Source organism: Gadus chalcogrammus, chromosome 6, assembly GCF_026213295.1.
Source record: "Gadus chalcogrammus isolate NIFS_2021 chromosome 6, NIFS_Gcha_1.0, whole genome shotgun sequence".
NCBI lineage: Eukaryota > Metazoa > Chordata > Actinopteri > Gadiformes > Gadidae > Gadus > Gadus chalcogrammus.
The window spans coordinates 5,604,395-5,675,300 of record NC_079417.1 but is presented as its reverse complement, the minus strand read 5'-3'; the positions used below and the strand labels follow the sequence as shown (position 1 = coordinate 5,675,300).

The 70,906-nt window shown below is 44.4% G+C and overlaps 5 protein-coding genes across 11 annotated transcripts in view; 2 read left to right on the top strand and 3 right to left on the bottom strand.

The window, feature by feature from the left end:
* The window catches only part of whrnb (whirlin b), a 30,212-nt gene extending 10,573 nt beyond the window's left edge, over positions 1-19,639 (top strand). The window contains exons 3-10 of the mRNA XM_056592376.1: positions 4,537-4,826; positions 12,387-12,558; positions 13,151-13,330; positions 14,549-14,623; positions 14,943-15,846; positions 17,032-17,234; positions 18,251-18,376; positions 19,463-19,639. Of these exons, the coding sequence (XP_056448351.1) occupies positions 4,537-4,826; positions 12,387-12,558; positions 13,151-13,330; positions 14,549-14,623; positions 14,943-15,846; positions 17,032-17,234; positions 18,251-18,376; positions 19,463-19,639 (2,127 nt within the window). The remainder of the gene's footprint in view (positions 1-4,536; positions 4,827-12,386; positions 12,559-13,150; positions 13,331-14,548; positions 14,624-14,942; positions 15,847-17,031; positions 17,235-18,250; positions 18,377-19,462) is intronic.
* A 5,189-nt stretch (positions 19,640-24,828) lies between these two features.
* stxbp1b (syntaxin binding protein 1b) lies at positions 24,829-41,577 on the bottom strand. 3 transcript variants are annotated; one of them, XM_056592571.1, is made up of 19 exons: positions 41,523-41,577; positions 39,019-39,068; positions 38,811-38,892; positions 38,398-38,474; positions 37,623-37,701; positions 37,034-37,137; positions 35,701-35,849; positions 35,077-35,161; positions 34,667-34,797; positions 34,064-34,171; positions 33,800-33,860; positions 33,530-33,595; positions 32,890-32,970; positions 31,018-31,156; positions 30,536-30,645; positions 29,856-29,957; positions 28,665-28,750; positions 27,589-27,743; positions 24,829-24,911 (listed from the first exon to the last, which is right to left on the bottom strand). In XM_056592571.1, exons 1-19 carry the CDS (start codon positions 41,557-41,559, stop codon positions 24,829-24,831), a joined length of 1,785 nt encoding a protein of 594 aa, XP_056448546.1. In that variant the 5' UTR covers positions 41,560-41,577. The 3 variants fall into 3 exon arrangements, with proteins under 3 accessions (XP_056448546.1, XP_056448547.1, XP_056448545.1); XM_056592572.1 differs by having other exon boundaries at positions 37,034-37,128; XM_056592570.1 differs by lacking the exon at positions 24,829-24,911 and adding an exon at positions 25,633-25,751.
* Positions 41,578-44,470: 2,893 nt separating this feature from the next.
* On the bottom strand, positions 44,471-54,449 carry LOC130384428 (uncharacterized). Of its 4 annotated transcripts, none has more exons than XM_056592608.1 (8): positions 54,127-54,449; positions 53,482-53,614; positions 52,610-52,878; positions 52,396-52,447; positions 51,260-51,543; positions 47,766-49,743; positions 47,225-47,383; positions 44,471-46,507 (listed from the first exon to the last, which is right to left on the bottom strand). In XM_056592608.1, exons 1-8 carry the CDS (start codon positions 54,394-54,396, stop codon positions 46,245-46,247), a joined length of 3,408 nt encoding a protein of 1,135 aa, XP_056448583.1. In that variant the 5' UTR covers positions 54,397-54,449; the 3' UTR covers positions 44,471-46,244. The 4 variants fall into 4 exon arrangements, with proteins under 4 accessions (XP_056448583.1, XP_056448584.1, XP_056448585.1 ...); XM_056592609.1 differs by having other exon boundaries at positions 52,396-52,444; XM_056592610.1 differs by lacking the exon at positions 44,471-46,507 and having other exon boundaries at positions 47,299-49,743.
* Positions 54,450-57,389: 2,940 nt separating this feature from the next.
* LOC130384453 (zinc finger protein 226-like) lies at positions 57,390-60,594 on the bottom strand. Of its 2 annotated transcripts, none has more exons than XM_056592644.1 (4): positions 60,515-60,594; positions 59,355-59,638; positions 59,125-59,176; positions 57,390-58,594 (listed from the first exon to the last, which is right to left on the bottom strand). In XM_056592644.1, the coding sequence occupies exons 1-4, from the start codon at positions 60,537-60,539 to the stop codon at positions 57,516-57,518; spliced, it is 1,440 nt and encodes a 479-aa protein (XP_056448619.1). In that variant the 5' UTR covers positions 60,540-60,594; the 3' UTR covers positions 57,390-57,515. The 2 variants fall into 2 exon arrangements, with proteins under 2 accessions (XP_056448619.1, XP_056448620.1); XM_056592645.1 differs by having other exon boundaries at positions 59,125-59,173.
* A 5,592-nt stretch (positions 60,595-66,186) lies between these two features.
* LOC130384650 (protein Niban 2-like) overlaps positions 66,187-70,906 on the top strand; it is a 24,409-nt gene continuing 19,689 nt past the window's right edge. Inside the window, 1 exon segment of the mRNA XM_056592943.1 lies at positions 66,187-66,551. Coding sequence (XP_056448918.1) covers positions 66,497-66,551 — 55 coding nt within the window. The 5' untranslated portion in view covers positions 66,187-66,496.

Sequence of the window (70,906 nt, the reverse complement as noted above, 5' to 3'; positions counted from 1 at the left end):
TCATTTGATCTCTCTTTACGCATTGAACGCTAAAGTCAAAGCCCTGTCTGTTGGAAAGTAAAATATCTGTTATTCTAGTGCCACGAGGTTAACATACATGGAAGCAGCCTGGCTTAGCAGCTCTTTTTCATGTTGGATTAGAGAGTTGACCGGTTATATCCGGGTAGATCCGGATTTTGTCCGCCAGCGATATTCTTTTATTACCTTCAAGTAGTTTTCAGTGGTGTGTTTGATTCTAAAATGGCCTCTTATCTCCTCTCCTCTCCTCTCCTCTCCTCTCCTCTCCTCTCCTCTCCTCTCCTCTCCTCTCCTCTCCTCTCCTCTCCTCTCTCTACCGAGGCAAAGTAAGAGTAATAGTAGAGGTAAAGCCTTTAGCTTCAGCTTGCTAGGTTATCATACTGCACACATCATATCTTCTAACCTCCTCTTCTTCTGAAAATGGAGGAGATTTCGGGAATGATTCACTGCTACCCACTTCACTAGTAAACTTCACTGGTCTTCCAGATTCAGAGAAATAACAGTGAGGCATGAAACTTTGAAATCCAGCAGGATTGTCTGAACTACATAGGAAGTGTGGGAACAAAGATGGATAAAAAAGAATATTAACCAAGAGGAATAACTCCTGCAGCGCACAGTCACACACACTCAGGAACGGTCAGACCCACTGTGACTGATTCAGTTCACATTAATTCAGGCGCTTTGGTCACTGTCTTTAGCAGCACCGTCACAACAGAGATGAGCCTTTCTCAGGGAAGAGAGGGGAGAGAGCCGTGAGTGGGGGGGGGGGGTGGCTGTGGGAGTGTGGTGGAGAGGGGGGGGGAGAGAGGAAAGATTGGGAGTGAGAGGAGGACAGAAGGGGGAGAGTGAGGGTGGAGCACCGTAAGAGTACGACGAGAGAGAGAGAGAGAGAGGGAGAGGGAGAGAGGGAGGGAGGGAGAGAGAGAGAGAGAGAGAGAGAGAGAGAGAGAGAGAGAGAGAGAGAGACTGTAGAGCGTGATGAGTGAGTTAGGTGTTGATGAGGTGTTGATGAGGGTGTTCCTGCTCTCCTCGGCCGGGTGAATCTGCACATTAAATCTCCTTCATCCCCCCCCACTGAAGCACTCCCCCGTCCCTGGGTGTGTGGGTGGAGGACTTTATTACGCTGGCCACCGCCCACGGGATCAACGAGACGCAAAACAGCGTAGAGGCGCTTAGACAGAGGTCAGCCGGGGTCGTTGGCAGTGGCCTTAGAAGGTGGTGATGGTGATGAAGTGCTGGAGGAACAGGAATTAGAGGTCAGTACAGCCTGGAGGCTCCAGAGATTTTATGAGGTCCATCCCTAACGTCCTCAATCATGCTTGAACACAGCCCATTTACCCCTGACTTCTCCTTAGAGCCCTGTCTCTGTATTCACTGCCCAACTTCCCTCTGCTCCTGAATGCCCTGCTGTCTCTGTATTCATGGTCTTACCCCAACCTACTCCTGAAGGACCTGCTGTCTCTGTATTCACTGTCTTACCCCTACCTGCTCCTTCGTAACCTGTCTCTGTATCACTGTCTAACCCCTACCTGCTCCTTAATGACCTGTCTCTGTATTCACTGTCTTACCCCTACCTGCTCCTTCGTAACCTGTCTCTGGATTCACAATCCAACCCCTACCTGTACCTTAACGACCTGTCCCTGTATTCACTGTCTAACCCCTCCCTGCTCCTAAATGTCATATATCTGAACTCAGCAAGAGAGAATTCGGAAGGACTTGACAAGACAACCACGTTGTTCAGAGATTCTAACTGCACTTCTGCAGTATGCTCTGTAATTATTTGACACTGGATGTTTTCATGTTTTTCTTCGTGAGTGGCTGAATGGTGCGTCACTATAAATGTTGCTGCTGCAAGGAACAGCGCGATAGCATTGTTCCCTTTCCTTTTCAGAAAGGATGGAACAGTGTACCCTATGCTAAAGGTGATAAGAAGGAAAGCCTCAAAGCAGCTTTTCGTTCCTAAGAATAGCCCTTATCATGGCCGCCACTTAGAAACTTCTGGGTCAATTCAATGTCATCTAATAACCCTCCAGAGCAAAAAGACTATTCGACCGGAGCCCTGGGCTTGGGCTGCGTTCCATTAGTCGTTGGACTTGCCCTGGTTGACTTCTCCTTGTCACTCGCCCTTGGGGGAACCTGCCGCCATCATAAGTGACATTCCATTTGTATGAATAACTGAGGGCCACCTTGGGAGGGCCAAGGGAGCGTGTCGACAACGATGGGCACTCCAGTGGTGTATTTCATCCACATTGCATTGGAGTCATGCATTTGGTGCAAGAAAATACATCCATGGTTAGTTTGCAGGGATGAAAGTAAAACTCAGGTGATAAGAACTGAAGGAAGATAAGAATACATAAAAGGTAAAAAAAATATGATGATTGGCCTATAATAGTTCACCGACTTATTTTCTGGGCTACGACTAGTCACAGCTCAGCACATATAAACTGGAAATGGGAAATCAGCAAGGCATGGTTTTACTCTGTACGCCCAAACGGGGCAATGGGAGAAGGACACATAGTGTGGGGGAATAGCGGGCGTGGTGAGGGGTCACCTGTGAGGGGGCTGACAGGTGTGTGTGCCACGCAGGGATCAGACTCAGCTGCATGATCACGGGAAGTTACTTCATGCTGTCTAATCATGTGTGCTCTCTCTTGCGGTAAGACGGCTGGGTCAGAACACGAGGCTCCCAGCTCGCTTCCTGAAAAGGAGTTGTATACTCAGCATAGCGTTATTTCTGTGTTCATTTTAATTCCGGAGACAGCTGTTTTTTTGTTTTTTTTGTTTGGTGTTAAACAGCAAAATACAAATTTATTTTAAAACCTGTGATTGGATTATTCCTCGAAGCCCAGCAGAAGCGTTAACCCTGCTACACAAAGGGTATTAAATGTATCCGCATATTTAAACTAGACTACGACTTGATGAGTGAAGTTTCAAAATATGTTAATAATTTACCAAACCAGAGAATACGGAGAAACAGACGCTGTGTACTGAGCATTACGACGGCCGTTTCATAATATTAGTATCAAACAAAGACAGACACCTGGTACAACCCGGTACTAATGCAGTGTATAACCCCACCCGTTCCCTAACCCTACCTCTGCTGTCTAACAGCGTAATTAACCTGTCAGCACCCTCTGATGCACGTGTTTGTGCATACTTGTGTGCATTTGTGTTAGGTGTGTACCTGTGTGACGATAAAGGTTTCTCCTGAGAGTTGGGCTTTGTCCTTGGTTGTTATGCGCCATTGGATTTTGAAGTTGAAAAGTTAAGCACTTGTGTGTGTGTGTGTGTGTGTGTGTGTGTGTGTGTCTGCGTGTGTTTGTGTGTCTGCCTGCATGTGTGCGTGTGTTTGTTTGTGTGTGTGAAGGGGGGGGGGGGTAGCCTAGGTCTTGAAGAGAAATAAAAGAAAACCTTTTATTGGGATTCAATAAATAGGCCTCTAGCTCAATCAGAGGAGGAAGACTTTACAGCAGGATATTTCACTGCCGACTTACTAGCAGAAATAAGTATTGCCTCATGTCCTTGTTCTATTATCCAAAATAATGATTGCCAGTTGCAACATGTTTAAGAGCGTTCTCCTCTGTGGTTCGGAAGTGTTGTCGTGAGATTGTATCAAGGAAGGTATAGAGCTATTGATTGGAGCAGAAACGAAACGATGTGAGAACACTAACAAAACAAAAAAACACAACACAATAGTAATCAGGAGGACTGTGTGTGTTTCTGATGATGATAGCAGAGCGTAAACTTTGACGATGAAAATGATAGTGATCCCAATAACAGAACGCAGGGCCGTTTGTGATTTTTAGAAGGATCTCCTGTATTTTCACTTTCCCATGGTGGCTGAAGCTATGCCTTGTAGTGAAGGCAGGTTCGATTTCCACCTGCAGTCCTATACTAGGCCTACATGTTATTCTTCTCTCCTCAGCGTTGTGTCTGTAAAGGCATAACGGACGTTTATATATTCATCAAATGATGCAGCACAACAACCTTTTTTGTAGCTGCTCCAATTCTTGTGAGTTTCCATTGTCCTCATGCTTACTTCTAAGTAACCATATTGAGTCCCTATCTCTCTATACTGCCTCTTTTCTCTCTCTTTTTCTCAAGAGGCAAGATTAGACAAGCTGTATTGATATGGAAATCGTACATTTATAATGAAAAACTAGAAACAATGAAATTCAAAGCATACAAAACAATGGAAACTTAAATGGTAGGTTGACAGATATACAGTGAAAAAGTATTGGGCTCAGACTATAATACATCAGAAAAGTGATAGCATTGTAGTTACGGTTGTCAAATATCTCTTCTCTCTGTCTCTCTCTCTCTTGATATATCTTTGTCTATCTCTCTCTCTCTCTCTGTCTGTCTGTCTGTCTGTCTGTCTGTCTGTCTGTCTGTCTGTCTGTCTGTCTGTCTGTCTGTCTGTCTGTCTCTCTGTCTGTCTGTCTGTCTGTCTGTCTGTCTGTCTGTCTGTCTCTCTGTCTCTCTGTCTCTCTGTCTCTCTCTCTCTCTCCGGTGCAGGTGGGCGATCAGATCCTTGAGGTGAACGGGCGGGGCTTCGTGGCCATCTCCCACGACGAGGCGGTCCACATCCTGAAGACGTGCGTCCGTCTGCGCGTCCGGGTGCGCGCCGTCGGACGCCTGCCGCACGCGCGCACCGCCGTCGACCACACCCGCTGGATCAGCAACCCCGCCGCCGCCGAGGGCCCCGACGCCGTCGCCATGACAACTGCTGCCGCTATGACAGTAGCCAACAGCGGCGGACGGAGCCCCGACGTCATCGCCGGCGCGGGCGGTCCCGGCGCCGCCCCGTTGGTCCGGTGAGAACGCACCGACTTTATTAGTATAGCCCGGCATCACACCTCAGTGACACAATCTGTAATAACCCCCCTGAAGCTGGGAATACAGGGTCTCAATGTCACCGAGTTCCTTCACGTTAATCTGGCTGTCGGTCTGGCAAAACAAAGCCCCACTCGCCCTTCCCTGCTGCTCAACCAATCAGCGGTCGGCACACTCCAACCTCTGCAGAGAGAGTTTGCATGTCTTCGCACATGTAGTAGGTCCACGGCTGGCAAAAAGGGGGTGTGTACAGGTCGGTTTTCGAAGCACAAGGACACCTCCTTGGAGGGAAGCAACCTTAAGAAGGAACGATGAAGAGGGTTCCCTGCTTCCAGGGATGTTGAGGAGTCTATAATGTTCATTAGGGTTACGATAAAGTGACCATAATACTCCAACAGAGGGTCGTTTTGTATTTTTATGGTTTGATGCTTCCTCTGCCAAATTGCCAGTCCCAGAGAGGTATTTCAACCCACAACCTTGCGTGATTCATTTGAGCATTATCTTGCACATGGACACCATCTGAGTGGACCCGCTGCATTAATCTTTAGCCAGTGTTGATACGCTAGGAAGATCTGGATTAAAGGCTGGAGTTATTCTTAACTGGATCATAAAGGTCCAGCGTTGCAGTTACAGATGGATCATAACACCCCGCTTTATTATGCTGATGAGGAGACAGAGACCTCTCTCTCTCTCTCTCTCTCTCTCTCTCTCTCTCTCTCTCTCTCTCTCTCTCTCTCTCTGTCTGTCTGTCTGTCTGTCTGTCTGTCTGTCTGTCTGTCTGTCTGTCTGTCTGTCTGTCTGTCTGTCTGTCTGTCTGTCTGTCTGTCTGTCTCTGTCTCTGTCTCTGTCTCTGTCTCTGTCTCTGTCTCTGTCTCTCTGTCTTTGTCTTTGTCTCTCTCTCTCTCTGTCTTTGTCTTTTCCTCTAACTCTCTCTTTCTCTCTCTCTTGCTTTCTCAATCCCTCTATATATCTATACCTCTCTCTCTTGATTTCTCTAGCCCTTTCTCACTCTCTTTCTTTCTTTCTTTCTTTCTTTCTTTCTTTCTTTCTTTCTTTCTTTCTTTCTTTCTTTCTTTCTTTCTTTCTTTCTTTCTTTCTTTCTTTCTTTCTTTCTTTCTTTCTTTCTTTCTTTCTTTCTGTCTCTCTCTCTTTCTTTCTTTCTCTACTGCTCCCTTTCTATCTAAACCTCTGTCTCTCTCTCTTTCTTTCTTTCTCTACTGCTCCCTTTCTATCTAAACCTCTGTCTCTCTCTCTCTCTTTCTTTCTCTACTGCTCTCTTTCTATCTCTAACGCTCTCCACCTTTCTGTACCCCTGTCACTAGCCTCTCTCTTTCTCTCCCTTTTTCTCTCCCTTTTCCCCCCTCTATCTTTCTCTCAGTCTATCACCCATTCCCCTTACCTCTCTCATTCTCTCTCCCCCTTTCTCTCGCTCACCACATGCCTCTATCTCTCTTTCTTGCCCCTCTCTCTCCTTCCATAAACCCTTCCCTGCCCAACCTCTCTGTTTGCCAGCTCTCGCTCTAAAGACATAATGAAGGAGGACCTCATTGAGGACAGTGCCAGGTATGCATTTCCTCTGCAGTGTCTTGGAAAGGCTACAATATGGCCGCTCAGCATAAACAGAGCCGTCACCTCCATTCTGCCCGAGGTGTTCTAGAACGGCTTTGAACTTGCAACTCGGCATTCATGATTTAAGAATGGTGGGAACGTATGTATTATATGTAAAGTTACATTTTATCATTATCATTGTATCCCATTGTGATTCTAATTTGCCCTTCACTGTGTTTTGGTTGTTGCATTATAAATACAATTCCAGCCGTAAGGCCTCATTTTGCTTTATGATTCTAAAACCGATGTCTTTACACATGAATAAGTCACAGTACCCTGTGGATTATAGTGGGGGAAACTATAGGAAAGGGAACCAAAACTCAGAAAAGCTAGAAAAAGCGAATGGAACCCAACCCTGCGATCAATTCCAACCATTCAGAACTATTGCTATAGGTAGAATAGGTTAACTACAGGTTGCAGACGCAACAAAAATTTCAGTCAATCATAATTAGACAAATATATTAGTAACATAATACTGATTGTAGCATGTTTCTTTTTTTCCCCACAGACCCACCTCGGCCCAGAGCACCGCAGCACTAGCGAAGGTGAGACAAAACCCAGCCCTCTTCCACACTATGAAGACTGTGTTCCACTCCATCTTCTTGATGTTAATTTCCTCCTCTCGTCAGCCATTCATCTTCACGCATTGAGGAGAAGATATACGGCCTGCCAGGCACTGCTCTTTAGAATGCATCGCACTGAACGATGAGCCGTGCCTTTCAGTCCAAGACAAACACACAAGACGTTTAACTTGAGTGAGGCCTCGCTCGCCGTAATGCGTTGGACATTTCTCACAACCGGCGCCGGTGATCGGAATAATAATATCAGAATAAACAACCACGAGATACAAAGAAAGAACCAACGTTTGAAAAGGAGGCAAGCAGTAAGCAGACAGGTTACGAGCGTAACATCACTAACAGACAAAAGAAGGAACGGAAAATTATTTTCACAGAATCCAAAGCGACATCCAGTGAATTCAGCAAGAAGCTATTAAGGAGCAGGTAGGGGTTAGGGTTTTTTACCTAGTGATACAGTCAGACTATCAGGGTTTGAACCCAAAACCTTTTGGCTGGAAGTAGAACACCCTATGCCAGGTCCAAGCATGTTGCTAAAAGTCAGGAGCAAACAGCCGATGCTGTGACCGCCCGCTCGAATCACCGCAGAATGTGTGTCGTGTCCAGGTGGCCTTGGTGATGTTCATGCGCTACTTCAAATCAACAAGAGATTGTCCAATAGGTAGGTGAAATGTGCCTTCGGTACTTCAATACAAACTTTCTATTCAGGGACCTGAATGCCAAGCATGCAGGTTTCCCCTCTGTAAACACACCATATTATCAGTTTACCTCAGGGCTAGCCTTGAAGCGGCCTCTTCCGCCTCGGCAGGTGGTCTTTTTGCTAGCGTCTACTCTCAGCTCCACTCCCAGCTGGCTGGCTGAGACTTCAGTAGGAGGAGATGGCAGCTGTTTTAAACCCCTGCCTCCCTCTCTTCATCATATGCTGTGCACACCCTCCTCCCAGCCTTCTACTCGCTCTGTTATAAGCACAGCGGCTCGAATGGGATGAATATTTTAATATCTAATATTGTTTACGTTTGCGACCTATAACGCCACTCTCTCACTCATCCAGAGACTCCATTAACAACAGAGGAGGACTCAACGCGCCAATGCTAAGTAGCGTCGACCCACCTCGAAGTTTGTACTGCCAAGGGAGAGTTTGAGTGTGTGTGGGGTTAACGTCATTCCTGGTCGGGAGAAAATCGAGGGTTGTCGATGGAGAAAGCGAAGATTGTTGTTCTCTTTAACTCCCCCTTGGTGTATCAGCAGAGGCGTTGAAACACAGGGGCTGAAAACACAGTAGTGTAAACACAGGGTTTGTGCTCCGGGTGACTGATGACCACTGAAATGCAAGAGGCCCAGAAGAAGTGTGTGTTCTCGGAAGGCAGCCTTAGAGGATTTATGTGTTAGTGTGTTGTTGGTGTTGGTGTGTGTGTGTGTGTGTGTGTGTGTGTGTGTGTGTGTGTGTGTGTGTGTGTGTGTGTGTGTGTGCGTGTGCGTGTGTGTTTGTGTTTGAAGTGTCGGTCTATGTATGTGTAAGTGTGTGTGTACGTACACATGCGTTTGTGTCCGTGTATGTGAGTGAGCTGAGAACTGTCTGAGTGGGTCTCGGAGCTGACAGATTTCTGATAGGTTGGGATCAACCCCAACCGACCCCTTCCAGTGTGTGCCACATACTACAGACACACACACAGACACTAACGCAGAGACACATGTTTGCTAAGACTTTAGAAATAAGTGCTTGTTGAATTCCTATGTAATGGCGATCAAGGAGATTTATGGAAAATGCTTATATTTCTATAGCAAAATAATACCATGGTACGGCAGCGATAAGTCACTTCAGACAAGCGACTCCAATTAACATTAACCAGCAGATCTATAAAAACACGGCAGAGAATTACCTTTTTGTTCATCGATTTAGATTCATCAACGTAGCAACTATTCACATTTCAAAAGGAAAGCACTAAAGCAAGAAAGGAAGGAATGGATGAAGGGGTTGTGGATGGAGGGAGCCTCAAGTATTCTTGGCTTATTTTTCCTCTAGCAGTTGTTGAAATAATCAACAACACCCCCTATCTCCGCACAATCTTCCTTTAACGCTGGGAGCCAGCGTGGAAAGACTCGGATAACCTTTGAAGGAGCCTGAGTGGATCTCAAGATGTGTGTGAAGAGCACTCACTGCGTCACCCTCTGCTGATGTAAAGTGGTCGGGACACAAACTTATTTTGCTGCCAGAACTTACAACAACGTGTGATTAATGAGCGCAAATATGACATGTTACCAGTCAAATGTTTTTTAAGTTACTGTGACTAATCATTTGTGTACACCTATACACAATATAATACAGTGTATACTGTATTAGCTGCCGTGGCACCCTAATTAAGTATTATGTCATCTTATAAAATACAAAACAAATCTGTGCTCTGAAATAAAATATGAACAGACTCAGAATCACATGATATATGCAAATAGGAACAATGCATTAAAGAATTCCTGGTCAAAATGAAAGGTCAAATAAGGTTAAATACAGGTTGCGTCATGAGGAGGTTCACTGTGCGGTGGATGTCTGGTTTAAGCAATGCACTTAATGCAAAACAGGTGTGCATACTCACACAGAGTCTAATCAGTCTGACTTGTGCCAGGTGAGGCTTTTGTGCGTTGAGTAATACGTGCACACGTGTTAGACCAGCCATCCCCACATAAACTCGGGAGATCTCTTACATGCAGCATGGAACACCTGCTGTATGCTCAAGCTCTGCAATGAAGCAGTTTCATCATCTATACCCTGCGTTCGGGATTTGGAGGAGCCCAGTAAGAAGCCACCACCTAGGTGGCCTGTACAGATGACATTGCTACACTGGCACCCAACCTGGGGCCTCTCTCGGCCAGGACAAAGGGTCAGCACAGGGCGCAGAATTCCAATAAAACTGCAATGCATTATTGCAATTCTTGTGGGACGCAGTGGATCTTATTAACCTCGCGGTCATCTTGGTTCCAACTTGGTTTGAAATTCAAGCTGGGTGGGAGGGGAACTGAATGCTGAATTCCCCCCAGCTGGCATTTGAGAAACAAGATGGCGAATAACAATAAAAAGGAACGGACTGCATTTTAAAGTGAGCTTATGTGTGACTTTTACCCCCGGGCGATGGCAACCAGAACTCCACCATCTCGTTAGGAAAACAGTTTGGGAGAGGGGGGAGGCGGGGTCCGGTTCAAGCAGGAACCCCCCCCCCCCCCCCCCCCCCCCCGAGGGTGTCCTCTCAGCGTTACCGCATTGAGTCCAATGTCGCAGTCTTCTGCCAGACGCTCCGGAGCCGAGGGAGAAGGTCACTGCAGAAAGGGGGGTGGAAGGGGGGGGGGGGGGGGGGGGGGGGTTGTGCGGGGGGGATGGGCGCCAAACTCGCCGGACCGGGGAAGCTGCCTCTGCCTCCCGTTTGGCACGTACCTCGAAGCAGAGATTGCTATTGCCGCCACCCCGCCCCCCCCCCCCTCTCCCTCCCTTTCTCCTCCTCCACTTATGTCCTTAGTAGAATGTGCCTGGGTGGCTCCAAAAGCGCCCTGTCAGATTCTATCACAGAGGAAATGGTTCTACTTTGGGAGGCAGAGTGCGTCTAAGCTCTGCTCTGCGCAGAGAACCCCCGGTAGGTTGTAACGAGGGGTGACACGGCAGTTGGTCCAAGAGGGGATGTGTGCCCTGGATGTTCTTCTTAAAGGAATTGCATTTTAACATCGTCCAATCCCATTCATTCTATTGACTTTGAGGTTAATCAACCCTTACACGGGATAAAGTTGTTTCTGGGTTAGAATTTAATTTTCGGAAAAAAGTGGCTTACGAAGGATCAAAACACTGTGATTCAATCATGACAACAGCACTAATATATATACATATACATTGTGTATAATGCTGTTCTCGTGATTTTTCATGAATGGACAAGTGTATCTGATTGTATATACCGACTGGTCCATAGTCTGGTCCTTGTCTATGTCCATAGATCCTCCCCAGGGGGACTATACCAACTGGTAGGTCCATGTATCCATCATACATCTGGGTGGACACTCCCACATCTCCTCTTGTGAATGGGTACATTTAAACATGGCTTGTAACGATGAAGCAACATCACATCTGGTGGTTTCAAACCCTGCATCTTCTGCATGCGTTCACATCCCACAGAGAGAACCTGCTTCCAAGGAAGAGATGTCCGATTCAGTTACATGGATTTGGCTGCGAGTGCGTCAGTTCTGTGAGAAAGGGAAAGTATTTCCAATAGTGGCGAATCTATTTTTCTTCTTCTCGTCTTCATCTTCTACTCGCTCCACGGACTGACGCATACACCTCAGAGGAAGATATCAGGAATTATGTTTCGTTAGTAGGAGGGACCACAACTGAGCTGACTGCGTGTTATCCGATAACGCTCAGCAGTCTCTCCCAGCCTGATGGCACATTGAAAAGGGTGAATTCAGCTCTGTCCACCCTCACGTGCCAGCGTCTGGTCCCCATCCTACAGTATTATTAAGTATTGATTTCTCAATGCGCCCAGCAAAAGGGGTCATGGGATTTGTAATTATTAAGCCTCCATCTCTGTGTCTGCGCTTCTTCCTGATCTTCGTCTGCCTTTTTTTTGCTCCTTTTACGCTGGCTTGAGGAATGCTTATTTATGGATTTGTTGTCCCATTCATCACCAGTGTTTTATTCCATCATTACCGACTCCACCAAAAGGGAGCATCATGCATTTATGTGTTGACATTTTCTCTCCAGTTGATGAGTTGTTTATTTGATTCCCAAAATTCCCACAGAACTCCAATTGTTTGCACTTTTAGTGCAAGCAATTGGCCGGCCCCATCAGGGAGGTCGTTTATATTTGGGCTTTACGCTGGGTTTTCGGAGCAGCTGAAAACCAGTTGAGCCAAAGGTAACAGAGTGGGTTTGAAGTGGTGCCGTTCTTTTGCGCCGTCAAACTTTTTCCTGTCAGATAATTGGAAAAATGGAAAGGAACCAGGCCATTTATTGTGAAAATATGTGTGTGGAAGTGTGTGGAAGTAACTTGTGGCTTCTCTTTTTTCCTAACCTTCCTCTGCCTCTCCATTTTTCTTTTCATTCATCCATCCATCCTTTGATCCATCCACCAATCCATCATCAATCAATCCTTTAACCCATATTTACATCCACCCGTCCGTCCTCCCCTCGTCCTCCACCCATCCATCCACCCGTCCGTCCTCCACTCGTCCTCCACCCATCCATCCACCCGTCCGTCCTCCACTCGTCCTCCACCCATCCATTCATCCCTCCTCCGCCCACTCATCCACTCATCCGATCATCCCCCCCCCCCCCCCCCCCCCCACGCCCTGGTCCTCCTAGCCCTCAGCGTGTAGGGCTCTGGGGCCCCCGGGTCCCCAGGTGAGTCTGGAGCAGCAGGCCTACCTCCTCCTGACGGACCTGGAGAGACAGACCATGGCCTACTACCTCCAGGAGTACCACAATGGACACATAGGGGTGGAGGCGCTCACCATGGCCCTGTTTGAGCTCTTCAACACTCACGCAAAGGTACGCCAACCCTAACCCAAGCAACCTGAAACCTGATACCTATGTTTACCTATGTTTAACTCTCTTTAACCTCACACCTACACTCAATGATCTCTGTCCTTATGCCTACGCTTATCCATCTCTGACAGCATACCTACACTTAACCGTCTCTAACATAATACCTAAACTAACCATCTCTGACATCATACCTACACTGAACCATTTCTAACATAATACCTGAACTAAGTATCTCTAACATCATACCTACACTGAACCATTTCTAACATAAAACCTGAACTACGTATCTCTAACATCTACCTACACTTAACCATCTCTAACATAATACCTGAACTAAGTATCTCTAACATCTACCTACACTTAACCATCTCTAACATAATACCTGAACTAACCATCGCTAACATCATACCTAAACGAACCATCCCCAGTTATTGGACGATGCCGGGATGGTTGTACGTCTGTGTGAATAGGACTGGACCAAGCGAAAACTTGACGGAAATTCTCAAAATCAATCCTGATGGACCTCTGGCTGGTCAGTCTTTGTGGGTTTATTGTTTCCATGGGCAGATGTTTATCAGGAAGCTGTTTGTTCCAGTTGTCCATGATGTCGGAGGTGCGGTCGCTGGTGGCTCCCCAGGATCTGGAGGTCTACGACGGGCATGTATTGCGCCGCGAGCGGGAGGCTCACAGGGCCTGGCATGGAGGCCTTGGGTCTTTCCACCCACAGGCCCACTATGGCCTTGCGACCAACGACGGACATGTCCACTTCTCCAAGGTATTGGCCTTATTCCCTTATTCCCCTAGCGGCCACATTCAGTTCACCCACCAAGGTAGCTTTTAGAATCCGGATGGCCGCTACATGAAAAAGAGAAAAGTTGATTGTTAACATAGTGTGGTCTGAATTTATTCAAATTGACACTTTATTTAGCAGCAGACTCGTTTATTCAAAGCAACTTACAAGTGAGGACCATCAAAGCATACAATCGTTATAGTGCTGCACAACAAAGTTTGAAAACAACTGGAGAGAGAGTGAAGAGTAGCTCAAGGAATTTCTGTGTATTTTCAAAGTATTATCATCTTATCATCAGGGGGTCACATCTCTATGGTTCTTAGATGCGAGGAACATCTCCCCAGAAGTCCATTTAAAACTAAATGAAGAAGTGATGTTTGTTTGTTTTCTGGTAAATGTTTCTTTCCTGAATTGGGTCTATATAATGTTTCTCTCTGTCCGCTGGATTTGGATTTTTGTCGTCTTTGAGCATAACAACATTAGAAGTAACACATATATAATCATGATGATTAACCTCTGTGCTACTGTTTCATACACATTTTTTATGCAATTGTCAAGGGCTTAATCTGTTGATTATGCTTCACCAATGTTCCAAACATTTCGACCGTGTGTATGGGTACCTGCGTGTGTGTATGGATGAGAAGAGAATTTTTTTTTCAGTGTTTGAGTCTCATCACTGAAAGACAATTCCACATGATGTCCTAGGGAGTGTTTGACAGGGATAAAGCGACAGAAGACTCTTTCTAGCTGGCCAATGCTGTTTATTGTATATTTTCTTGTGTGTGTGTGTGGATGCTGTTTTGGTTGGATCCTGCTGGCAGTACAGCTTGCCCTGCAGGTGTTTGTGTAATCGTCTGTAAGGACATCTTAATTATCATGGTTGAAAAATAACCACAACATAGCTAGTTGCAGTTAAATGATAGTCACTTAGTGCCTCATAAGGAACCAACCGGAAGGTGTTAGTCCATGTTCCTCCATACTTTGTATGGCTGGATACAGACTGTGTACCCTGTGTTTACTTAATTATTTTAATTGTTCTTGATGTATATGTAGCATACAAAGTCTAACTCATTCCCAAAGGAAATTATAATTGCATCGTATAATTTGACGCTTTCCCTGTTCAATGTTCATGATCATTAATAAACGTGAGTTGTAGCCTCTTTATCATAGCTGTTTTATGTTCTTTATCTGCCTCTCTTCTAGAGTGATTGCTCTGAGGAGGGTAAGATGGAGCACAGTGAGGCAGCGTGTTTGATGGCCCTGCAGGATGTGGTGCTGGTAGGGGCTTTGATTTGATCATTGCATGTGCTGCATGTTTTTGATTATGATGTGAATGTGTTAGCTACATTTATAGCTGTGCCATTTTCAGACGCAAGCTAAAACAGTAAATGCTGGGAGTTGACCACGGTTGGGGACGGGGGGAGCAAAAGCTGACCAGAATAAAATAAACAGAATAATAAATTATAGTATGATGTAAATAATGGTGTAATGGTGTAAATAGCCGCAGTACAAAATGTGCATTATGCAGGATAGTGTATTTTAACATGTCTAAATGTTTTTGAACGTGTTTATTTTAAATGTATTGCAACATTTACAGGAAGAGGTGCGGCCCTCGTCTGCCTCTCCTCCATGCCAGCACCAGTCTTCAGTGGGCCACGCCCCCCAGGAGCGGGGCCACGCCCCCAAAGAGCGGGGCCACGCCCCCCAGGAGCGAGGCCTCACCAGACGACCCTCTTCTCGTCCGGCCCGGCCAGGCTCCGCCTCCAGCATGCTATTCAAGGGCCCCACGCGACTCCTCCAAGACTGCCTCCAACGGTCCCTTAAGGCCCTTCCCTCCCACACCCCAGCCCCAGCCCCCGCCCCGGCCCCCACCCCCGCCCCCCAGCAGTCTCCGTCGGCAACGGCGGGCGAGCCGTCCCGCTGCGTCTGCCCCGGTCCTGGCCCGACCCGGCTCCAACCGCACCCCGCTCCCCAGGGCTCCCTCCCGGCCCACGCCCGGCACAGCAACCCCCAGCTCCACCTCGCCTCAGAGCTGGACCAGCACCAGCTCCAGCACCTCTACCTCTACCACCACCACCACCACCCCCACGCCCACCACCACTTCCCCTACCCCTCGGCCCCGTACCAGGCGGGGCCCGACGCGGGGGTCCACACCTGCCCGGGGTTCCTGTACCGCCGGGACCCCTCCGGCTCCCCCGGCACGGAGGCCATGGCGGCCGCTACACAGAGGTCCGCGTCCTACGAGCCGTTGTCCAACTCCTCCTCCTCCTGCGTCCTCCAGACCAGGTCCGCGTCCTCGTCCAAAACGGTGTCTCCGATGCCGTCGCCCCGGCCCTCGCCCCACCTCTCCCCCTGCCCGTCCCCTTGCCCCTCGGTGGTCATGGCCACCCCGCCCCCTTGCAGCCCGGACCGGTCCTGCTCCCCGGCACTCCTGCAGAGGGGGTCTGCCACCGCCGTTGACGCCAACCTGCTGTCAGCCGAGTGCCGGCCCCAGCAGAGAGGTAGGTGAACGGCTGGAACTCGTTCCCGCAGGCGTTCTCATCTTACGACGGAGCCCTTTGAACAAAAGGGGGGGGTTTCAAGTGTTTCAACTTCCGAGCATGCTTTCGGAGGGAGTGCTATCTGTTTCAGTTTAGCAGGGTTTGGCGGCAAGAAGGGGAAGGGGGGGCGATTGGGGGACTTCCGAGAGAGGGATATATGTTTCCGTTGCACGTTTCAGATACTGCATGGAGGGTGGTTCTCTTTGTGGTTGAGACCACAAAGAGAACCACCAGGTGTTTCACAACCCTTTTTTGGGGCCATGCCCTCGTTTTCAGGGCACACAAATGTATGCATCTAATTTCTCGGTCATGATTTTACGCAGACAACATCTGCCTGTAATGTCAATGTCCCAGTGGACGGATTCACATGACGCCACACATATTAGATCATCCATGGCCCCTGATGAGCCATTCGTCTGTCTGTTCATATTCAATGGACCTTACGGGCATTACCATGTTATCCTTTAAAAGCAAACTATGAAATATCCAAGGCTTCTAAGCCAGCAAATCTCCGGTGACAACATTTGCACCTGACTCCAAGATTGGGAAACACTGGTTTATTCCATAGGCTTTAGGGTTTATTTGTGTTGATGCATCTGGTTTTGTATCGGTGTACGCTGCAGCCAATATCTGCCCTGTGTTAACGAACATTATACTTGCGTCGATACTTTTTAATTACCCTTGAGAGGGACCTGACAGGACATGAACAGGGTCGGCTGTTGACGGATCGCAGCAGATATTACAGTTCGCCATAGAAATATCACTGTACTGTTTGGGAAGTCCCTTGACAGTGAGCTGTTCCGGGCTCTAAGTCCTATCATTTCATTGCTTCGCGTGGTCGTATTTTAGTGCAGAATGGCAGTGAGCTGTCGAGGGATGAATGCATTGTCCCTCTAAAGAATGTATGCGCAGGGCCATCCATGCGAGTTAGTTTCAGTGAGACCTTTCTGTTTGACCGAACGTCAAAGCATCAAGGATTTATCGCAAATTGGTTTACTGTTTAATGTGGCATACTATCATTTAGGAATTGTCCCATTACACTTTAGTTCCACAAGTATCACCAATCATTATGGTCGCCAGAGTGTCCATCTGCAAGGATCCCGGAGGTTTGGTTCAGAAACCAACCCTGTTCAAACCTCCGTCCAGGCGCCACGCTGTCTCAGCTGTGGGACAGCGGGCAGACGCTGAGCGAGGACAGCGGCGTGGACATCGCCGAGGCCGGGGGGGTTAGTAAGGACGGGAGCCCCCGACCCTGTAAGAGCCAGCCGGGCCCAGCGCCAGGGGAGAGGCACCAGGGGAACCAGGGACCCCCGACCAACGGCCCCAACTCCCTGCACGCCCCCACACAGGTAAGGGCGAGAGGGGACCTGACACACCCCATGGTGACGGCAAGGGGTCTTTAGGAAATAAACGGTTCAACCAAACCAAATTATACTAAATCTTAGTTATGAAACTATCGTCTGGTTGGCCAGACTTTGGTTATTTTTTCCCGGTTCTGATGGTTAATGAAGTCGCAAACCTTGAAACCACACTTAAAATATGACTTCTCTCGGCGTGCTGAAAAAGATACATGTGGTTAGGCCGCAGGTAGGAGTCATAGATTCAGCAACACCAACAAATGAACCAAAATAAATGAAGAAGCCCCCTTCATTATAACAATAACAATTGATTTGAGGGCGACAAATTGTCACACGCGCCTGAGCCGCATTGTGGGTAATTGCAGCATTCAGCACAGCAGACCTCCGAGGCGCTGACACATAACAGACATTTAGTCCCAATTAATATTTTCACTTCGCATTGTGTGAATTCAAAAGGGCATCTAATTACATCAGAGATGGGACATGGGACTTTTCACATAAGGTCGCTGTGTACACAATTTGCCTGCACTGTTGATGTTTCAACCCAAACAGCTGATATTCTTATCACTGGTTCAGGTATATATGAAAAGGGAATATGGAATATTATTATAGTGTCTAAAATATTGCATTTCAAAGGTTGAAAATGTCTGGAATTTTATTTAGCTTTTTAGAGCAAATATTTTGTGAATGACTGACTGGTTGACTAAGAAGCGATCGGACTAACTGACTGAATTACTAATTCTAAATGACGTTCTCTCTCGCTCCCTCTCTCTCTCTCTCCCTCTCTCTCTCTCTCTCTCTGGCTCTCTCTCTCTCTCTCTCTCTCTCTCGCTCTCTCTCTCTGTCTCTGTCTCTGTCTCTGTCTCTGTCTCTCTCTGTCTCTGTCTCTCTGTCTCTCTGTCTCTGTCTCTCTCTCTCTCTCTCTGTCTCTCTCTCTCTCTCTCTGTCTCTCTGTCTCTCTGTCTCTCTCTCTCTCTCTCTCTCTCCCTCTGCCCTGGGGTCTGCAGAGTGGGTCGGTGGTCTCTCTGCTCTCCACCCTAGTTCGCGTGATGAAGAACACCAGCACCCTCGGAATTGCCATTGAGGGCGGAGCCAACACACGGCAACCGTTGCCACGCATCGTCACCATACAGGTGAGGGTCTGAGGGAACGCGCTGAAGAATCCCTCTTGGCAGATGCTTGGGCACCACTCGACTGCGAGTCAAGCACCCCAACTTCACAAACACAAACACCCTTGAAGAACGCATAAAAAAAAGATGTCTGCAGATATTTAGTAGATGCCTTTATAATGAGCATGCACAGTTATGAGCATGCTCCTGAATCCTTTCACACATCCTTTCAGATTTAAATAAATGTTTGGCCCCTGCTTAAGCCATCAGGGTTATCACCTGTCCGCAAAAATACATAAATACCCTGGTTTACAGATGTATTTATTTTTTATATCTATATTTCTACGTATCGAAATGTTGGTACATTCCATTAAGGGTTATTATTAGCTTTGTTCTGCGGACCACTTAGCGGCTGATGGAGGTGGAGGCTGTTAGCAGGGTGAGGAGAGGTGAGCGGGAGGTGGGCAGCTGGCGGGAGGGGAGAGGTCAGACAGGCTGTCTCCGGGATGCTTGCCTCGGGCCGCCGCAGACGGGAAGAGGGCGTAAGCGGAGGGCAGACACGGCCGGCTCGGAGGAGACGCGTCGGGGCCGGCTCTGTTGACCAGCTGTCTACCTCCAGGAGGGCGGGCGGCTGGAGCTGCCGTCGCCTTTTGTTTTCAACCTCCTCCCTCCCCCCCCCCCCCCTCTGTCTCGGGCTCTCTCGCTCCATCCATCTCTCTCAACACACACACACACACACACACACACGCACGCCGGACAGACATACACACACACACACACATACACATACACGTACAAGTTAAAGTACACACACACACACACACACAAACACCGCTACACACAGGGGCACGCATTCACACGGGTGAACGCATACTTATCACACACTCTTGCACGCACACCTTCTCATCAACCTCAACTTTCTGTTATTTTGTCTCTGTTATCTTCCCTGGGCTTTTAACTCTTATCTCTTGTGTGTTTTCCTTCCTTCTGCTTCTTGAATATCTCAATATCTGCCCTTCCCACCATTTCACCCCCCCCAACCCCCTCCCCCCACCTGATGCTCACCCTACAACACCCCCTTTCACTCCGTCTACACTTCACCCCCTCCAGAAGGGAGGCTCCGCCCACAGTGGCGGCCAGCTGCGGGTGGGTCACGTGATCCTGGAGGTGAACGGCGTGTCGATGCGTGGTCGCGAGCACCGGGACGCCGCGCGGGTCATCGCCGAGGCCTTCAAGAACAAAGAGTCAGACCACCTCGACTTCCTGGTGGCAGACCCCGACGTCTAGCCGCTCACGCTCATTAAAGAAAAGAAAAAAAACGAAAACTAAAAATATTACAAACTTGATACAATACCAACATTCTAGGGGTTAAAGGGTAAAGGAAAGTTTAGTTTGCAGGAGGAAATTTGCTGGATGAGTTTTCTTCTTAGCCACGAGATTTGGATTGGTTGAATTTTTGGCAGTTTTCTGTTTTAAAAAGCGATCACCACAGCAGGTTATCTGAGGACGAAAAGAGGGGAAACCGTCGATTCATGAGGCGGGTAGAGAATCCTTTTAGTGCGTCGTAAAAACCCTCCTACGTTTAGACAATACCAAGCTAGAGCATTTTACTTTCTTATCGTTTCACGAGAACAAAAAAACAACTGTGTCGTCCTCAGCTTGCTCCACCTGGGCAGACTTTGAGTATAAAATGAACACTATCAAGATCCAATGATGAACTATTTTCAGAAATAATGTTAAGCATATCAAACTGTCATCTAAAAGGAATATTAATGTTGCCAAAACTGAAGCATGCTCATTGCTCCGCCTTAAACACCAAATGTATAATATTTGTCCAACTTTTGGCAGAGAATTGTCCATTTGTCAAAGAAAGAAAGAAAGAATACGATCATCAACCATTTGGTATCTGTTAGATTGTCCCTTTCTGGCATTTATTGTAGTAACAAACTGTGAAGAAAATATTATCTGGGTTCTATCAATTTTGTAGAGCTGTTTTGGGACTGGCCTTCCCAGGCCCAGAAAGAAATGCTCAACATAAGTTGATACCACTCTGTGGATTCATTGTTTGTGGGCCTTCCGGGTAGTACACAGATGGACAGTCATCCTACCCACCAGGAAGGGATGTGGTTTACATTTTATAACCTAACCGGTTCTGACGGAACAAGCTGTGCTTCTGCGGAGAGAAACACTGAGTCATCTGTGGCCCATGAGGTTTGACAAATAGGAGGACATCAAGCCATCGCTACGAGCAACCACGCATGAACTCCTTGAGCCTGTCTGGGATTTGTAATTCAGCAAAACAGAACTGTTGACGTGCCAAAGTCATCCTATGCAGCTTCAACAATAAGTGGGAAAGAGATTCACAACACATACCCGTGACCGAAGAAACGTATATTTAAAAGTATTTATTTGCACTGGAAACATGTGATACGATAGAAGTCTATATTTTTGTCGCTATATTATCAGCAGAGTATATACAATCGATGGCTGAACGGTTGGGTCGATCGGATTGGTCAATTGATCGTCATGGTTTTGGAAGTACTGATGGATGTTGAATGCATGGACTGCAGGACAACAACAGAGACTCAACTAATACATGGAATGATATAATCAATCAATATCCAATCACTATTGTAAAATGTGTAGATAGTTAAAAACCGATCCAAATGCCATCTTTTGTAATGCTGGAATGGTATAGTATGATAAGAGTTCTCTATATATATCCCTCTATATAATATAGTATCCTACAGAACCTTATGTGAATTCCATTGCATAGATTAGTTTCTCTCTCAAACAGTTTTTGCCGATTTTAGAGAGTTGCTTGTATGCCATATGTACAAAAATATATAATAATAAAAAGCTGTGCTCCAACTCCATCCAGTCGCCCACGCGGTCCAGATCAAAGCGGCAGGTAGAATGCGCAGGTGAGCCTAGCACCATGCTAATGTGCAGTGAGACTGATGAATCCGTGGGCAGGGAGGAGTGCAGTGTTCCAGGGAAATACAGTCCAGTATTTTAGCTTCCACGTGGGCAGTGCTCTGCCACAGGGTGACAGGGAGAGAGAAGTGTGGGTGAAAATTCATCAGGAAATCCAAAAATAAAATGAGACTTGCTAAAATGTTCCCCCTGTTGATGAGTGTCATTTATCAATTTTACATATTTCAAATAAATTAGTTTGAGTGTTTTTTCCTCTTTTTTTGGTTCACAAGTGTTTTGGAAGGCTATTTAGTTTCTTTATTTTACTTTACTGGTTGATTTAGATTAACCCTTTTGTATTAGATGTCTATAAGTTTTACTCTGAATGTGTTTTAACTGTGCTAGGCTGGACTGGGGCTGTACTCAACAGTAACCAAATTTGCATCTCTTCCAAGCTGAAATTAGACGATTACAATTTAGGTAAGAGAATTTGGGATTAAAAGTATAAATTGTTAACGATAAACATATTTTATTTCAGGCTTAAAGTATTGTACATTCACTTTAATTGTAGGTCACCGTTACACAATAAAATAAATTGGACTCCTTCAGCTCCACTTATACAGTATACACACTACAACACTACACCATAAACAGTGTTCCCAGCCCTTTACGTTGTGTGTAGCAGTGGCTCTCCCTGTGGTTTCACAAGGGTATTACATCATCTTTACTTTCATGTATTCTCTCATTGCCTTTTATTCCCCATTGATATTTCATAAAAATATCTATAAATCCTTTGAATTCAGTAACCCACATGCAGCATCAGGACCACATTAGACAAAACAAGTGCTAGGGGACAAATATTTAAAGGCGCAATGTGCAAGCTTGAGACCCTCCCAGGAGGGAAACTTCTAGAAATAAGTAAAAATAAGAAATAATAACTTGTTCTGTCCTCTAACTGGCTGCAAAATGCTTGAGGCTAACCAGCGTAGCACCGCTGAAGGGCCGGACCGGGAACAACATTCAGGCCGGGAAATATAGAGCGAAACATAGCCCTAGTCAGTCCAGTTTTTAATTTGGGGTATCGGCCCCCCAGCAGGAAAAGGAAATATTCAAATGTTTATTTTCCTGCATTTTGGGGGAATTTTTGTGCATTTGAATCGAACAAAAAAACCATGAAACTGCTTAGTACCAAGTACTGTTATGAAAAAAAATATATGTTTAAACATATAAAAAAACATTTTTAACACATTTAACATTTTTCTAATATAAATGTAAAAAATAACGCAATGTACCTGCAGATTGCTCTGTTTGGTATCTCTTGTTCATGTCTGACTGCGACTGTGGCACTAGCAATGCTACTCTCTCCACCTTCAGAAAGTAAGCACCAATAGCCCAACATATTTCTCTCTCCCCCTATTCAAAGACCAAAGCAAGAGCACCTCTTATTCAGCTGAATGATCCACTAACTACCCCATCAAAAGCTTGGAAGCCCTTCAACCAAAACCTACAATAAAGAATATAGGCCTTTCAACAACACTGCAATAACATTGGCCCGACTAGTGTCTGACACACACGGGTGAAGGAGAGATGTAGAACACATCTCTCCTTCACCCTTTCTTTTTCTTCCACTTTTTCATGCACCGTTGTTCTGATGCTGTGCTACCTATCATGTCGAGATGTGTTTCAATCGCGTTCTGCATGCATGCGTGTGACAGACAATCCTGGCCTCGTATTCAGCTCGTTAAACCACTTTGATGCTATGTTCGGCTTGACAGTTTGGGTTATCAAACCATCGCACGCCGCTGCTAGACACTGGGCTGTCCTGATTGACATTAGATCTGGCACCAGGGGGAACTCATGGTGCTCCTGATGGCCAGGCTGGGCTGGCTGGGGGCGTGAGTGGGAGGGGCTTTGGGTGTCTGGGGGCGTGAGTGGGAGGGGCTTTGGGTGTCCTGGGACGTGAGTGGGAGGGGCTTTGGGTGTCTGGGGGCGTGGTTGGGAGGGGCTTTGGGTGTCTGGGGGCGTGGTTGGGAGGGGCTTTGGGTGTCTGGGGTTGTGGTTGGGAGGGGCTTTGGGTGTGTTGGGCGTGAGTGGGAGGGGCTTTGGGTGTCTGGGGCGTGAGTGGGAGGGGCTTTGGGTGTCTGGGGCCGTGAGTGGGAGGGGCTTTGGGTGTGTTGACAGTAAGATCTTTGCATACAAAGAGAGGTACAGGTAGAATATATCAATTATAGGATGGGATTTTATTGACAACATTATTGAAATTAGCATCGATCAGCATTAACTAGATATCTCCAGATTATTTTAAATTACAAGATTATAAAAAGATTGCATCTTTAAATAAAAAAAATATAAATTAAATCACTCCAGGCACAAAAGAGCCAAGGGGACACTACATTAATATGCTGCCTAATGTGTTGACGTTTTGAAACCATCTGAGATCACTTTAAGCTGAGTCGAAGGAAAGTTTCTTCCCAAAAACCTCATCCATCAGTTTAAACCCCTCAGACAACTTCAGAGAGCAACAAGGGAGCCATCAACGTAAGCAAGAGTAACAGAGGCTACTTTAATAACTCAGATGCCACTTTAATAACTCAACGTGTACATAATGCATGGTCCTTGGTTGGTCTCTCAGCATGGGTTTCATTTAGCATGTTTTAGTAATATACTTTAGTCATGACTTAGGCCTAAAATAATAACAACACACACACACAGTCACACACACATGAGAATGGTTTGTTTTTCTCGGACACAAAAATAATCTTTCAAGGGAAAACTTAACATCTAAACAAGTTATATGAATAATTGGACAGTGCACATGTACAAAGACAAAATAACAAATACTAGTATAAATACTAGTATACTATTAAGGTAAATTACATGATGGCATAATTTACTTTATATTCCAATTTCCATTTGTATTTAGGGTTACTTCATATTGGTATTTCGGACGCTGGATCTCACCTTATAGCATACATTTACACAATACGGCAAACATGTAAAACACAAATCGACCATTAAATCGGCATGCTCTGTTAGAAAAGGAGAACATTTATTGTCCCAGAATATAGGAGAAATGCTTGAAGAAGCCTATACTATAAAGAAGTCGCTGATCATAAATAAAAGGAATTTTATGTAGTACTGACTTATACTATTAAAATATCATTAGCATTCATTTGCATTAGTTAAGATAGATTTCCCCTACTTTTTTTTGTGTCATTTTGCAGTCTTAAACATTTATTAAAAAATGCATTCATTCTTTAAAAAAACTATGTGGGCCTTAATTAAATAATAATAAATAAATAATCCAAGCCACTGCAATGCAATATGCCTGATATTGCCTTTAACAATAATTCAATCTCTTCCAGTAAATTTAAAGTTAAAAAGTTAGTATCAGAGTAGAGGTCTACACAAACTGAAAATATATAACTAAGTGACAGATACGACTGAAACTGGTTGTTTATGGATTTTCTTTACATGCCACAGTATCATGATGCTTCTTTGAGTAATGTGTATGTCTGCTAAATGATTAGCTTGTTAAGGTTAGCGTTACAACGGTCGTTTTAGCTCTTCTTCTCTTCCTCGGTTTTGTCCAGGGTTCTCAGGGCGTTCAGAAAGCGGGGCGGGTTCATTATTCCAGTTGATCCTGAAGGTAAAGAACGACAGGTGTAATGTGAGGTAAAGTGGCAGAGACAACGTCAACCTTATTCACTGAGCCGTGTCGGTTTGTTGGGTGGGGAAACCATTCAAGGATCTTTGGAAACCATGAAAACTCCACGTATTATTTCTATTGAGCATTCCATTTGACATTTCGAACGCATTTCCATTGAGTTGTCATGGTTATGGCTGATCATGAATACTGAATCGTGGTAAAGTCCAAATATGCCATCTGTTGGCTGATGTAGACAATAACAGTCTTAGCTACAGTAACAATGTGATATGTCGGATTCATGTCCCGATCAACACTATAACCAAACAGATAAACAGAGGGAAAGTTGGAATGTTATACACAACAGATACACAGACAGGGATTAAATATGCAAAAAGACACAAACACATGCAAACGATATACAGACAATGTTATACACAACAGATACACAAACAGGGATAAAATAAATATACACAACGGATATACAAACGCAGGGCTCGTGTGAATTAAAGGGGAGGAGTCAAAACACAAACATATAATATAACGGTTGATGGCAAAATATAAAAAGGTTTTATTTCATTATAATTGTAGTTTAATCCGTGGGAGGTGAGCTAGAGGAAGGTGGGTTTACAGTACGAGGGGTGGAGGAGGAGGAAGAGGAGGAGGTGGTCGTGGTGATGAATCACAAACGGCGGTCTCCGTATTTACTTCCGTGACCTCATTCTGCGGGGGGGTCGGCGGGGCCTTCTGCGCCCTCGGGTGGCGCGTTGGGGTCCATGAAGTCTGGGTGCTGTAGTTCTTTAAGGTACTTGGTGGGGGTGAGGATGTGGGTGGCGCCTAAAGTATCGGAGATAGTCGACTGTGTTGAACTCTCTCACTCTCTCTCTCTCTCTCTCTCTCTCTCTCTCTCTCTCTCTATCTCTCTCTCTCTCTCTCTCTCTCTCTCTCTCTCTCTCTCTCTCTCTCTCTCTCTCTCTCTCTCTCTTTCAGACGTTACCAACGGCACAAAGCAAATGTCTCTCGACCAGGAGGTCTGCCAGAACTAGTTTGTGGTGTTGAGGGTTTTTTTTAGTATGTGAGGCATAGAAAAGATATTGGATGCATGTTTGTATGGATAGATAGAGATACATTAAATTGAAGGTAATATCCATATGCATAGATACAGTAGATGGATGGGTAGATGGGGCTTGACAGTTGAACATAAAATACATTATTTAATTTCCTGCCCGTGTACTGAGGACATACTGACTCATATTCATTCTCTCTCTCTCTCTCTCTCTCTCTCTCTCTCTCTCTCTCTCTCTCTCTCTCTCTCTCTCTCTCTCTCTCTCTCTCTCTCTCTCTCTCTCTCTCTCTCTCTCTCTCTCTCTCTCTCTCTCTCTCTCTCTCTCTCTCTCTCTCTCTCTCCTCCCCCCCCCCACAGTTCAATACTATTGTCTCTGCTGAGGGACCATAAGGGGGTTAATATTATTCAGTAGGGACATATATTAAGTCTAACAATGGATAGATCATCAGAAGAGAAAACAAGGTCCCCTTTCTATACAAATAACTCACTTCAGTGCCAAACTACCTCTCTGGTCCCTACTGATGCTATTGATATTAACCCTCTTGTTGTGGTGAACCATTTTTCAGCGAAATATTATAAATGCAAAGATAGCTTGGGAAACATATTGAAATGGACAAGAAAACAAGTTAATCCAACTGGAGACAGGAGAACGTAGTGACTTGGTTGTTAGACTCCAAGCCCACATGTTCTTGGTTCAATCCCCAATGTCGGCAGTCTTCCTGTAGGAATCCTTAAGCAAGAAGCCCCCTCACCCCTACCTCCTTCTTAATTATATGTATCTGGATTCACTGTCTAACCCCTACCTGCTCCTAAATGACCCGTCTGTGAATTCAATGTCAAACCCCTACCAGCTCCTTAATGACCTGTCTCTATATTCACTGTCTAACCCCTACCTGCTCCTAAATGACCCGTCTGTGAATTCACTGTCAAACCCCTACCAGCTCCTTAATGACCTGTCTCTATATTCACTGTCTAACCCCTACCAGCTCCTTAATGACCTGTCTCTATATTCACTGTCTAACCCCTACCAGCTCCTTAATGACCTGTCTCTATATTCACTGTCTAACCCCTACCAGCTCCTTAATGACCTGTCTCTATATTCACTGTCTAACCCCTACCTGCTCCTAAATGACCCGTCTGTGAATTCACTATCAAACCCCTACCAGCACCTTAATGACCTGTCTCTATATTCACTGTCTAACCCCTACCAGCTCCTTATTGACCTGTCTCTATATTCACTGTCTAACCCCTACCAGCTCCTTAATGACCTGTCTCTATATTCACTGTCTAACCCCTACCAGCTCCTTAATGACCTGTCTCTATATTCACTGTCTAACCCTACCTGCTCCTAAATGACCCGTCTGTGAATTCACTATCAAACCCCTACCAGCACCTTAATGACCTGTCTCTATATTCACTGTCTAACCCCTACCAGCTCCTTAATGACCTGTCTCTATATTCACTGTCTAACCCCTACCTGCTCCTAAATGACCCGTCTGTGAATTCACTATCAAACCCCTACCAGCTCCTTATTGACCTGTCTCTATTCTGTCTCTATAATGACCCGTCTTCACTGTCTACTGACGATGGGATGGGGGGTTGACTCACCGATGATGGCCTCCCATTTGCCGTTTGCCTGGGTGACCTCATAGACGCAGCGCATCTCGCTGTAGGTCACGCCCCCGATGATGAACACCAACACCCTGGGGCCCGTCTTCATCTCAGTGGGGCCCTTGTTCTTGTGCCAGTTTCCATAGCGAGCACTGCTGTTGGGGTGGAGAGGCAAAGCATAATGAATGTGAAGGTCTCCACTGGTAGAGCGTGGCGCTAAACACTGCCACGGCGAGGGGTTCTAGTCCCCCTGGGGCCACCCACGTTGATAAGGTATGAACTCACTGTATTGTTACGGGGCTTTCAGGCCTACAATTCGGTAGACTTGGTCCGACTCAGGGGTGAAGTTGATATTTTATATTTGTATTTTTATTTGGTCTGGTGAGCGTACAAACTTGACCTTGTTAGGCGAACCAAACATTGCAAACAAGAGTCTCGTATTCCATCCTTAGTGAATAATGATTGTGAAATAATGTGTGTGTGTGTGTGTGTACGTGTGTGTGAATGTATGTCTGTCTTTATATGAGTGTTGCGTTTGTACGTGTGTGAGAGTTTGTGTGTATCCATTTGGTCTGCATGCAAGCGTAGTCGACTTCGTAATATTTGTGATGTAACATTTGATACAGGAAATGCTGATCCATCCAAAATGATTTTTAAACCAAAAAAGTAAAGTTTCACCTGTCTCTGAACAGTTATGTTAAAGTTCCTTCTGTCTCTGAACAGTTATGTTAAAGTTCCTTCTGTCTCTAAACAGTTATGTTAAAGTTCCTTCTGTCTCTGAACAGTTATGTTAAAGTTCCTTCTGTATCTGAACAGTTATGCTAAAGTTCCTTCTGTCTCTGAACAGTTATGTTAAAGTTCCTTCTGTCTCTGAACAGTTATGTTAAAGTTCCTTCTGTCTCTGAACAGTTATGTTAAAGTTCCTTCTGTCTCTGAACAGTTATGTTAAAGTTCCTTCTGTATCTGAACAGTTATGCTGAAGTTCCTTCTGTCTCTGAACAGCTCTACTGAAGTTCCTTCCGTCTAAAGTTCTGTTAAAGGAGTGCCTAAGGGGCCTCTGAAGATCTTAGTACCTGGAGGGAGCACTGGACTTGGACGAGACCTGGCGCTGGGAGATGTAGGGGTAAAGCTTTGGGTCCAGTTTATCCTCTATGGCATCCTGCACAGACACACAGTGACACTCAACAGGTGGTTCAGTGTTTACAGCCTAATGCTACAGTGACTAGCTTTACCTCAATATCTACACACTAATACTACAGTGACTAGTTTTACCTATCTACAGACTAATACTACAGTGACTAGTTTTACCTCTGTATCTACACACTAATACTACAGTGACTAGTTTTACCTCTGTATCTACACACTAATACTACAGTGACTAGTTTTACCTATCTACAGACTAATACTACAGTGACTAGTTTTACCTCTGTATCTACACACTAATACTACAGTGACTAGTTTTGACTCTGAGTTTTGAGATTAATATTGCATTAACAACACATGCTAAACCAAATTTGTCAACTAATTTAAATTAGTTTTTCTTCTCTAGCTACTTTGAGTAAAGTAATACATTTCTGGCAACAAATTTCTTTAAATTTGTTATAGTTAAGATTGCTATTCATGATAGAGGTTTAGGGACAGAGAGTTAGTGATAGAAAGTAGGGATAGAGTGTTATGGATAGATAGGGAGACAGAGTGATTGATATGTCGATAGGGATAAAGAGTGTGAACAGAGAATAATGGATGGATAATTGAGACAGAGATTGAACAGAGAGTTATGGATACATAATTGAGACAGAGAGATTATACAGAGAGCTATGGATGGATAATTGAGACAGATTGATTGTAATGCAGTAAGGGATAAAGAGTTTGGCCAGAAAGTTAGAATAGATAGTTGAGACTGAGTGATCGATATGCAGTAAGGGATAAAGAGTTTGGCCAGAGAGTTAGAACAGATAGTTGAGACTGAGTGATCGATATGCAGTAAGGGATAAAGAGTTGGAGAAGAGAGTTAGAACAGATAGTTGAGACCGAGTGATCGATATGCATTAAGAGATTGGAGTTGGAGAAGAGAGTTAGAACAGATAGTTGAGACCGAGTGATCGATATGCAGTAAGGGATAAAGAGTTTGGCCAGAGAGTCAGAACAGATAGTTGAGACCGAGTGATCGATATGCAGTAAGGGATTGGAGTTGGAGAAGAGAGTTGGCACAGTGATTGATGATAAAATAGTTGGGTTGCGACAGTTGGGACCGATGTTTGTACCTCCATGATGTCCTTGATGAGCGGGGTCCAGCGGGACAGCTGGTACGTCTGCTCGCTGACCCTCTCCTTGCGGTCGGGTTTCTTGGTCTTCTTGGGGACTCCCTGAGAACGAAAGCGGTCTAACTTATTCCATGAGGAACTCAACAGCGTTACAGTAAAATCGACTCCATGAAAGAGTTCTGTGTGTAATTATGGCTGAGCGATGAATCAACATCATAACGTATCTTCCTTCAGTGGATATATATCGAAACACAGGATGAATGTATGGTGGGTCTGGGCGATTAATCGAATTTTGATCGCGATTTCGATTTTTGCGTCAAACCATCACAAAATTAACATAATCCAGTTTTTTTTTTAAATCTTTTATAGAAAGGGCAGAACAGCTGGATACATATCTTTATATTTTTTTAGATTGGAACATTTTCTTTTTGACCATTTTGTGTATTTTTTTAAGGCGAAAATTCTCAGTTCCAAAGTTTTTTTGGCAGAGACATGCTGAAAAAATGCAACATGTTTTCAAACTCAAAAATAATCGTTTGAATAATCGTGATTTCAATGTTGACCAAAATAATCGTGATTATGATTTTTTCCCCTAATCGAGCAGCCCTAATGTGTGGTCATGTGTGTCATCATCACATGTGATATTGTTGTGGAATGTACTCTTGTGGGCGGGGCCTCACCTCAGCGATGATGGGCATACCCAGATGAGCCATGTTAGAGATGATGTCACTGTCTTCTGGGGGGATGTTGGCGTGCTGGAGGAGCTTACACAGGTTCTCCTCACTGACACCTGATCACACACACACACACACACACACACACACACACACACACACACACACACACACACACACACACACACACACACACACACACACACACACACACACACACACACACACACACACACACACACACAGCCACACACACACACACACAACCATGCTCAGTGCTCGAACGCATTGAGATTGCATTTACAACTCTCTGTACTATTACATTATGTAAAAAAAGAATAATACATTCACAAAAATAACACAATGGGAGAATTCCAGAGAGAATGTCCTCATTAACACTTGTGAGACAAAACGTGTGAATTGTATCACAACTCTGTCCCATTGGCACAGGAGTGCAGGTTCCCTGTCTGCGTGCGTCCACTGCTCACCGTTCTTGAGGAAGATGTAGAGCAGGATGATGCGGATCTTGTCTGAGACGGAGACGTTGGCGTCCAGCAGCACTGGCACAATGGCACGCATGGGGTCTTTGATCTTCTCCCCCTCTGCGTCCGTGCCCATCGCCAGGTCCTGGGGAGGCGGAATAATACTCAGCCTCATCATCCACATCGTTGTGGTCATCATCATCATCATCATCATCATCATCATTGACACCACCTTTCATCATGATGGAACACTACTCAGCCTCATCATCATTATCGCCATCGTCATCATTATCATCATCGACAGAACCACCATCATGATGGATTAATACCCAGCCTTATCATCAACCTCATTGTCGTCATCGTCATCGCCACCAACAGCACCATCATGATGGATCACTACTCAGCCTTATCATCATTATCGTCATCGTCATCGCCACCAACAGCACCATCATGATGGAACACTACTCAGCCTTATCATCATTATCGTCATCGTCATCGCCACCAACAGCACCATCATGATGGAACACTACTCAGCCTTATCATCATTATCGTCGTCGTCGTCATCAGCATCATCATCATCGACAGTACCACCATCATGATGGATTAATACCCAGCCTTATCATCAACCTCAATGTCGTCATCATCATCTTCATCATTGTCATCGTCATCATCATCGACACCACCTCCACGATGGAATAATACTCAGCCTCATCAAGATGGAAGAATACTCATCATCCTCCTCATCATCATCATCATTACCATCATCCTCACCTTCGCCATCAAGATAGAAAAAATACTCATCATCCCATCATCATCATCATCATCATCATCATCATCATCATCATCATCATCATCATAGAGCCCTGAGATGTAAGCATTGTTTTATATTTCTGTATCAGAGAAACCCAGTCAGAGAGCTGCTTTGTTATGCTTTTTGACCCTGAGAAAGTCCATACGGCGTACAATAATCCCTTCCCTTCCTCTGGCCCACATATTGTGCCATTTCTAAATGGATTTAGTTACATAATGTTAACGTTTGTTAGAACCTAAAGCTCCTTTCTTACTCTGAAAAATAGTATCCTTTTTCTTCAAAGATTTAAGTTTTGACGACTGAATGATGTCTTTCATTCTACTTTTTCTCAATCAATTTGACGATTAGTTTTCCAATCCTCTTTTTCAACTTATCCATTTCTACATAGATTCCTGCAGATATATTCACCCATGTCCAGACTATTCAAATTCACGGCTTAAGAAGAAGAAACGAAAGACAGCAGCAGTCATTAATTAAATCCCAGACATTAATCTTGCCACGGTTTTCCTTTTTACAATTTTGTAGGTCTGTGTCTCACCTTAGCCCACCCCGCTAGCTGCAGTAATTCCTCACATCAGCGACACACCGTCAAGCAGTGACTAATGATGACCATGTTGGCTCAGGTTTCAAAGCCGCATAGCTGTCCTGAAATTGCTGTGAATCATGGCCTGTAGTGGCTTTTTGTTTTTATAAAACAAAAATGCCTTTTTATAAAAAGCTGTTTAAAAATGTTTTGCTGCCCTAGTAACATTTCACATAATTTAGACACAGCAACATAAAAGGCCATCACTTATTGAAAACCAAGTATAATTCTCCCAACAAGCAATACAGTTCCTCAAAACAGCAAAAAGGTTTCCAAGCAACATCACAATAGCATACTTTGAGAATGCCGACACATTCATTCTAAAAAATGTATTGTTAAGCGCTCACAGGTTTGTGTTGAGATTGTATTTTACCATCGCCTCCAGCCAATAAGAATCAAGGACCAGAGTAGTCCCTTAAATCATCACTATTCCACACGGCGTGTCCACTCCTCACATGTTCTTCAAAGCTTGTCCACTCCCTACCTGTTCTACGCGACACAGCTTGTCCACAGTTCCTTGGTAGCGGTTCATGCAGTCTTCAGCCAGGTGCAGGTGGGTAGAGTACTGCAGATCACAGAGTGCACACAAACACACGCAGTGAGCACCAAAACACTACGTACCACATGTTCCTATACATGTACAAATATATGTTGTCTATGGAAATATACACTCGCTATATTCTGATGGGAAAAAAGTTAATCTGGATGGTATATGAAAGAAATAAAACAAGTAGAGAATAGTGCAATATATTTTAGGAGAGTAATATGGAATACAAAAAATATGAAATAGATAAGCATACAGTGGGTAGAACATTAAAGCGTAATAGACTAGAGTAGGTTAGGGTAGAATAAAATAGGTTAAAGTTGGATAGAGCCGTAAAGTGGAAAAGATTAGATTACAATAGAGTACAGTAAAGTAGAGTGGGGGCATAACAGTAAAGTCAAAGAGATTTAAGTAAAGTAGGGTAGAATGGAACTTATTGCCAAATATGATTTTCCAAGTTATTTGTTGTGGTGTATTGAGAATAGAATGGAATAGAATAGAATAGTAAAGTAGTGTAGAAGTACATGGAATAAGAACCACGTGAAACAGGGTGTCACCCCCTCCTCCTCCTCCTCCTCACCTTGCTCAGTTCCTTCTGATACTGGGGCATGGCCTTCAACATCTGGGACAGCTCCTTCATGGTGGTCTGGAGGAGAGCAGGAGACATGGTAAGCTGACTAGAAGACCAAACCAGGCCTAACACCGGAAAAGCCCTCGTTTCATCACCCACAACCCCATTGATTATTACGGCAGCGTTTCCCAGCTCAAAGCAGTGGCTGACGCAACGCTCATTAAATGTGATGGTGAGTGGCTCTCCCCCAACCGCCCACCGCCCCCACGGTCGACCCACCTTCTCTCCTGTGCTCAGCTTCTTGCTGGCTGAGAACTCCTTGAGGGAGCGGGTCACGGCCCTGGGGAGGGCAGAGAGACAGGGAGATAATGAGCGAAAGATAATGAGGGAGGGATATGGGTGGACACGAGGCAGATAAATGAAGGGGAAAGTCAAGAGGAGAGGCTGCGAGGGGAAAATAAATGAGAGAGACGAGAGGAGACTGGAGAATAAAGGCAAGATAGACGGAGAATTCAAATCAGTAAGGTTGTGTGTGTGACTCACGTGGAGACCTCTGCGATGTGTTTGTGTCTCAGACTCTGCCACAGGTCGTCGTCCTCATCGAGCAGAACCTCCTTGGTCCTCACCTCCCCCATCCCACTGGTCTCATACCTGGGGAGAGAGAGGTTCACTTAGAGGTGAGACAGAGAGAGAGAGAGAGAAAGACCGTCTCATACCTGAGGCGAGAGAGCTTCACTTAGAGCAGAGAGAGAGCATCTGATACCTGGGTATAGAGAGGTGATCTAACCATCGTTATCATCCATCCTGCCCTCAGAGCTTCCTTTACCAATCACATTTTTCAGAATCCCTTCGTGGTGCCGGTTCTGCCTCAGAACATTTCCAGTGGACGCGCTTGCCTCAAATGTAAACAATAGCAATACAGCCCTTTGGTCTTTGTGAGGAGACATTTCATAGAGTACTTGTATGACGATTCAGTTATGTTGTCCAAAAATGTTGGTACTGACCAACGCACATCCAAAAGGGAAAGCATCTGTTTTGTTATATTTCAGTGTTTGTTTCTTTAGGGCTTGTGTGTTTATCGTGTTCACTGTGTGTGTGTGTGTGTGTGTGTATGTGTGTGCGTGTTTTGTGTGTGTGTGTGTTTACTTGTAGACGTCGTTTTCAATGCCCAGCAGGTCATAGCCCATGGCCTGCAGGGTGAGCTCGTGGAGGACGGGGGAGACCGGGTCAAACCCCCTGTCCAAGATCAGTAGCTGGCTACGAGACTTGTCCGGACCCTAGAGGGACACGTCTCACACACACACACACACACACACACACACACACACACACACACACACACACACACACACACACACACACACACACACACGCACACGCACACGCACACACGCACACAGGCACACAGATAGACACTGCTAGGTTATTCATTTATTGGTTCTCCCTTTGGTGAACATATTTCAAATTTCACAAAAGGCCATTTTTATTATGTGTATCATTTTATAATTCGGGGGGGGGGGTGGATGCGTGGAAGCTAACGTATGGTATCTACGTACCTCGCCCAGGGTGGGGTCATCTGCTTTGTATCCGTCCAGTTTATCCTGAAGCATCTGGGCCAGTGTAGCGCAGTCTTTATACTCCCTGTTAAGCACACGGTCTTTATATATTTGCATGATATTTATATTTGACAGCTGTTAATGTGTAATAGCAGCACAGAATTCAATGTGCTATAAAAGCTTTTCTGACCGTAGCTGCTACATTACATTCTTCTGCCCAGGCAGTATTTAATCACCATAGTAACACATTTACAAATGTCAAATGGTTGAAATAGGAGATGACAGAAAAGACAACCAAAACGTCTTATTTAGCCGTACTAACGGGAGATTGAGACTTCAACAACACAACACTCCAAACACAGCGCACTAACCACATGCAACACAACATGCACACAACAGACATTCACACCCACATGCGCACAAGCCACATACACTACATATAACACACCCACACTTACACACATACATATAAAGCACACACATACAACAAACACAAAACTCAACACCATGCACACAATAACAATAACAATAACAACAATAACAACAGACCACATACTTCCCCCACAAACCCCACAGCATGCACACAATACACAACACAAAGAAGGTCTGTGTACTGGGACCTACCCTCGATAACGTATGCCCGGGTACTCCTTCAGCGTAGCGCACAGGGTCGCGATCTGCTCCGCACATCTCTCCAGCATGTTGTTCTTCACGTCTGCCTTGTAGGGGCTGTAGAAGTCCTGGAACGCATCCACCCTGTCCAGAGAGAACACCTGCACACACATTAGGGCTGGGCGATTAATCAAATGTCGATCTCGATTTCAGCGTCAAACGATCAAAAAACGAATATAATCGATTTATAAAAAAAATATTTTTCTATGTTTTATAGAAAGGGCAGAACAGCTGGATAATATGTGTACATTATTTTAGATTTGAACATTTTATTTTTTACCATTTTGTGTATTTTTTAAGTTCTCAGTTAAAAAGTGTTTTTAGGAGAGGCATGCAAAATAAGTACATCATGTTTTCAAACTCAAAAATAATCGTTTGAATAATCATGATTTCAATATTGACCAAAATAATCGTGATTATGATTTTTTCCATAATCGAGCAGCCCTACACATACATGCACGAGCGCACAAGCGCACCCACCCACCCACACATTGATGCACACCCACACCCAAAGTTAGTTCGTTTTATTATCACGCTTCCTACACATGCAGAATATGATTGACACTTTTAGACACACACACACGCACACACAGAAGAAGTCATCTGTTGTGAAAGCCGTCAAAACAAAACAATCCCCTTCATTATGACACCTTGAACCTGATTGGTAAAGCGAGTGAGAGCTACGCTACGCGGATTAGAGGCAGATCCGGAAGGCTACATCCCCCCACACCCCTCACTCATTAGGGATTTAACAGACGGGGAAGTAGTCGAGGATTGGAGATGAGAAGATGATCAGGACGATCCAAGGCCCTTCCCTTCCTTCGCTCAAGTTAAATATTGTTTATTATGGTCTGTCACCATAATACAACAATCCCTGAGAAATTAGGAATTAGTACACACGCGCACACATACAAAGACAAACTGGAATTATATTCAATAACATTGAAACAAAGAATATAACTCCTTTGTTTCTTTGTACCGCAGAGGGTAGTAAGGTAGTATAAGGAGTAGGTTGAGGTTGAGGGCAAGAGGGTTCAGGTGATTATGTGGGAGAAGGTTAGGGTGACAGGGGTAAGTCTTAGGCTGAGGTGAGAGGGTGAGGATTAGGGAGAGGTTTAAGAGTTAGGGTCCTACTTGATACTTGTAAGGGTGAAGGGTTGGAACAGGAAGAAAAAAACATAACTCTGCCCCTTGAAGTTGTTGGTTTCCTGGATGGGCTCTGAGCCTGCTCTTAGAAGGAAGCAGTAGGACTGCTGGAACCGAGATAAGTGTAAGTGCGCCCTACCTGAGACTCATAGGGAAGGAAGGAGACGTGGATCTCTGTCAGGGCCTTCATGGCCTTGGAGGCGCGGGATTTGGTCAGCAGGCCGAACAGTGTGTCTGGGATAGCTGTGGGAGCAATGTGCCAGAGTTACTCAGAGATCAGAAACACTGTTGTTAACTTACAGCCTGGCATATTTGGGATGTTGAATGCAACATAGCAGTCGTTTGTACTCAAAGTTTAAAGCTCTGGTGGATGAATCACAGTTCGATCAAGCATTCATTCAAATATATACTTGACAAATGTTTAAATACAATTTAGCTTGTATCTCAAATTGTACTTAAGGTGGAGACACACAAATATTTTGGAGTAATCCTCCGATATCTCTACAAACTGTTCTCATCTGTAAATTAAAAGTTCGCACATGGAATATAAAAACAGTGAGCCACACTTCTAAATAAAAGTTAAAGTACCAGCATTAATGCAACAATACATTTATAAAAGAGTCATATTTGAAACAATCGTATATTAAAAACCATTTCCCACTTGAAATCAACCTTTATGTATGTGACTAAAGGTGGTGGTGACGGCGTTTGGACGCTTGGTGACCTACTGTCGGTGAAGAAGACGTGGGCCGCTCGGTACTGCGGGTTCCTGGGGTCTCTGAAGTCTTCGATCAGAACATCTACTGACTGGGAGGCACACAACACAGAGAGGTGAGTTCAGAACAGTGATATCAACTGCCTGAAACCATTACGACTGTCTTATACAATCCATCTAAAACCTGTTTAACTGCTATATATATATATATATATATATATATATATATATATATATAATGTATACATTATATATATATATATATATATATATATATATATATATATATATATATACATTATATATATATATATATATATATAATGTATACATGCTTCACCTGCATGAAAGTATTATATGCTCCATCTAAAACCTTTATGACGGTAATATACACTCCAACTTAAACATGTGTGACTGTTATACGCTACATCTTAAACCTGTATGACTGTAATATATGCTCCATCTGAAACCTGTATGACTGTAATGTACGCTCCATCTGCAACCTGTATGACTGTAATATACGCGCCATCAGAAACCTGTATGACTGTAATATACGCACCATCAGAAACCTGTATGACTGCAATCTTACAGAGTTAAATGCATGTAGTGGTTTATTCCGCTTATACCAGTTCCTAACAATGATTAAATAATAGTTAATAGTAACATTAATCTCCCATAATCTGATGTTTCTCTATCAACATAATCATCTGAAATTAAGGCATTCTTCCACTGTGCTTTGAAAATATTGTTTGTTTTTTATGAAACATCAGTTCACAACTGATTCTCACCTCGTCTGAGGGTGTGATGAGGTAGAGAGCCTCCATGCTGGGAAGAGGCTCTCTCTTCTTGGTGATATCTTCTACGACTAGGGAACACAACAAGAGAGATAAACACTTGCTGATGTCTCCTACGACTAGGAAGGACAATAGATAAACACTTGGTGATGTATCCTATGACTAGGAAGGACAACAGATAAACACTTGCTAATGTCTCCTATGACTAGGAAGCATGACAGATACACACTCTGTGATATATTCTATGAATAGGAAGCACAGAGAGATTTCATCACCCTAAACCATGGGTGGAAGGATTTTGAGAATAAATTAATTGAATTTAGTTTAATTGTTTAGTGAATCTGAATTTAATTTAACTCGATTGGAATAAATTGAATAAATTGAAATTGGGTCATTGGGCTTCTTACTGGTGATGCCCTCGGACATGATGTCGGTCATCTTGCAGCAGGAAGAGATCATCCTCATACTCAGCTTGTCCACCACCAACACCTACATTGTTAGCATGGAAACACCCCCCCCACACACACACCCATTGAATTAGGTTTGACCAATGCCAAATGCATGCCTTTCGATCTATTAAGGACTGAGTATGAAGAGAGAGAGAATGGTGTGTACCTTCCATTTCCCCTTCTCTCTGGCCTTCCTGATCACATCATTCATGATCTCTGCAGAGAAAAGTATAGACATGCAGTCAATATATTTCAACCATCCAAAGATCGATTTAGACAACGCCTACAAAACAGCATTACAGCATGGCATCTGATTGAGGAATTTATGAGGACTAGTGGGAATTGAACACCTAACCCTTGTGGTGATAATGAATGCCTTGCTCTACCAGTTGAGCTACACAGATAATATAACCCTTAACCCGGGCAGTATAAATGCCCTGCTATAGCAATTGAGCTACAGAGGGAATATAACACCTAACCCATTGTGGATGCCTTGTTCTACCAATTGAACCGGACAGGGAATATAAGCCCTAACTCTGGCAGGGTTAATGCCTTGCTCTACCATTTTAGCTATAGAGGGAATATAACCCTTATGCCTGGCAGTGTTTACTTCCCGGTTTGTGTGTGTTTTTGCCTGTTTATGTTTGTTAGGGAGGGAGGGAGGGAGGGAGGGAGGGAGGGAGGGAGAGAGAGAGAGAGAGAGAGAGAGAGAGAGAGAGAGAGAGAGAGAGAGAGAGAGAGAGAGAGAGAGAGAGAGAGAGAGAGAGAGAGAGAGAGAGAGAGAGAGAGAGAGAGAGAGAGAGAGAGAGAGAGAGAGAGAGAGAGAGAGAGAGAGAGAGAGAGAGAGAGCACCATAGCAATCACTGGCTATAATCTCTTCCCAATCCTCTTATCCAGACGCTCCGTTATTCCAGATCTTTCTATGTCAGTCGATGGGATGTCCCACACGCACACACAAGATACACACACACACACATTTCCGATCACATAGTAACACCCACATACAAACACATACACACCATCAAAAATAAATATCTGATCACATACTAACTAATACAAACACACAGAACTACATCACACACACATATGCTGATCACATACTAACATACATAGAACCACACATACCCACACACACACACACTCAGACACACACACACACACACACACACACACACACACACACACACACACACACACACACACACACACACACACACACACACACACACACACACACACACACACACACACACACACTAGCACCCACATACATCTGATAACACAGCAGGTCACACACGTGGCCAGCATAAGCTCAGACTTGTATGGCTATTGGCTAGCATAAAAAACATTGTGCCATGTTGCGCACTGAAGCCACATGTAGATAGAAACTATGCACTTAAACTATTTACTTTTTCAGGTACTGGGTTTGATCCCCCAATGTCCACATACCAGTCGCATCTACTTTGAGAAAGATGCCCCCTACGACACGTTTCTGAAATCAGTGTATTCAATGAATGATAAGAAAATGAAGCCATGGGGTTTCATCATGGAAACAGTGGATGGCTCTGTGGATCTCATTACTAGAGGATTAGGTGAGAGCTGGACAAAGACAGGACAGGACAGAGGCAACGCCCCCGCCGGACGTGGCTACATCCAGCCAGGCTGGTGCTTCAGGAGACAGACGATATCCATCAAGCATGTGCGCCACACAAACTGGAATATTTTTTAATGCGTAGATATGCATATGGCTTAATTGCGAAATGTCAAATAACTTCACAGTGCCTTTATATATACACACGTTGTTACTTTTTTGTGTTACACCGCCACTGACAGTATCAACACCATCATTTACACCACCACAACTAGCACCACCATCACTTTGGATAAGTAGGCCTATTGTACAATGGCACAAACAAAATTGTGATCGAATTGTTAGATCTATACATGAACAGATACAATTTACCTTTGAACAAAAATAGGGCACTGGAGTTTAAACAATATCTGGCAAGTTATCATTTGCTCCATCTGGCCACCATATATAGGACATTGTGTCGGCTGGGGGTTTAGCCTGATGGTCATCCATGGAATGTTTACATTGTGCCTGACAATAGACATCACCAGCTGGAGACAACATACACTATAGCGCCTGGTGCTAAGAACCGTTCTGATGCACAATAACGGTTCGTGCCAATGTTGAGCAACATGAGCATCATCGGAAATTTAACAAGTAGCCTGTCAGTCAATCCTTGTTGTTTAGTAGTCCGGTCGACTCCATAGAGCAGGCTAACACAGCGCCATCGCACAAGAGGAACTGGAGTACTTTAATCCTCACAGACACAGATTAGAGTGTAAGGATTTACGCAGAAACAGGACTCCGCACTCTGACACAAAACTACCTGTATTATGAAGAGAATAAAAGCTCAAAGGTGAATTGATCGACACTATTCAAAGATAATTTCCAAAAAATCTGGAATTCTGGAGTGAGGCGATTTGGTAGGAGCGACCGTTAAGTAATTGGAGGGTTGATGCGCGCCTTTTGCGCAATCTTTGGGGGAGAAACTGCAGTCATTCAACAGCATTTCAAAGAGTAACGTAGAGTAGGCCTTCGTTTTCAGATTTATTACGTAGGATCAAATCAACCTAGAGTAAATTAAACATTTTCGCACTTACTGTCACAAACAAGTGCTTTGAGTCCGAGGGGTGCCATGGTGACGCGTCTCTGCGCTCCGTGCTCTCCTAAATCCAACTCCGGCTTTCAACTGGTAGGGGGTGGGACCTACCTGAGGCCTGGCGGGAAATGCGTAAAGCGCGCAGATTTACGGACTCCTCCAGTAAACCGCTTAGAAGCAAAAGCCTTCATGAAAACGTTCAGTCACTGTGGTTTGATATAGTGACCAGATCGGCCTACTTGGCCAAGTTAATGAGGCCATGTATCTGGTCGCGTGGTGAATTTATGGAGATTAACAGGAAACTATGTTACAGGTTATTTTTCCCTTTTCAGTCGACAGTCATCTCTGACTGACACCCACGTTATTTCCGAGGGATATTAAGGAATATATAAAGAAAGAAAAAGATTTAAAAAAAAAAATAGGAATAGACAGAAACAAAACAAAGGAAGAAGTGAAAGAAAAAAAAGAACTGACTGATTGGCTGCATTTATGCGTTTTATCCACAGGAGGGCAGTAAACACTGCATTATTCGTTAATACGCAGGTCCATATTATCCTATGATCATCATGATTGTATGAATAGCGATCATTAGTGATTACTTCAAGAACTGTTCCGACTGTTTTTACCTGTTCGCTATCGCTTTACAGAATTTCCTGCGCATTCAGAATAGGCTAAATGATTCTTCAATATTCAATTGTATAGTGTTTAACATTGTTTACAGAATCAAAAGGTAAGTGAAATGAACACAATCATTTATACTGACTAGGGTTTAATTGTAGTCTATTTCACAAGTGAACTTTGCAGGCAATTTTTATTAACAAAGGTAGCGTAATGACTCATGGTAATATCAAGCGTAACTATAACATACAAATTATATAAAATCTAATATCGTCTCATTGAATGTATGCCTGGTAACTTTGCTGCCTGTATCTTCCCATGATCAAGCTCTAAAATTAAATCAAATAATTTGCCGTCAATACCGCCTTAAAAATAAGTTCTTCCTCATCTCACATACATCAATTATTAACAATAAATACAAAGCAAATGAAAAGTTGGAAAACATCTTCAGGATGAAAAAAATAAAAAAATAAAAAAAGTAGTAATTTCAACGAATACAGGATAGAGGTGTCAATCAAAGCGTCCCATTGCCCCGTGTCAAAGCACCCTATTGACCATGTGCTTGAGCATGTGCACACCCAAATTGCTTGGGTTGCTGTAGCTGGTGTTGCACTGCAGACATATGCAGGTTTTCTCCCCGGTGTGAGTGCTCATGTGGGTCTTCAGGTTTGCGCTCCGTTCAAAGCTACCTGTAGGGCTTCTCGCCGGTGTGAGTCCTCATCTGGATCTTCAGCTTGGTGCTCTGTCCGAAGCGCTTTGTGCATTGGTCGCACCTTTAGGTATTCTCGCCTTCGCCGGTGTGAGTCCTCATGTGGATCTTCAGCTCTCTCTGAAGCACTTCACGCATTGGTCACACTTGTAGGGCTTCTCCCTGGTGTGAGTCCTTATGTGGATCTTCAGGTTGGAGCTGTCTCCTAAGCACTTCATGCATTGGTCACACCTGTAGGGCATCTCCCCGGTGTGAGTCCTCATGTGGTTCTTCAGGGTGCCTTTCTTTCTGAAGCTCTTTGTGCATTGGTCACACCTGTAGGGCCTCTCCCCTTAGTGAGTCCTCATGTGGGTCTTCAGCCTGGAGCTCACACTGACTCGTTTTGTGCATTGGTCACACTTGTAGGGCATCTCCCAGGAATGAGTCCTCCTGGGAGCGTCGGGACGCATTGCTGTCTGAAGCGCTTCGTGCATTGGTCCCGTCTGTAGGACTTCTCCCCGGAGTGAGACATCATGTGCGTCTTCAGGTGGCCTTCCTGTCTGAAGCGCTTTGTGCATTGGTCACACATTTAGGGCTTCCTCTCGGAGTGAATACTCTTGTGGCGCTTCAGGGTGCCCTTCAGTTTGAAGCGCATCTTGCATTGGTCGCACCCGTACGGCTTCTCGTCAGTGTGGCGACGCATGTTGACGATCATTTTGGCCAGCCCCCCACGCTGTGGTCCACAGACAGCGAGTTCCGGGCCTCCACTTCTGACGTGGTGAAGAGGGTGTCATGGTCGTCCACTGCCAGTGGGCCCTCCATTTTCCGTAGACGCTCTGGATCTTCAGCTCCCCGTTGTGACTGGACATGTGGGAGAAGCCCGAGGCGTTCACATGCAGACTATCTGAGGTGGCGCAGGGCTGTAATCTCTATTGTCATTGCTGTCTTCTGCATAGAGGAAAACAAAGAGAAAGTAAGGGTATTTCCTCTTTGCACAAAGGGATACAGTATAGTCTGTACACACTTGTGTATTGAAGAATTATATTTTCACATTCTTTCTAACTTCTAATTATTTATCATGCTTTTCCTTGTCGCCCTTGGGGTGGTCAAGGGTCGAAGGCTCCACCTGAGAAGGCACTGCCACGTGGGGAGGTCATAAAAACACATCCCGGGTCACCTGTTTCCTATCACATGTTTTACCAATACTGTAGTTATATTGGGAGTCAGAGCTGATCTCAGCATTCCTGACACCTGTCTGCCATGAAGATGTTAATCCTTAAACTATAAACTGTATAAGCTGTCCCCATGTTTTAGCATGGCTCTGGTCATGATGCTTTTCAAAAGAGGACCAGGCATTTTAGCGCAGGTAGAATCAAATACATTCTCAGTTGATCCAGGTTGTTTGCTTGCATAGATGCAATGCGTATTACTGTGATGGAAAGTCCACATGCCACCCTGCTCTTCTTCAGGGTCTAAAATGTAAACCTTTGTGTTTCGTGTGATGTATATCTGTTTTCACATTCTGTTTCTCTAGCTGACTTTTGCTGGTTTAGGCCTGTTTCTTGACCCCTGGGGAGCGTCGAGAAGCAAAGGGTTCTACTAAGTTCATAAGGCTTTCTTGGTTGGGTCACTGGAGAAGGCGGGGCTGCGCACGGAGTCGGCCTCTTTAGAATAATTTGCATATTCCCAAATGTTTTTATTTTTTTATGAATGAAGACAGCCACATGCAAATATGAGTTAATGTCTGAGTGTAGGCTACAAACGCGATTAACTATTTACAAGTGCAAAAACGCCAACATATTCTTTATTTTGCTGACCATTGTTTTTTAATCCAGACAAAAGCCTCGTACGGACAGTTCCTCTCTCGTAGATCGCACCATCTTTCAACGTCTTTGTTTAATACGACTGCATCACCTTCTCTCACATGATCAGCACCTCGCGGATTTCACTTCCTCTCCAGTTAGACCTGCTCATGATGATATCGCTGCGTCGTCTCTGCACAGTGCAGAAACAACACCTCTAGCCAAGCCGCAAACGAATAGTGCTCGCTTGTTCAAAAACTACGGTGGGCAGTATGTGCCAAGAAGCTGTGTCATGACATCCAATACTACCTCATCGAGTCATTAGAGTGATGAGGTTCGTTATTTCAAACACTTTTCAAACTGCATTGAATCATAAGTGTAAGCTAATGATGTATGAGTAATTACTCCTCGAGCAAGATAGTGACTTATTTCAGTCATCATTCACACTGGCTCAGAGTGAAAACGCGTTTGCATTTCCTGTACCACGTAGTGCTTTTTGTCTCTCTCAGCAGTTCATAGACCGGAAGAACATGGAAGCCTCCATGAAGCTTACCCGTCCTATGTAACTACATATTAATTATTCTTCGCTCAGGAGGATAAGTGAGATTTTTGGCAGAGATAATTTTACACCAATGAGGACTTATTTATGAATGAATACATGGATTTGAGGTAATAAATGCCTTAAAATATTACACAGTGTCCCTTTAAGGGTCATCTAGCAGTTGACGGGCCTGCGTTGCAGTTCCAGATACACTTCATCAATCAATTCCTTGAACTAGCCTTTAATAATGTTCTGGCCCACCACCTACTGGCTGGAAAAAAATGGCCGGAGGCCAAACTTAGTTGCCAACCCCTGGTATAGAGCGTTGCGACTCCCATTGAAACGAATGGCGCGGTGATTATTCTTCAAAACGAGAGCTGGAAAATTGTGAAAAATGAATTAAACTGTAATCAGACAACGGCAACGCGGTTATACGCTATAGACCCTAGAGTATAGGTCGGTTGGTAAAAGTTGGTTACTTATGTTTTATGAAAAATTCAGTTTGCATGATTTTCAGTCCGTACATAATTGTATCATCTCAGAAACTTAAAAAAAACCACATATATCAATATCGGTAAATATCGGCAATCGACTATAACAGCAAAATTTATATCTGTATCGGCCCATTTTTCATATCGGTGCATCCCTAATTGTGTCTTTAAAAGGCTAATGTCACTACTCATTAACATAGAATACACATACATGACAGCACACAGCATTACCGGAACAGTCACTTTATTCCCAAAAAAGTACTTTAAATACTAAAGCAAAAAATGAAAGTATCAAAATAATTTGGTGTGGATGGCCAACAACCCGTCACAAATAAAGTCCCATGACTTTGAATAACTAAAAATCAAGTCTCATTATCTTACTTAAAGCCAAATTAATATATGGTTGCGTTACAAAAGTTATTCCACAACAGTATATTTAACCACAAAACAAAGCAGGTAGATAAAGAAACATACAATTAAACAGTGATTCTAACCCCCAAACATCTTGTCAGATAACACGGGGCAAAACTTTTTTTTTGCTTTCCTGCTAGAATAAAAATTTTATCAAAACGTAAATAAAAGATCAATGATCAGTGTCTGTTGGTTTAGGAGCCTGCCTCTTTGCAGCTATTCCGCGGTTTCTCACAAAGTCCCTTATATTCTGGAGTGTTCTGTGTGTCAATGCAGGACCTTCTGCCTGCTTACAGTGACGGCACTCATTTATTGAAGCCGGTATTCCTTTACGTATCGGATCTTTGAAATGCCGCATTACTGCAGCCACCTCAACCTTGGACCACACTTTCTTTTTAGCTCTTCTGGACCCATGTTCTTTGCCAGAATCTTTTCCTGGAAAATATGCAAAGTAGAAAATAAAACACACAAACTGGCTGACATATTTAGTTTTCGTTTTGAGTTCAACCATTGCCACGGAATGACAAGAAGAAATGGTTTACCAGTTTCTGTGATGACAATTATTTTTAACATAATAATATTTTATATAAGGTTTTCAGTTGATTGCTCACTTGAATTACACACTTTTAAAAAATGGTTGACAACCTCTTTGCTGTTCGGTCAGTTTAAATGTAACTACATTTACATCCACATTCGATAAACAGTATAGCAACTGTGCATGAAAGGATCGTACAACCTTTTTTCTTCTATATATATATTTTTTGTACACCATGTTCTCTTTTTTAACACTGTATAGTCTATCTGTTGTGTCCTTTGTCTTTTCATCCTCCAACCCTAACCCTTAAGATCTGTTTGCTTGCTTGCTGAACAGCCTAACACCATAAGCTGATGATCAACACTGCTTGAAAATGTATGGATTCACTGAGGATCATGTTTTAGACCCGCCAACCCAACCTCTCCCTCCATCCTGGAGACCGGAGGCCTGGGATGCTGCCTTGACTGGCCGAGGTGTCAGTGGACATGGCACTTCAAAAGCAATAATGGTGCTTTGTAATCAGGACAATACTGGCAAAATACTGGCAGAACAAACCATGATGATTTTTATCAACGGAACACAACCAGAAGTGAGATTACTCAGGTGAAATTACCTACCAATATATTTAGTGTCATGGAGCTGCTCTGTGATTGTAGACCACGATGCAGTCTCCACAGGCTCGCTAGTCACACACTCCGACGGCAGGTCTGCGGTGTCACTGCTATCATATTTGCTCCCATCGTCATTGGCCTCAGCATCACTTAAAACCATTTCATCTGGGTAAAATAATTAGAAAAACTCACTTGAATACTTTAAAACAAGAACTTCATATTGGCTATAAATATTATTATTTTTCTTAATATACAAGAGCTTTATTTAAGTGGTATAGCTGGTGGAATGGATATCAGGACATCAGGGGCTCTGTTGTTTTTGATTAGTTTGCTTGGACAGTCATTTCATTACACAATATAATATTATCACAATGAATTTCTACTGAAACTTGATTACCCACAATGCTACCCAGTACTACTTAGGGCTTTTGATTATTGTGTTTCTGAACAGCAGACATGAAAATAAAATCTATAGGAAGTCTAGATGCCTTTCACATTATAAAAATGAACGCTACATGTCCCAAATTCTACTAATTTCTGTACAAACCGTCAATTTCAATCTCATCCAGGGATTTCCCCTGCATGCCGGAAAGATGTCCTTTCTCCATTGATAGAAGCAGTTTGGAAATCTTGGCCAGTTGTGTTGTGGGAACTGGTAATCTGTAGAAATCGCGGTGAACACGGATGTCGTTACCCGAGAAATCTGCAACCTGATCAAGTTCATTGTTTTTTAAGTTGAGGACTCGGGACAGTGTGGCGACATGTTTCCTGAGTTGCGTTGACCTGAGGTGCTCAGGGTGCTTTGCGCCACACTGGCTTGCATGAACACGCAAACAGTCATGTCCTCTGTAGTGGCTCATTGCTTTGGGTCTTGCAAAAAGGGAGAGGTTTGTTGCACAAACACCTGATTCAGTTCTGTTACTTGCAAGTAGTGATAGAGCATCCACCATGCTCGGTGTGAGCAGAACTGCAACCTTTCTGCCCCCTTTTTCCATCATTTCGACACGGCAGAAATAGTTGCAGAGCCTCTGTTCAGTCTTTGACAACCCCATGGCAACATCTTCATGAGGCTTTGTGTTGTCCCTTTCAAGAAAACTTTTGAGGAGCATTTTTGAAACCTCCCCAGCACGTCTCCTATTAAACACAATGATTTGTGCAAGTGTAACTTTTGCAAGTCGAGCATAGTTCTGGGAGGTGGCCACCTCTTTCAAGTTGCCAAAGGCTTCTTCTGCAGATTTGTCAAGGTACCGATGAAAGATCTGGACATCTTCGGTGAAGTGTAATGTTGATGGCTTGTGGTACTTGGGATCCCTCAGTGTGTTCAGGGCACCATGTGAAACCAACTCCGACCACTTGGAAGTGTACAACTTCTTGAAAATGTCAGTGGACCTGATCCGATCTTCATCTTCTGCCATGAGTGCTCTACAATGAATAATGTCACAGATTTTATGCAGCGAATGTCCCAGTTTCAGCGCAAGGCTTGGAGTTAGGAATGAGTGTGTCTCTTCGTCAAAACCGGACACTTTCTTTACTGCTCGCATAACTCTCTGGAAGTTTGCAGGTTTAACAGCCTCCTCCATGGTATGTATGGAGAATTCTGTGTGCAGACACAACAAAAAACGGCCCACTTCACGGATCTTCTGACGAATGTAGTCATACTTTGTGGGGTCCTGTCCATGTTTGTTGTAAAGTGATTGGGCAAACTGAATAATTGAGAGGTCATTTCGCACAATTATGGCAACCTCATCCTGCTTCATGACACCAAGGAGCTTCCACACTCCACATGAGATCTGCTGACAGGATGCAGACTCTTGTGCTGCAGCCAGACCAAGTACTTTGGTTCTACCAGGTTCTTCATTCAAACCTTCTGGTTTACAGGGGCATCTGCGGACATGTCTCCAAAGCTCCTTGCGAATGTACATACCTCGACAGTACACGCAGTGAATAAACTTTTCTGCCATTATGTTAGCCTTCGGTTGTCGTTTCACTTTCAGTGGTCCTTCTCCAGCCTGTAAAACTGTCGTATTATGTTTAAAATTTCCCTTGTTCCTAATTTTTTCTAATAGGATCTTGCGCTCCTTTGATTTTTCAGGGAGGGAAAACAAAAGAACTAGTTCAGCATGTTTCCTGTGCAATTTCAAGTGACGGGAGATTTTACTCTGTGGCTTACCACAAACGTAACAGTAATTTTTTATAGTCGTATTCTGTAATGTTACTTCTTGTTTGCGTCGTTCAGCTTCAGCTTCTGGCATTTCCTCTGACTGGTTTGAATCTCCTGACTCAGATGCAACAGCAGCACTGGGAACCATGGCCACATCTTGGACACTGGTGTCTGATCTAGATGCTCCAACATCAGGCATTACTGGTTTTACTTTCGACTGAGGCATGAAGTCTAAGCTTGCATCTGGATCTTCGCCATCATCCTCATCTGACTGAAGTATGTATTTCTCATCGTATATTTGGCTAATTTCAGATTCTGGATCACTGTCCTGGTCTGAAAGCAGTTCATCTCCAGAAAACTGCTCCTGAAATGAGGAGAAAGCAAATTATATTATGTGCTGGACACTTGTAAGAGTTCAACAATCCTTAAATGGATACTCAAAAAACATGATTTAAACATCTTAAATATAAATGGCCTATACATGTCCAGTTGTGGAATGTCAGAAGACCTGAAATGGAATAAGGTGCCTTTGTGGTGCGTATTTAAAAAAAATAATATATGGCCTATCCCATACATATATGGTAATGTCAATGCCAGACCAAACACTTGTAACCAGAGAAAATACTCAGAAAGCAGGTCAGTGTGTACCGTCTATTTTCAGTCTTCTTGTGGCAGACACCTATCGCTACACGATAGCCAGTCAACTAGCCAAAAAGGACCCCCATTAGTCTGTTTACCTAAATTAAGCTACAGAAAATACAAATATTCTTATACATGTTTCAACCTAACATACCTTTTCAATAGGGCTGGGTAAAAATATCGATTCATCCATGGACTGCAATTTATTTGTTCTCGAATCAATTTAAATTCAGAACTTTGTGGAAATAGATTATTTCCATAAAAAAAAAAGAAGTATACTCAGTCATTGTAATCTAGAAGCGAGTATGCCTAAATGTACATGCCCTTTTACATTTGTCCATGTTATGATTATTACTTTTATGCTGCAGGAGGAATACTATACAATGGTTTATTCCCTTTTTGCTAGTTAAAGCACAATGAAATGGTTAATTCATTTTGAAATGGTTAATTCTAAATAATATTTAGGTATTTTTGTAATCTGCACGTATTATTAAATCGATATTGAAGCAATTGGATCAATATCGAATCGAAATCGAATGAAGACCTAAAGAATGAATGGTACCTGGCAATACCCAGCCCTACTTTTCAACCTAGTGAAATGGAAGCACTTATGAATGAAGACCTCCGCATGCAAGAATGAGTTCATGTCTGATTGTAGGCTACAAACGCGATTAACACCTTACAAGTGCAAAAATGCCAACATATTCTTTATTTTGCTGACCACTTATTTTTTTTATCCCGACAAAAGCATCGTAAGGAAAGTTCTCCTGTTACTTTCTCGTAGATCGCACCATCTTTCCCTGTCCTCTTTAAATGTGACTGCATCAACTTCTCTCCCATGATGGTCAGTAGCTCTCGGATTTCACTGTCTCCCCCGTTAAAACAAACCACGTGGATATCGCTGCGTTGTCTCTGTTGTGGAGACAATGCAGCAACAACTCTACCGAAGTCCTTACCCTGGAACCGCAAAGCTGTCTAATCGAATTTACATGAAAATGAAACCGTATGTGTAGGGTCCGAGAGGGTTGATTGGGGTGCGATATCAAGCCGGTAAATTACCTCAGTCAGTATAAATGTGCGGACCATGCAGGGAAAAAGGTGGGCATAAGACGGGCCGGCTTATTTGGCAGTGTAAAAAAGTTGACTGAATCATAGAGGTGTGGGCTTTCTGAGGGTGTGTACTGGAGTTGCAACAGAGGAAGCCTCTCTTTTGGATGGTGAATGAGAAGATGATTTTTAACCTGGACACTCAGCTCCTTATGGCGGACCAAACGCTCACTGCGCCGAAGGCCCGTGGCCACGCTGTGGTCCGCAAACAGTGAGCTCGGGGTCTCCACTTCGGACGCTGTGAAGAGGGTGTCATGGCCACCCACTGCCAGTGGGCCCTCCCCTTTTCCGTAGAAGCTCAGGATCTTCAGTTCCTCGCTGTGACTGGACATGTTGGAGGAGCCAGCGGTGTCCACACGCAGACTCTCCGAGGCAGCGCCGCGCTGCGTGCTACGGTCTCCAAAGGCATCGCACTCTTCTGCAGAGGGAGAAAAAAATGACAAAGTAGTTGTTTTGATACATTATTGGCATAAAAGGAGGAATTGTGTATTTGTACAGGTGAAAGAAACTATTTAAAGGGGACCTATCATACCACCAGGTGTTAGTGTGATTAGCCATTACAAGCAGGATTGAAAATGTGCAGCATTGTGACATCACAGGTGGGCGTGTCCACCTAGATGTGTGCTGGATAGATCAGTCCACCAGCCTACCCAGTGGACTGCAGCAAACGTTGCTCATCTATCCGTCACACATCTAGGTGGACACGCCCACCGGTGATGTCACAATGCTGCACATTTTGAAAACGGCTTGTAATGGCTAATCACACTCACACCGGGTGGTATGATAGGTCCCCTTTAAATGTATGTGTATGCAACATTGACACAGAGGGTTTAAAATGTGTACTGCAGACACAGATTCACAGTCTTGGAAAGGGATGTCTCCTCGAGCCCCCTCCTCCCTAGACTCAAAGCTAGGGTGGGTGACCAGGTGGAGGACCCTGAAGGAACACCAGCGCAAAATGATCTGAGCACAACAAAGCATGCGAGACAAGCGCAATTATTTTATTTTGACAATAAAAAGCAACAACGTGTCCTTCCCTGTAAGCTGATCAGCCAACATTTCTACATGTTGAATTCATTGATGTTTGAGAATGATAAACCAGCTCAAGTGGCCTCTGTCTTGAAACCCTTTTGGCTGATTCCATCTTTGAAATGAAACTCCCAAATTTGACTCGTGTTTTAGAAGGGCGCTGGTCATGATGCTTTTCAAAAGAGGACCAGGCTTTTTAGCGCCGGTAAAAACTAGTACATTCTCAGTTGATCCAACTTGCCTCCACTAATATCCTCTTCAACCTTGATTGAAATGGTGCCAGGGGGCTGCTGCTTTCCACATAAAGACGGAAACACACACAAGACATATTCTTTCATTTACACAGAATAGTTGTTAATCCCCACTAACGACAAATTGAATCATAAAGGCGTGTGCTGGAGTTGTAACAGAGGAAGCCTCTCTTTTGGATGGTGAATGAGAAGATGATTTCCAACCTGCACACCCAGCTCCATGCGGCAGACCAATCTCTCGCCGCGGTCCAGGCTCTTGGCCACGCAGTCGTCCACAGAGAGCGAGTTCAGGGCCTCCATTTCTGACGTGGTAAAGAGGGTGTCATGGCCGTCCAACGCCAGTGGGCCCTCCCCTTTTCCATAGACGCTCAGGATCTTCAGCTCCCTGTGGTAGGTGCCAGGGGCGTCCATACGCAGACTCTCCGAGGTGGCGCCGCACTGCGTGCTGCGATCTCCAAAGGCATCACCGTCTTCTGCAGAGGAAAAAAAAATTACAGAAAGTAATTGTTTTGATACATTGTTTGCGTACAAGGAGGTGTGTTTTTGCACACATGACAGAAACTATTTAAATGTATGTAACATTGACAAAGAGGGTTTTAAAATGTGTACTGCAGACACAGATTCACAGTTTTGGAGAGGGATGCATTCTCCAGCCCCTTCTTCCTAGACTCAAAGCTAGGATGGGAGACTAGGTGGAGGACACTGAACGAACACCAGCGCAAAATAATCCGAGCACAACATGACATGCGAGACAAAAGTGCAAATATTCTATGACAATAACAAAAGACAACGTGTCCTTTCCTGTAGGTTGATCAGCTACCTTTTATACATTTTGAATTCATGATGTTCGAGAATGACGAATCAGGTCATGTGGCATCCGTCTAGAAACCCTTCTGATTCCATCTTTGAAATGCAACTCCCAAGTTTTACTTGTGTTTTATCAGGGCGCTGGTCATGATGCTTTTGAAAAGAGGACCAGGCTTTAAGGGCAGGTAGAATCTAGCGTCAGCCTAGAATCTATGCTCCCTAGAATCGACTACATCAAAAGTAAAAGTACTCAAGGTGAAAGTACATACCGTCACTGTTTAAGTGGGGCCGCAAAGTCTGTAAGGATAGCTGTGTGCCTACAGTATGTGCTTCCAGGTGGTCTGTCTGGCAGGCAATATCCCTTGAGATCAGCGGCTGAATGTAATCACTTGTTGTGCTGGCCTGTGTAGAGACAACAAGGTCAAATTAGTACTCAATTTATTCCTTTGTATATATTCCAGGTGCAAAATGTAAGAAGATAGAAGATAAGCATGTTTAGTGAATAACATTAGCCTGATACTTAATATTAGATCTATTATAAAATGATATTACATCATTTATTTGTTAACATATTTGATACATCTTAAAAGTTAATCTAATCATCTCAATACAAGTACATCAAGCTCTGCATAACGATGCTAATAACCCATTGATTTGAATCCAAATAACAAGTTTACAACCCTCGCGTTACAGTGTGTGTATTCACACGCATACCTGATGCTATCTACCTTTAAATTAGAGACAGTAACTGGGCTAGTAGCGACATTAACTGGGTTATTAGCGACAGTAACTGGGTTATTAGCGACAGTAACTGGGCTGTTAGCTGTAGAGCTAATGCTACAGGCAAATTATAAGGGTAACAAAAGGTAACCATATACAGCAAAGCAACACAAGGATATCGTTGGTTGACTTACTTGTCCGAGGTTTGAGGCTGAGCCAAGGAGGGTTGGTACTGATCTAGACTTAAGTTTTAGTCGCTTAGCAAGTCCAGTTCTGTATTGGCCCAAGTTGAGAAAGCAGTCGTCGGTGAAATGTTTGGCGCAGACTCTCGCATTTCCAGAGAAAATAAAATTAACCCACTGGTTCTTCAGAGGCTCGGTTGAAGGAACAAAAAATAGATTTTTGTGTTCATTTGTACATCCAAACACAGAGCAACTGTCATGCCTGGCTCGTTTGCAAGCCATGATGTGGCTCTCCAGGAAAAAACAATGTCGCGCTCCTACGGTCGTAGCTCATTTATTCGAAGCCCCGGCCGGGAACAGTGCATACTTCCGCAATCCACCAGTGCTCAGCGGCCTAGCCTGGTATTGCAGCTGTTTAAGCGGGCTGTGGACGGGTCCCTCGATTCAGAGGGAGCCCAGAAGTAGATATCGCCGTTCACTCCAATACAAGTGGGGAAAAGGAATGTGTCTCCGCAAAAAATTAGTGGATATCAATCAAAGCCTCATAATTATCTTTTTGTCATGTAGGCTACTAAAAAAATGTACGTTTTCTCTTTTTTGTGACGCCACCTTAAGCGTTTTATTATTATTATATTATTTTTCTGGAGAAGGAGGGGTGGGCAGCTGAAAGGAGTCGCAGTGAAACAATGTTGTTTCTTCCTGGCATTCGAGAGGTCCTAGTGCACGGCTCCGTTAACTTCTCGTGTCTGAGGTTTTTCCTTTTACTTAACATGAATGACGTTGATGGTTTTAAGGCACTGTGGTGACTTTTTATCACTAAAAGTGTTTCAGTGACAAAGGGTGGTTCAGCTCTGGTTCAGCTCCAGCTCAATGACTCTCACGTTCCTCTGCTTGCGATCATTGCGATTCACCATTTATTGATCCATTTATTCAAAAGATCCAAAGACAAAGAATGGGTGCATTACGTTATCATTTTTATAATATTGTTAATAGCCTAATAAACATTTCAGTTGCGTTGATATTTAATTTTTAATTTGCTTGTTAGCTGTGTATGGCAGTTAACAATGTTGGTGTATTACAATTATCTATGTGGGTAGGCTACTCAAACCTCATTGCTGATCGATATGTTACCATTTATTTTGATATAAATGATTGATTGCATTTTTAGTAAATAGTTGTAAGGAATCGGTTTCTTAAGCAATAACATTGAACTGTATTTTTTTCTAGGCCTACATAGATTTACTGTGTTGTTGGTTTTATTTGGAGCAATCTTTTATTATTTTTTATTATTAACTTATATTTCCATGCAGGGTTCGAGTTATGATTCCATCTTTGTGGGGGTCTCTTTGTGGGGAGGGGGGGGGAGAGACCGTACCGGCCTTGCGCATACGTCTATATATAATATAATAGTATATAATATAATATTTGTATATATAATATCACGGCCAAAAGCTCTGTGCGCCTCCGGATGGCCGTAGCGCGGGGAGCTCTCGTAGGATGGAGTGGCGAAGTCACGCCCCTTCCGGTAGAGCTCATGGGACCTATGAGATCGAAAAATATGAATGGGTGTCAATGGAGAGAAAATAATTATTTTCTGGTCCCAGTCTTTATATGCCCTGGATTACACATATGTTGTTTGTGGATTTAAATGATAATTTTTCATGCAAAGAAACCAAAAAACTTTCGTGAAGAAGTTTGATAATTTTAGGTTTTATGTGAGGCCGCTTTGTGAACTACAGCTCTTCGCTGCTCTCGACGCATATGATATACGCCACACCTGCACTTGGAACTCGGCACAGAGATGGCACACAACTAAAACTCGCCACATGCCCCATCTTATAGTGGTTTTCACCTCTTTCTATGCTTTTATCCTCGCCTTGAAAAAAAGTGGTGAAGTGGAGCAGAGAGATCGCCATCTCTGTGCCGAGTTCCAAGTGCGGGTAATTATATATAAGCGTAATTATATATATTTTTATCTTGATATCTTAATGACTGGGGTTCGATTGCAGGCTGTTTCACACGTGAACTTTGCAGGCAATTTGTAATAACAAAGGTAAAGGAATTTCTATACATTCTCCTTGGACCTAGAGATCCCTCCCGCCCTCTTTAATTGAAAAGGTGTTAAGATAACTTGCATTTGCATTGCAACAGTAGAAAAGTCTGATACTAAGGCCAATCAACTGACTTTTGTGTAGATTCCTTTAACTGTCTCGTAGCCATGTCCACTTCATCCATGGTATATAGCAATTTAACTTGGTCTCTTCTCTGAACAATCCTAAGCTGTGTTCGAAATCGTTCCCTATACACTCGTTCCCTATTCCCTATATAGTGTACATTATATAGTGCACTATATAGGGAATAGGGAACGAGAATTCGGACACTACGCTGAACATTTCTAAACGTCATTTGCGTCAGTAAATGCGCCGTGTATTTGTGTGACGTGATGCGCCGACATCATCTAAACAAACCGGGCTGGAGGTTGTATTAATGTTGAATGTTACATTTCCTTGTTCGAGTTTTTTCAAATTAATTTTGAATGTTAAATATTCTATGTTAAATCCCAAATAAATTGTTGACATTTCTAAACACAAGCCGGAGACTCCATCATTAAATGTATTCGTTTTCGCGGTTATTCAGCTTCTTCTTCTCCCCTGGAAAAATACAACCGCATTGCATTGTGGTATACGGGAGTAACGTGTAGGGAACATCGTATGTACCCTATTTTAAGTCTACTATATAGTGCCCTATATAGTGGACCACTGAGAATTCGAACACCCTACAAAATGGCGTGCACCCTATTTAGTGCACTACATCCATGATAGGGAACGATTTCGAACACAGCTCTACTCTCCATGATGGTCAAATCCCCTCACCCTTGTATTAACCCACGATGTGAAAGTTTCCGATAAGAATCATGTACACCCATTGTCTCATTGAATGTATACTTGGCAAGTTTGCTGCTGTGAAGATATGAATGGCATCTTCAGTGTTAAACCACGTTTTAAAAGATGCACATGTTTCTGTCTGTCTGACTGTTGGCCCTGTAATAGTCTGCAGCTGTGGCTCATAGATTAATTGAGCCTCACCCATTCCGGTGCTCCTTAAGGGGGCCCGAGTTCTAGACTGGAAGGAGGCTTGAGTTGTGCAAGTGAATCGACTGTTGTGGTATTGTTTGTTTTAAGTAAAAGCTTTTGACCAACAACATTGTGCGTCAAGGAAGTTATTCTTCATCACATACAGACATCTGTTATTAACAATATATACAAAGCAAATCAAAGTTGGAAAGCATCTTTAATCATGATAAAAAATGTGCACACCCAAATTGCTTGGGTCAATGCAGCTGGCTCTGCACTGCAAATGCATACAGGGCTTCTCCCCGGTGTGAGTCCTCTTGTGGGTCTTCAGCTTGAAGCTCTCTCTGAAGCACTACACGCATTGGTCCCAATTGTGAGCTTCTCGCCGTTGTGAGTCCTCATGTGGCGCTTCAGGTTGGAGCGGGCTCCGAAGCCCTTCCCGCATTGGTCACACTTGTAGGGCTTCTCCCCGGTGTGAGTCCTCATGTGGCTCTTTAGGGTGGAGTATTCTCTGTAGCACTTCAAGCATTGGTGACACTTGTAGGGCTTCTCCCCAGTGTGAGTCCTCATGTGGCTCTTTAGGGTGAAGCGGACTCTGAAGTACTTCAAGCATTGTTCACACTTATAGGGCTTCTCGCCGGTGTGAGTCATCATGTGGATCTTTAGGCTGGAGCGGTCTACAAAGCCCTTCAAGCATTGGTCACACTTGTAGGGCATCTCGATGTTGTGAGTCCTCATGTGGCGCATCAGGCTGGTGCTATATCCGAAGCACTTCATGCATTGGTCGCACCTGAAGGGCTTCTTGCCGTCGGTGGTGTGAGTCGTCATGTGGAGCTTTAGATTGTAGCGATCAGCATAGCACTTCACGCATTGGACACACTTGTAGGGCTTCTCCCCGGTGTGAGTCATCATGTGTCTCTTCAGGCTGGAGTGGACTTCGAAGCTCTTCGCGCATTGGTCACACTTGTAGGGCATCTCGCTGGTGTGAGTCCTCATGTGGAGCATTAGTTTGGAGTGGTCTCCGAAGACCTCCACACATTGTTCACACCCGTACGGCTTCTCGTCGGAGTGGTGACGCATGTTGTCGATCATCTTGGCGTTGTTGGGAAGAATCTTGCGACACAAGACATCGGGCCGGCTCTTGCGGCCGCCCCGATGCCCAGTCAGCTCCTCACGCTTAATGAGCCGCTCACCACAGTCCAGGCTCTTGGCCACGCTGTGGTCCGCAGACAGCGAGCTCGGGGCCTCCGCTTCGGACCCTGTGAAGAGGGTGTCATGGCCACCCACCGCCAGTGGGCCCTCCCCTTTTCCGTAGACGCTCAGGATCTTCAGTTCCTCGCCGTGACCGGACATGTGGGAGGAGCCAGCGGCGTCCACACGCAGACTCTCGGAGGCGGCGCCGTCTTCTGCAGAGGGAGAAAAAAAAAAAGACAGTCATTGTTTTGATACATTATTTGCATAAAAGGAGGAAGTGTGTATTTGTACAGGTGAAAGAAACTATTGAAATGTATGTGCATGTAACTCCTCCCTAGACCCAAAGCTCAAGCGGGTGACCAGGTGGAAGACCCTGAAGGAACACCAGCGCAAAATGATCTGAGCACAACAAAGCATGTGAGACAAGCGCAATTATTTTATTTTGATAATAAAAAGCAACAACGTGTCCTTCCCTGTAAGCTGATCAGCCAACATTTATACATGTTGAATGCATTGATGTTAGAGAATGATAAACCACCTCATGTGGCCTCCGTCTTGAAACCCTCTTGGCTGACTCCATCTTTGAAATTAAACTACCAAATTTGACTCGTGTGTTAGAAGGGCGCTGGTCATGATGCTTTTGAAAAGAGGACCAGGCTTTTTAGCGCCGGTAAAAACTAGTACATTCTCAGTTGATCCAGGTTGTTCGCCTGCATAGATGCAATGTGTATTACCAACTTGCCTCCACTAATATCCTCTTCAACCTTGATTGAAATGGTGCCAGGGGGCTGCTGCTTTCCACATAAGGAAGGAAACACAGACAAGACAACACTTTCATTTGCACAGAATAGTTGTTAATCCCCACCAACGACACATTGAATCATAAAGGTGTGCGCTTTCTATGGGTGTGTGCTGGAGTTGTAACAGAGGAAGCCTCTCTTTTGGAAGGTGAATGAGAAGATGATTTCCAACCTGCACACCCAGCTCCATGCGGCAGACCAATCGCTTGCCGCGGTCCAGGCTCGTGGCCACGCAGTGGTCCGCAGAGAGCGAGTTCAGGGCCTCCATTTCTGACGTGGTAAAGAGGGTGTCATGGCCTTCCACTGCCAGTGGGCCCTCCCCTTTTCCATAGACGCTCAGGATTTTCAGCTCCCTGTTGTGATTGGACATGTGGTAGTGGCCAGGGGCGTCCATACGCAGACTCTCCGAGGTGGCGCCGCACTGCGTGCTGCCATCTCCAAAGGCATCACCGTCTTCTGCAGAGGGAGAAAAAAAATTAGAAAGTAATTGTTTTTTATACATTGTTCGCATACAAGGAGGAAGTGTGTATTTGTACACATGACAGAAACGATTTACATGTATGTAACATTGACAGAGGGTTTAAAAGGGGCAGCGTGACTGTGTTCCCCGGGTCCTATGTTCCCCTCTTTGTATGAGACTGGGGAACATAGGACCCTTTTCTTTAAAAAGGGTCCTATGTTCCCCACTTTTCAGAAAAAGGGTCCTATGCTCCCCGGTATGTATTGCTACAGGGGAACATAGGATCCTTTTTGGGAAAAACCGGGAACATAGGACTTTTTAAAAAAAAATGGGTCCCATGTTCCAAGAGCGGGGAACATAGGACCCGGGGAACATAGGAATTACCGCTTAAAATGTATACTGCAGACACAGATTCAGTTTTGGAGAGGGATGTCTTCTCCAGCCCCCTCCTTCCTAGACTCAAAGCTCAGGTTGGTGACTAGGTTGAGGACACTGAACGGACACCAGCGCAAAATTATCCGAGAACAACATGACATGTGCAAATATTATATTTTGACAATAACAAGCAACAACGCGTCCTTCCCTGTAAGCTTCCCTGATACCTTTTTATACATTTTTAATTCATGCTGTTCGAGAATGAGAAATCAGCTCCTGTGGCGTCCGTCTAGAAACCCTTCTGGGCTCTTGACTGATTCCATCTTGGAAATGCAACTCCCAAGTTTTACTTGTGTTTTATCAGGGCGCTGGTCATGCTGCTTTTGAAAAGAGGACCAGGCTTTTAAGGGCTATCTAGGGAATCTAGCGTCAGCCTAGAATCTATGCTCCCTAGAATCGACATCGAAATAAAAAGTACTCAAGGTAAAAGTACATACCTTCACTTTTAAAGTGGAGCTGCATAGTCTGTAAGGATAGCTGTGTGCCTACAGTAGGTGCTTCCAGGTGGTAAAGTCGCAAATCTCCCAGCTTTCTTGCGGCATTTCACTGAGGCACGCCCCCGTTTGGTCGTATCTCGTCGCTTTCAAAATAGAGCGAGCAGAGCTGTACAACTCGCAAAGAAGATGGCTGCTCCCGTAGTTAATGGGGGATGAGATGTATTTTCTTTCTATTTGTACCACGTTGGTGGTTTTAATGTTGTTTTTAAAACCTCTTACACACTTGATTTCATTGCTGCTTTAATCCGGTCACCAATATATGCATTGCACGGTCTTGCTTTGCGTGCAATTCAATGTAACGTTTTGTTTTGAAGCTGGTTTGCTAAAGAGGCTATGTTGCTTATGATGACTAGCCCGCTACTACTCCCCCTCGTGGCCCGACAGAAACACAAATGGCAAACTGGAAGGCTGGAGCAAGGGAAATACGTCACGTTCTCGCTCAAGCTGGTCGTTCGTACCAGCGTACCATCCAAATGGATAGCAGCATTAGGTTGAGAATTCGAATCCTGATTAGAGCATTATCAACAAGCTGAACATGACATTCTGTCAATGCTACTCATTTAAGAAACACAACATTGCACAGCACCTGCAATTCATTAGGCAATCAACATTCCAGCTCATTAGTTTCCAAGAATCTGACTGCCAAGACGTATGGCAGTAAGGGAACTTCTTTGTTAACCATTTTTCCTTCATAATTATCTCTGTCATATTTATTTACTGCCATACGTCTTCGCGTTAAAATATGTGTATCAACACAAATACCTTATGCCATCTACCTTTATTTTAGCGACAGTAACTGGGCTGTTAGCTGTAGAGCTGATGCTACAGCCAAATTATAAGAGTAACAAAAGGTAACCATATGCAGCAAAGCAACACAATGATATAGCGTTGGTTGACTTACTTGTCCGAGGAAAATGTCGATTGATAAGCACACAACATCAAGAAAACTCCAAGCACACATTGCACCAGAGAATTAAGGGCTTTCTTAAAATATTACAGTTCTGAAAATTTGCACTGTTAATGGTATCCACCTAATGATAGCCGTATGGTAGTTATAAAATAACAAAATTGTTATATTGGCAAATGGGTTGAGACTGTGGACATTTGGCATTTCTATGAAATTGTGGGAAAAGTAATAATTTTTAGAACACCATGACCATGGTTAAAAGATGCATTTGATTTTATAGATTAATATGATGAAATAAGTTGAGTCCAGGTCAATCTAGTAAGGAGAAATAAGGCTAGTTCATATACTTTGGATGCAGTACCACAATTTGGGTTAATGGGTAGTGGGGGGCATTGGTATCCACCTAATAATAGTTGTATGTTTTTTTATACCATAATAAAATGGTCATATAAGAAAAATGGGCTAACTGATCCAACTTTATTGGCAAATATTTCTCAAATGGAAATAAATAAAACAAGTTCTGTTCGATGACTTTTGTGAGGCTTGGTCTAAAGATTTTATGTGGCGATTTGTGATCTTTGATTATTTTTGTAGCCTGTGAATCTTTTTATCATGTTTAGCTTTAATATGAATTTGTGAGAAAAGTAAAAAAAAAAATATATAAGTGCATCTGCAGAAGACCAGGGCGAAAAAGATGCATCTGATTTTAGAGATTGATATGATGAAAGAATAATCTGGTGAGGAGAAATAAGCCTATTTCATGATTTTTTACAAGAGCGGCACCTTTAGGTGCAGTAGCCTACCACAAATTTGGGTTTATGGGTATTGGGGGTTATTGATAACCATACCTGAAAGTTTCAAAAGTTTTCGACTTACGGTATAGGCTGCATTAAGACTTTTACCGAATGTGAAAAAAAAATGAACTTTACAGAAACAATAGGGGAAAACAATAGGGGACCAAGCAGCTTCACTGCTCGGAGTTCCCCTATAGCCTGTCTATCATCCCCCAGCCCTAAAACTTGCGTTCGGTGTGTGTGTGTGTGTGATTACACACACTGTTACGAAAGTGTTGTACACTTCTTTGTTATTTGGATAACTGTTCTGCTGTTGGTGTTATGGCGCATAACACGTCGGTTTTGACGTCTCTGGTATTTCCACAACAAGACTAGTTGGGGTTATCTCAGCCACGGTTGAGATGGAATTGGGGGAAAGAAAATTTGTCTTTGACTCCCTGAAGTACATGAACTGCGACATGGAGGAGAAAGGGATTGTTGCCCGCGGTTGTCAACTTCCGGAGTCCTGGTGCCCGCCGCTTGCTGTCACGAGGCACAACCGCCATGAAGCACCACCACAACCGCCATGAAGCACCACCACAACCGCCATGAAGCACCACCACAACCGCCATGAAGCACCACCACAACCGCCATGAAGCACCACCACAACCGCCATGAAGCACCACCACAACCGCCATGAAGCACCACCACAACCGCCATGAAGCACCACCGCCCGGCAGCCAGTGGCGGGCAGACGGCCGCCGGCAGAAGGCAGCCGGCAGCGGGCAGTGTGTGGTTTAGTCTACTTCGGATCGATGTAGAAGTGGAAAGACAAGAGACGTCGGGGAACCCGACGCAGTCGTTTGTGATTCATAATATCGTCTGCAGGCGGACACGGCTTTTGGCCGTGATAATATGTATCATAAGATATCGATATAGATATTATTTAGATAAAGAGCTCCAGGACTGTAACGCAAGTGTCGTACACTTCTTTGTTATTTTGATAACCGTTCTGCTGTTGATGTCATGGCGCATAACACGTCGGACTCTCGTCTCTGGTATTTCCACAACTAGACTGTAGTTGGGGTGATCTCAACCATGAGATGGGGTTAGTTATCTCAGCCATGGTTGAGAAGGAATTGGGGGAAAGGAACTTTGGTTTTGACTCCCTGAAGAACATGAACCACGACATTGAGGAGAAAGTGATTGTTGCCCGCGAATGTCTCCAGCTTGAGCCCCGCTTCCGGCTGCCCGCTGCCGAGGGACCACCACCTCGGTGCTTCCTGCTGCCCACTGTAGGAGGCGGCTGTGCCTAAGCGCTGCTCGCTGCCCGCTGCCGAGGCGTTGGTCCCTCGGCAGCGAGAAGAGGGGCTCAAGCTGGAAACAATCGCGGGCAACAATTACTTTCTCCTCCATGTCGTGGTTCAGTCTGCTTCAGATTGATGTGGACGTGAAAGAACCAGAGAACCCGACGCAGTCGTTTGTGGAACATAATATCGTCTGGAGGCGCACACAGCTTTTGGCCGTGAACCCGTGATAGTATATATTATATGATATAGATATCTATGTATAATATGATATTATGCAGATATAGAGCTCCAGGACTCCCGCCGGAGCACCCGGAGTGATCTAGAATATTACAGAACATAGCCAAAGGCTGTGTGCTCCTCGCCATTGCGATACATCCACTGTAAACAGAGCGCACGGAACTGTGGCCGCTGCTCAGGGCCACACCCCCACCCTCCTCCTTGACCCGCCTCTCTCCTCCTCATTTACATTAAAGCTACAGACACCGAAACGGCGCTTTCGGGAAAGCTCAATGTGCGACTGGCTCGCAGTGGCTGTAATTCTGCACCAGGGCTGAATTTCGGGAACTAGGCTACTTCAAATACTGTGCTAGGGGCCCACTAATATCTATATTAAAGCATCCATAAAGTAGCATGCCATGGGACCTTTAACTTTTCCTTGCCGAAATTTACATGACGACTCAGAAGGCCTATTTCGGAAGTTGTAGAAGAAAACGCTATTCCATGTGTGAATTAGGTCGTATTATTTGGCCATAAACTGAGCCATTTGAAGTTTGAAATTCATTCATGCATCTGTGTCATCGGAGATTGCAAACGCGCTGTCAAAACATCAACTCGTCAGGATAAAACGCGCTGATGGCTCTTAAAGGGGACGGGAGATGGCACTCTCATTGGTTTATTGCGCGTTATGCCCAAACCACACTTACGGGTAATAGGTTACATAATATGGAGTTAGAATCATGCCAAAACCCCGAACACACGCAAAACGTGTTTTGCTCACGCACAACGATTCACACACACGCTCAGTGTGGTTTGCAAATACAAAATATCATTCACAAACGAATGCATTTTGCTTCAAAAACAAATACAGTATACAAACTAAAATGTGCGCGTGGATCAGCCAGGCGGAAAATTAGTGCCAAAAGTCACGTGTCAAACAAATGTCCTATGATTCACACTACACAACAGCAGGTGGCGCTGTTCCTGCCAAACCGCACGGATTCCGTACGGTTTCCGTACGGTTTCCGTGCGGTTTATCACTTTTACCGCGCCATTCTAGGGCCAGTTGGTGGCCTTCTTGGCTTTCCATAGAATCCACACACGGTTGGCCGGCATCAAATAAAGATTTTGAGGAGAAAAAAAGATCGTCCTGGCAGCCTTAAACTGACTCAACAGCGCCACCTGCTGTTGTGTAGTGTGAATCACAGGACATTTCTTTGTCACGTGACTTTTGGCACTAATTTTCCGCCTTGCTGATCCACGCGCAAATGCCTTCCGATCCACGCGCAGCTTTCAGTGTTCCGTACTTGTAGAATTGTTTTGTGTACTTGAAGGATTTTAGTTTGTACTGGAGAGATTTTGGTTTGTACTATGTGTAAAACATACTATATTTGTTTCTGAAGCAAAATGCATTAGTTTGTGAATGATGTTTTATATTTGCAAACCACACTGAGCGTGTGTGTGAATCATTGTGAGTGAGTAAAACACGTTTTGTGTGTGTGTGTGAATCGTTGTGCGTGAGCAAAACACGTTTTGCGTGTGTGCGGGGTTTTGGCATGATTCTAACTCCATAAAGATAGGCCTACGGATAGTGCGGGTGACACGTCCCCCCGCGTCCGCGACGCGCCTGATGTGGTGTCTCTATTACGCGCCTTATGTGGTTTCATTTATATCAGTTGATATTTCGTCCCCTTAGAATGACAAGGTTCTATCTGACATTTTTGTCAAATTAGACTTAGGCCTACGATGCTTATTCAATGACAGCTTATTAAGGTCAAGTGAGATGTTTCTTGAAGTTGTGTTCACATTCGGACTTTTTATAAAGGAATTCCAAGAACTTTCAAGGTCAATATCTCAGAACTATGTTACTGAAAACGCAGATAGAAGCCTGTAATTCTATGGGGACAAATTAAGCCTGTATACTGTTCTCACACACTACTCTCAACCTTTTTTAAAAGGCATGACTTTTCTGAATGGTCTTAAACATCGCGGCGACACATTTATGTCTGGCAGGCACACGCTGCCCCGACATCGGCAAGATGTCAATGTGCATACTGGGTCTGTTATATAATTACAATAAGAGTAGGCCTAGGTTTTGTATGCTAACGTTGAACCATCACCACATAAAGAGTTTATTTTTCATAATATAAGTTAACATGACACAACATAATATCTGCGTGTATATAGTGTAGTAATATCATACAATATCATAATAAAATAGTATATAAATATAAAAGACAATATAATATAGGATAATATAATATCATAATATAAAATATAATATAATTGATCATATATCTCACGTCATGAAATATCATAATATAATATTAGCCACCAGGGGTCGTCGTCGGCCCCTGCCTCTCCTGTGCCTCGGCAGAAACTCCACCTTTCCGGGAGTGACTCACAGGGAGGAGGGTGTGTTTCGCCAGACTCATACCAGCAGACAACTCAAGTTTGAAGCTCCTTCCCCAACTTTTATCCGCTCCTTACTTACTCACTCCGCCTCCTACGTCCTTTATTTGGCCACCCGTTCCAATTCGTCACTTGGCGTTATGTTCTAGGGCTAGGCTAGGTCAGGGTGAGAGGGACACCCGGAGGTCTGACAGCCAGAGAAAGGAACTGAGAAGAGTTCTTCTGGGTTCTCTCAGACTGCTCCGCTTTTATTGGAATATAATTTTTTTGGGGGGGACCAGGGTGTGTTTTTTCTTTCCTCACAATGGGAGACGTCATATCGAGCCACTTGGATGAGGGCAAGCGGGAGATCATCACAGGTGAGGGGGGGGGCATCACCTGTGCGACAGGCAGCTCACCTGGAGACATTGGTTGCCACGAAATCAGTGCCCTTTCGTTAAAAAAAACCCTCTATCATGGTTGCACACAATAAGGTAGCCTGCTAGAATGCCTTATTTTTAATGGGTTCATTACACGGTTAGTATTTGTATTTTGCATTGCAAGAAAAAAAATCATTACGTTTTAAGGCTACACAACGTCATACAAAGCTGCAAGTATGCCTACCTTAATCCTCCCCACTAGATGGAACTAATTAGGTTTATTGACGAATTGTCATCTGGACTATCAACGTTTTAACAAGGACACACAACAGCCCTACTAGTGTCAATTGATCTATTTGATCATGGTTGCCATTAAGCAATGGAACCGATCCCCACTTCTCCGATATGGTCTATCGATCCTGTTGGCCTGTTTAGCTAAACAGTGATGTTTATGTATCGTGATAGGACGTAGGATGTATTGGTAAAAGCATTTAAAAACCCTAATCACCGCTATTGATAATACCGTTGCGGATTGCCACCATGCCTCTTTCTGACCCCTGAAACTCAACTGTGGGTACAATCTGATCCTGATGTTAACATCCCGCCTCACATTTCCACAAGATGAGTTAAGAAGGCAATCGTCTGGGACTCTGGGTCATTGTGTTTTAAACCCCGCCAGACAGTGACCAGGGGGAGAGAAAGCGACGTGAGGCCAATATGTGATCGTAATTTATAAATTCCCCGAGCGGCCAGTTCGGAGTGAGACACATATCAAATGTGGAATCCGAGGAATGCATGGAAAAAGCACGCGTGGCCCTGGCCCCTGGTAGGAGAGTATCCCTGCAGGTTTCAGCTCAGTTCGAAAGTGGGTAGGAGCCTAGCCCCGGGCCGTCTCCCCAGCCTGTCTTCTCTCTGGAGCAGCGTGGATTTAAGGGCCAAGCCGAGCCCATTGACCCACAGCCCCCCATACAGACTCACCCTTGGAGCCGGTACTCCACACAATGACCAATCCGTAGAATAGACATGCTTTCGATATGTTCTGAGATTAGACAATTGTGTAATTGAAGGTTTCTGTGATTTTGAGTGTGCAGACTTTCTTTTTTGCTTATCTCCTGCCATGTGAAGGACTTTGCCTTGATAAGAACAATGGGTTAGGTGAAGGTGGGGGAGCGACTGAGGATGATGATGTTGATGATGATGATGATGATGATTATGATGAATTAGCTTTTGTTCCCAGAGATGAGGTCACACGTTACACCGGCCTGCTGCTGCCTCCTTGCATGAGGTCATCAGGTGCAGCCGGTTACTTGTATTAAGTGAAGTCTGTCAGGGCTATGCAACCACCACTATGAACCGTGTCTAAATAAGTGGGTAACCACATTCTAGTGTGGTCACACACACACACACACACACACACACACACACACACACACACACACACACACACACACACACACACACACACACACACACACACACAGTCTGTTTATGTAAGATGCTTGAGGAAGAACGGGTCATCGGCATTTCAGGCTTTCACATGAGAGGGTGTTGGGAACATCTTCTGAACTTGTGTATCAACAAGTGGAACTTCCTTTCGGGGGTATGTTTTGGTTGGTTTCGCCGGGGGGGGGGGGGGGTGGGGGTACTAACTAGAAACCCCCAGCCCCTAGAAACCCCTCTCCCCCTCTGTCTGTCTCTCAGTACTCTAGCCGTTAGAGGTTTAGGTTTAGTGTCTGTCTGCGGTCACCTCGTGGTGCTCCCCTGGCTGAAAACTCAGGCTGCTGCTTCCATCCCCGGCAGCCCATAATGAACGGCAGCGTCTGTCAGGTGACGCCGTTGCCGTGGCGACGCAGGGCCACACGCCAGGGCATTCATTATAGCAGGGATAGAGATGGACTAAGCAGGGCTATACTCACACACACACGCACGCACTGCGCGTTCTTAATGCTGCTTGGTTTAGGGCTGGCCCCAAATCAAGAATAACCACATATATGAATATGCGATTGCACTTTGGTATTCAAATTAATTCCTTATTTTGGTGCTTCACATGCCATTGCTGAACAGGAAAGGCGAGTTGATGATAATGTCGTCTTAGTTTAGCTCTTGTTGAACTGAGGCACATTCAGAGTTTGAAACATGCTGACAGAGAAGATATGGTAAGAAAGATGAGTCCAACATCTATACCTGGAACTGTCAATTTAAGATAAAAGCATTCTTATTATTTAGTTATTCCGCCTTAAGTATTCACTTCATTCCAGATTTCTGGAACATTCCTAACCCTTGCTGGCTCTGTTCTGATTGGATGTGCTTTTCTTTAATATACTCCACTATAAATCATCTCTGCTGTGTCTACCACACAGACCAGATAAGCTTGTTAAGGGTAGATGTCCCTAGTGGTTGGTTGTAAAAAGCACATTTGATAAAATTCCTTAAATGACTAAAAGGGCCTTGTCTATTGTTAAAGAAGTTAAAACGTTTGAGGGGTCAGTGCTAGTCCTGACATAATCAGAGAGCTTGGAGCTTTTGGAGTTTGACAATTTTATTTGAATCTTTAAATCTATTTTAAAAAATTTGAATTTCTATTAAAGATCCATCAGGGGTACTTCTTTTTGTTTTAACTAACCCTCGTCTCTTGATTAATGTCTTAAAACTGATGACAGACAAGCTCAAATCCGGGAGAATGGGACCATACACTTTCTATCGCTTCGTATTTGTTTTGACCAATCAGATGCTGGAGACTCGAGACAAACTCGGCCAGCAGTAGTAAACTTGAAGCAAATCCTCAAATCAATGTGTCACTATGTAGTCCGCTCGCTGTAGAAATGCAATTTCAATCCCCTTCTGAATGCTTCACCATTTGAATGAAGGAGTTTTCCTCTGTTAAATATCTCTGTACTGTAACCGGTAACAAGGTGCAACTCCTGCTCCCTGCAGTTTTTGGTTTCTGGCACAGGCTCGATGACATAGAATGGCTAAACCCAAGACTGAACTAACCCTCCTTAAAACCCTCCTTAAAAACAAGAAGCTATGTTCAGTGCTTCAATCTTCCAAAGGCTTTGTATAACATACATAGACGGCGCATGTATCAAGGACAAAATATTTATGTGTGCGACTGCATCCTCTGTCTGATCTCCCTGAGATGAACCGAAGGGATTAACCGCAGTCTTGTGGACCCTCCCCTTCTGGAAGTGACACTTCCTTCTTGAAGTTCCACAATTGTGTTCCACAATTTGTGCAATTTTATATTCTGTGTGGTTTAACTTTCAGGCTAAAGGTCTGCCATTCTTTTTTTTAAGTACATAGCGACTTGTTCAATGCACTTCTACGCCCTCTGTAGGATGGAACTATTATTGACATCACTTTTTTCCTTTTTTTTTTTCATTATAAGTTTTTCTTTTATCGAATTTGAATCAATCGATTATTGTGGTATTGAGTGGTCGGGGTGCTGTGGTTGGTTGGGGGAGGTTGGGGGTCAGGGTGGTGTTGGGGGTCATGGTGGTTGGGGGTCAGGGTGATGTTGGGTTTCAGGGTGGTTGGATGGTGTTGGGGGTCATGTTGGTTGGGTGTGCACTGGTGTTGGGGGTCATGGTGCTGTGGGTCGTTGGGTGGTGTTTAGGGTCTAGGTTGCTGTGGTTAGTTGGGTGGTGTAACGGGGTCAGGTTGCTGTGGTTGGTTGGGTGGTGTAACGGGGTCAGGTTGCTGTGGTTGGTTGGGTGGTGTTAAGGGGTCAGGTTGCTGTGGTTGGTTGGGTGGTGTTAAGGGGTCAGGTTGCTGTGGTTGGTTGGGTGGTGTAACGGGGTCAGGTTGCTGTGGTTGGTTGGGTGGTGTAACGGGGTCAGGTTGCTGTGGTTGGTTGGGTGGTGTTAAGGGGTCAGGTTGCTGTGGTTGGTTGGGTGGTGTTAAGGGGTCAGGTTGCTGTGGTTGGTTGGGTGGTGTAAAGGGGTCAGGTTGGTTGGGTGGTGTAACGGGGTCAGGTTGCTGTGGTTGGTTGGGTGGTGTAAAGGGGTCAGGTTGCTGTGGTGTAAAGGGGTCAGGTTGCTGTGGTTGGTTGGGTGGTGTAAAGGGGTCAGGTTGCTGTGGTTGGTTGGGTGGTGTTAAGGGGTCAGGAGGCTTTGGGTAGTGTTAAGGGGTCAGGGTGGTGTTAAGGGGTCAGGGTGCTTTGGGTGGTGTTAAGGGGTCAGGGTGCTTTGGGTGGTGTTAAGGTTAAGGGTGCTTTGGGTGGTGTTGGGGTAAGGGGGGTGTCAGGGTGCATGGGTGATGTTGTTCGTCAGGATGGTGTTGTTGGTTGGGGTTCAGGTTTGTAAGAAAGTGGGGGGACCATGTAGGGTGAGGGTAGGGTGGCTCGATTATGCAAA

What these genes read in the sequence shown, in the direction of transcription:
- stxbp1b (XM_056592570.1), bottom strand. Translation starts at nt 41,559, where the DNA reads ATGGCACCCCTCGGACTCAAAGCACTTGTTTGTGACA. An exon ending in CAAAGCACTTGTTTGTGACA is followed by an intron (nt 39,069 to 41,522) that starts GTAAGTGCGAAA and finishes TTTTCTCTGCAG; the next exon opens with AGATCATGAATGATGTGATC. An exon ending in GTATGCCCATCATCGCTGAG is followed by an intron (nt 29,958 to 30,535) that starts GTGAGGCCCCGC and finishes TTTCGTTCTCAG; the next exon opens with GGAGTCCCCAAGAAGACCAA.
- LOC130384428 (XM_056592608.1), bottom strand. Translation starts at nt 54,396, where the DNA reads ATGGCTTGCAAACGAGCCAGGCATGACAGTTGCTCTGTGTTTGGATGT. An exon ending in CAGCCTCAAACCTCGGACAA is followed by an intron (nt 53,615 to 54,126) that starts GTAAGTCAACCA and finishes GTCTCTACACAG; the next exon opens with GCCAGCACAACAAGTGATTA. An exon ending in GGATGAGATTGAAATTGACG is followed by an intron (nt 47,384 to 47,765) that starts GTTTGTACAGAA and finishes TATTTTACCCAG; the next exon opens with ATGAAATGGTTTTAAGTGAT.
- LOC130384453 (XM_056592644.1), bottom strand. Translation starts at nt 60,539, where the DNA reads ATGCAGCTCCACTTTAAAAGTGAAG. An exon ending in GCTCCACTTTAAAAGTGAAG is followed by an intron (nt 59,639 to 60,514) that starts GTATGTACTTTT and finishes CTCCCTCTGCAG; the next exon opens with AAGACGGTGATGCCTTTGGA. An exon ending in TGAAGAGGATATTAGTGGAG is followed by an intron (nt 58,595 to 59,124) that starts GCAAGTTGGTAA and finishes CTCCCTCTGCAG; the next exon opens with AAGACGGCGCCGCCTCCGAG.